Below are 63,405 nucleotides of genomic sequence, written 5' to 3' on the forward strand. Positions count from 1 at the left end.
TTATTGGTCAATCGGTACCAAACTTGACACGGTGATATTAGATGTCATGAGGAAAGTCATCAGTGTGATAGACCCCATCAAATTTCATATTGATGGAATTCTTGAAAATGGTATGTCTTCTCCTTTTAGTATTGATACATTTTACTGCACTTTAATGTTTACTATATTCAGAAAAAAAATAGAAGAACATTTTCGTGTCCTTTGTTACAAATAACTTTTATTTCATCCATTCAACTGATGGGTACTCCAACTAGTTACGTACATAAATATTTCAAATACTATAGTGTTCGTTTTTTGTTTATTTGTTATTTTAAATAAATTTTATGATAAAGAGAAGACTGAACTACTTGGGAATAAGTATGTTTTAATATGTTTTTTTTTTAATCACGATGAACAGAAAGCTTAGATGAAGTGTGCGAATGACGAATGTTATGCCGATTTTGTTTGTGGTTTTCGTACAAAGCTGCACGAAATATCTTTTCGCTAGCCGTCCCTAATTTTCTGAAGTGATAAAATGGAGAGAAGTAAACACGACCTCGTCTCTCTTCAGACCAAATAGCTGGACTTCATCGTCCTGGTTATAATGCACTCACGGCCCTCAAACACAATTTTTTGAGTAAGGAGGACGATAATGAAGCAGGAACCATGGAGTTTAAGTTTCTTGGTCCGGCACTACTGACCACTGGGTCATTTATCAAGTGTGACATAAAATATATGTATTTATATTTTCATTTCAAAACTGCCCGGCATGGCCAAGCGTGTTAAGGCGTGCGACTCGTAATCTGAGGGTCGCGGGTTCGCATCCCCGCCAAACATGCTCACCCTTTCAGCCGTGGGGGCGTTATAAATTGACGGCCAATCCCACTATTCGTTGGTGAAAGAGTAGCCCAAGAGTTGGCGGTGGGTGGTGACGACTAGCTGCCTCTAGTCTTACATTGCTAAATTAGGGACGGCTAGCGCAGATAGCCCTCGAGTAGCTTTGTACGAAATTCAAAAACAAACAAACATTTCAAAACTATAATAGTAAATGATTTTCAAAATCCAGTGCAGGAATTTAACGACTTGATCGCTACTGGAAGGGGGAGAGGTCAAACACGTATTATACATACAAAAATACACACATACATCTAGCACAAATATATTTAAGGTAACAGCATTACACTCACTAAAATGCCCAAGTCCGTAAGCATAATATTATTACGGGTCTGTTTGTTTCACCCCTCTTATGCCCCTGATGTCTTTATAGTATAATGGAATTAAAAAAAAATAGCATAAGTTCTACATAAAATGATCTGAACAAATGGAAAGTTGTGATAAAATTATCGAACAATAACAACAAAGAAACCAAAAACAATACTAGTGGACGTTCAACCTTCAAGAGGATATGGGGGTGGTAGGTTAACAGTGATTATTTCATGTTCCGATTATATTTTTAACCAATGAAATCTGAACATTTTTCTTTTTTTCCTGTTTTTTAATAGTATAAGATTTGGAATTAGGTCTCCTTCTCGTGACATTCTCCCTTGTATGTGAAATTCTACAAATAAATAAGTGAACAATGATTTTACAAAACACACGCGTTTCCCACTGGTACAGCTGTAAGTCTACAGATTTACAACGCTAAAATCTTAGGTTCAATTCTCCTCGCTGGACTCAACAGATAGCTCAATGTGGCTTTGCTATAAGAAAATAACCAAAGAAACACACGCTCCCGTACGCATGCGCAGAACTCTAATCCAAACGGTTTCAGTTACTGTTTCACAGCTATGTAGAAGTAATAATCATGCAAATATTTGAATACGTAATCTGCTTCTAACAACGAGTAAAACGTGGTAACTCACTTAAGATGGGCGAGGATCCATTGCAACTGTCTCTTGTTCAACGCTTTGTTCAAGTGCTAGTTATAATAAAGTAATGTAGCAACGTTCCATTAGTCCAAGTTTAAAACTATGTATAATATGTTTTACTAGAAACATTTCTTAATAGCGACTTGAGTGTTATGGCTTGCATCGTAAGACTACAAATCTAAAATAACAGACCGTTTACTTTTCATTTCTTTTCTGTAGTTTATGTTACTGTTTTATCTTAATAAGCCTCACTATCGATAACTTAAAGTTCTGTCACGGGAGAACCATCTAATGTCGCTCTAAACCAGTTTAAAAGCTTATCGAATCAGGACTTGTGTTACCACACTGTGTTAGGTCAGACCATCAGCGCTATTGCTGGGCTTTAATAATAGTCATTGGTGATGTTATCTTGGGTTTAGGGAGAAGAGTTATCAAGACGTATAGAAAGAGTGCCACGGTAGGGATGGAACTACTGATTTTTGCGATTTAAGCTCTCGAGCTTACCTCTGATCTACCGTAACGTAACCGAAACTTCTTTTCTTTTGACCATAGAAAATATTTTTTTGGAAAGCAACCGAGTTATCACGTTGCAATTATTTCTCAACAAAAACTGTTTATAGTGTGTTGAGTAGTCGCATCTATTAAACATTTTGCAGAATAGAACGTACTTTTATATGTCTACTGATTTTGAAGGTCACTGACTTCATCTTTGTAGACTACTTTAAATCATAGTTATCAGACACAAGCCTCTATTTCCGTCGATGTTAAGAAAAAATGAATTACATCTGTAGTTACCTAATTGTAGAGGGCATCACTTGTTTACAACACTTGCTTATGTTTTTTACGAAATAAAATTAACGAATTTTTAAGGCATTATTTATCACTAAATTTTAAAACAACGCATCTTTGCTTAATCTCCCAGTGGCGTGTGTAGAAACACGTTTATTAATTAATGAAACTTTATCTGATCATTTCTGGACCTGATACTCGATATCAGTGAAATTGCATGAGTCTTACTCCAATTTATTACTTATACCACTGCAACGTGAACGTTGACTAATTCTAACTGTGAAGTTAGTATAAAATTATTTCGCTCTCTGTGATAATGAGTTTTCAATAGTGTGTGTAAATTATGCTTGGAAAACGTGCTTTATTACCAAACAGACCCTGGGAGACCATCTGTAACTCGAACCCGCGTCTCTTAGTTGGACCTTTACAATCCACAATAGGTTACTCAACCAATATCTTTGGGATTCCAACATTCGAGTCCACAATATGGAGTTGAAAATGTTCAACGTTTTTACTCCAATTTACTTCACAAGCTACTCGAGACCTATCTGCGCTAACCATCCTTTGGTTTGAAGTGATAGACTAGAGCGAAGGTAAATAGTAAACGTCATCCACGATCCAAATCTTGGGATACTTGTTACTAATGGATAGTGGGATTGACTGCTGCATTATAATGCTTAGATGGATGAAATGACAAGTATGTTCAGTGACAGGGCTCTATCTCACGACCCACAGATTGGGAGTCGAGCACCCTGAACTAACAAATCATGCCAAGTCTTAGGCGTTAGGCTACACATTAATAAGTAAAATTAAAGAAAAATATCGTGAAACTGATAGTACAAGAAACACTCCACATCATGAAACCAACGTAGTTCAAGAAACACTCCACTTCACATCATAAAACTAACGTAGTACAAAAAACACTCCACTTCACATCGTAAAACTGACGTAGTACAAAAAACACTCCACTTCACATCGTAAAACTGACGTAGTACAAGAAACACTTCACTTTACATCATGAAACTAACGTAATACGAGAAAAACTCTACATCATGAAACAAATGTAGTATAATAAACACTCCACTCCACATTATATAAACTGTTTCAACCTTTAGATGATTGAACAAAATAGTTTCATTAGTAATAACCTGAGAAATTTCAAGTGTTGTCGAATAATTTATTTATCGAATATCGAAATCCGTCTTCTAGCGTTGTGAACCTGCAGACGTGCCACTGATGAGGACGGGGATTGCCGGAGAGGATTTTGTTGTTAAGCACAAAGCTACACAGTCTGAGTCCGCAGACAATACCGCTCTGCCACTGACGGGGGTGAGAAGAAATAATATGAACATACTCTAGATGACAAAACCGTATTTCATCCACGAAATGTTAAGAGGTGTTTCTCTAGGAGAAAAATGAGACGAGGAAGCTATTTATAAAATATACTTATAACCTTGGATCTCCCCGAGTCCTTCATCTTATAAAGATGAGATATTTTGAAACAAACAATAGTAAAGGTGTATGCGTGTGGGAAGTGATAGTGAGGCTGGTTTCCGTTCTACATGAAGACGAAATATCTAATAGCGGAAGTGGCAAATGACATCATTTCCTACCTTCCTTATCTCGTTTCTCTGAGTACAAAATGATATATTTAGGAAGTTTTGCAGCAAATATTAAATATTGGTTGTTTATTTAAGGTTTAGTCGTAATTGGCACAGCTTTTACTTAAAATAAATACACGTGGTTCAGGTAAGAATATTTCTTACACACTTATTAATATGAAGTGCTGAGTCATACACATTTGGTCCGGCATGACCAAGCGTGTTAAGGCGTGCGATTCGTAATCTGAGGGTCGCGGGTTCGCATCCCCGCCAAACATGCTCGCCCTTTCAGCCGTGGGGGCGTTATAATGTGACGGTCAATCCCACTGTTCGTTGGTAAAAGAGTAGCCCAAGAGTTGGCGGTGGGTGGTGATGACTAGCTGCCTTCCCTCTAGTCTTACACTGCTAAATTAGGGACGGCTAGCACAGATAGCCCTCGAGTAGCTTTTTGTGCGAAATTCAAAAAACAAACAAACATACACATTTTAAAGTTCATATTGTGTACAATAGTTAACGTTGAAAGCTAAAAAAGTCTATTTGCGTTTCTATTCTGCGCTCTTCAATCTTGTTTCGTTATTTCTATCTATCCTGACAACAGAATGACAAAACGTGATGACAAACAGAAAGCTTCAGTAACTTAAACAAACATCAGTACTCACGCTGAAAGAAGCCACTGACAGACTGCCTTTGTCTCAGTCACCTGAAGTAGTGAACTAACTTTATGAAAATTTAATTTGTTTGCTTGATGAATTTCATTAATTTGGGATCCGCTCGTGCACATCAGTTTAATTAATGTGCGTATCGAGTTCAAATATTCTCTTTACAAGGTTATAATTAGTCAGAGGCCTTTGGTTCAGGTAATTTTTGGACTTAACGTTTTCTGAAATACTTCTTTTTCACAGATTTCTTCTGTAGAATAATGTTATATCTCTATCGCTCTCGGAAAACTTGTTTAATCTCACAGGATACAGAAAATCATAAAGGTACGTGTTGAATACGTTTTATTAAAACAAATTTGGAGCCTCGCCATGTCGTTATCATTCAAGTTGCTACGTTCTGTCATAGTCTATTTGATGATCGTGCATCTTGCTAATAGCATTGCAGCGTAGTTTCCAGTGCAGAAGGTTTTGCTGTAACACTGACATGTAAATAAATACATATACAACTTTACTGATGTCTTCATATGGAAGAGTATGGTTGCTCATTTCTTTCTCTAGCTGCTTGATGTATTGTGACGGCTTTACAGATGTGTCGTGGAAGTAGCTTTTGTACACGTGACTTGTGTCATTCTTATGGACAGAGTTCCTTCTAGATTCCATTGCATTATATTGCCGAGGGTACGTGGACGGTTTTAGTTGTCGACTTCTGTGTTCGTGGATTCTCACTTGTTACGAGACGTCTCACTTTGTTTATCTCGAATAGGTGCAATTTGTTGAAGGTCTCTTTCTGGATGGTCTTCGTTCCCTAAGCCGATCCACATTCCTTTGTTTTCCAATGCCATAAAGTACAAAAGGTTTTCTCTTCTAGGAAATTTTTAATATCTGATCTGAACATATCTTTATGATCTGAGTATATGAATATTTTACGTCGAAAAAGGCTGTTATATACCCCTATCAAGACGCGACCAATTTTCGATGGCATCAAACTACCTGCATAATGCTAAGTAATATTCAAATGTAGTGCTAATACATACTGTTTCTACGCTACCTTCCTCTGGTATGTCAGCGATAAGTTTTTGGATTTATGATGCTCAAAATCAAGGATTCAATTCCTCACAGTGGACAGATCGCGGATAGTCTATTGTGCAGCTTTATGGTTAAAAACGAACAAGCCGATACTATTTATTGTTGGTGTTTGTCACATGACTTCTGTATTTAAAATTATAGTAATACGACGTATCCAACTCTCTGCAAAACGTAAAGAATAAAGCAAAACTAAAACCAATTTTTTGTAAGATTATACTCTAATAGACCAGTTTCTTGTCAGTCTAAAATTTAAAGAATGAATATTTAAACTAAAGCCAATTTATTATCAGACTAAAACAACAAATAAAATAAACTTAACTGAAACTAATATTCTGCAACGCTCAAACTTCATGAATAAACATTTACTCTATAAAGAAAATTTATTATCAGACTAAAATAAGTTATTATTCAGACTACAGTGCGAAAAGTGAAGATTCAAACAATAAACAATTTTGCTGTTCGGACGTAAACTTGAAATATGAAACTTAACAGTAATTTAGACCAGAAATTAAAAACATTAGTCGGAACCAATTTGTTTGTTTAGGCCAGTTATTTCAACAAATGAGAATTACAATTTTCTTGGAGAAGCAGGAGATGGAAAACTAAAACTAAAGTACCTCGATATCCAGAAAAGATGCTTAAAGGTTCAAATTAAACACAGTTTTCTTTTCAGACTAATATTTGGTGACACAAACTTCGATTCATTCAGGATCTTAAAAATGTTTTTTCTTAAGTATTTCATCTGTTTCCTTCTATGTTTGCTTAACAGTTTATCTGCTTACTGAACAAGATTTCAGCACTGTTGAAATAGGGGATTTAATAAACGAGGCTAATCATCCGTCTAAATGACATCACCAGGCTACTTGCTATATTGTATTACAAAACTCAGACACTGCCATCTAAGATGTTATCACATTCAGATTCCATTCAGCTCTTCGCAGCGCTTCCCTGACAAGATGTTGTTTTATTAATTTGGTTTGAGTGCTTAAGGAAGGCATTTTAGAAACTCAGTGCACATTCAGAGAAGGTATTATCGTAATATTTTTACCTACGTCACTTATGGTGACGTCAAAGCTGACGTGGATGCAGATAAATGGCTCAGACGAGGGGTAGCCACCTGTTGCAAGGCTATGGCAGTTTCCTAACACTCTAATATTCCAAAGAGATATATTGTAATCCTAAAGAGACAGTGTAACGACAGGAACATTTTCATAAGGCAGATAAAGGTGGAGAAGTAGTAATCATGGAACCGTGATTATTTATTACTTTGATAAATAAACGAAACTGATTCTTTCACTTGAATGAAATCCAAACAGAAACGGATTTGTTATTGCTAATGTAGACAAACGAAATCCGCGAGTTTATGACTCGCCCAAATATAATCGGGTTTGCTTATTCGCCGTCATTGATGTGAGAGAGAAACGATGATTGTGTGTTGTTTATAGAAGGAAACAGTATGCGGATGTGTGTGGATAGTTGATATGTGTTCAGAGAGAGCGATACACATGTTAATACAGTAGTGAAAGGCAGCGCCCTCAGTCTGGCGTTACAAACACGCTTCACAATATATCCTTTGCCTCATCTTTGCGGCTTAGTGGTTACGGCACTCTACTAATAATCTGCGGACCATGGGTTCGAATTCTCAACAATAAACATGTTTGCTCTTTAGGCCGTTTATATGTGTGGTTTTATACTCTTAGTTATTAAAAGAGCAGTCCAAGATTTGTGGTAAGTAGAGTTAACTAGCTGCCTTCCATGCTAAATTAGAAATTGCTAGCGGAGATAATCCACTAGTAACTTTGTGCAAAATTGAAAACAAACAAACAAAGAACCCTCGTATCACTAACACATTACATTGTGCCCTCTCTTTGGGACAACAAATACCCTTGTCAATACAGACATTCAGAAGTTCGCGGCTGAATATGAAGATAATCTTTACTGTTTAAACATACATAGCCATTCTTAATTAGAGTACTTAACAATTGTAATTAATTGTATTGGCTGATGATTACTCTGAGTATCGCGTGGCTGCCATCACAATATCTAAAACAGGTAAAACAGTTATGTATGCTGAAAAGGTAAAAAAGAATAATGTTTTTTTAAAACATCATCTTGAAAGTTTACACATGATGTATCTATTATAATAATTCTCAGTTATACTCTGTTCTGAAAATGTGCTCGCACTTTATTATATAAATACTCGTGTCTGCGCACTTCATTTCAACAGATGTAAACAAAAGACAGGTGTAAATGTACTTTAGTAGCCGTTTTGTCGAAAAACATATTAAAAATTTATCAACATGTTTAAAAAGGTCGTAGAATAATATTATAAACTTATTTACTGATAGCGTTAAGTGAGGTAAAGTATAGCCCTAACTAAACTAACGTAAAAAAAAAACAAAAAACGAATGCAAGTTACTTACGGTGTTACATTATCTCTTTATCGAACATAGGCCATACTTAATAAAAGCTTAACTACTGTTAGGACTAAGACAACTGGGCTTATGGATTTCAGTGTCTGTGATTAGAATTATTTTGTATTGTTCTAGAAATCCTGTATTTAAATGACTTTTTTAAAGACTTTAAGGACGTAATGATATTTAACGACTATCGTTTCGGGCTGCATATCGAAGGGTACGGGGTTTGGGGAGCGATGCCTGCTTTCAACTGTGTGTGCGTTATAAAAGTAACATTCAATCCTGTTATTTAGTTGGGCTTAAGTATTAGGCGTGTTTTAACCTTATGTTGTCCCCCGAAGGGACAGCGGTAAGTCTTCCGATTTACAACGCTAAAATCAGGGTTTGATTCCCTCGGTGGACTGAGCAGATAACCTGATGTGGCATTGCTATAAAAAACACACACAACCGTGTGTTATAAGGTGACTTTCATTCGTCAGAAACACATATGACATCATTAAATGCTGCAGTTGTAGATTTTCTTATGTTTGAAATTCTCGTGAGCGTAGCTTTACGAAAGTTTTCCTTTGATTGAAAGTATCTTAGATACCCGCATAATCGGGAAACAGGGACAGCTTGTTACGATTTGTCTTCTGATATAGAGTTTAACTCAAGTGTGTGTGTGTACTAGCAGTAATCAATATTTTCAATATTCCTGACTCTTCTTTTCTCATTTTGAATATGTGCCAGTGAAGGCTCAGTATGGAATATCGATTGTTCTGACTTTGTGTAATGCAAGAAATACTGACGTCAGCTAACAATTTAGAAGACGAGTACAAATTCACCGTTTATTTGTTTTGCACGATATGATTTTTCGCTAATATCTTTGGGTTTTCCGAAATTGTTTACACGCTGTAAACAGAGCAAAACAACAATATATGATTAAATTATACAAAAACATAACAAAAGAGGAAACAAACATGAATTTCTAGGTCTGTTTGTTCATCTGAATGATCCATTATACACACAACAGGCTAAACGGTTAGATCAGAAAACCCCTAAGCCTCAGGCGTGGACGTATACTAACTGCAGATTAAATAGAATGAAAACAATGTTTGCCAGCACTTTTTACCCAAATTGACTATTCTTAATTGAATAGAGGAGTCACTGTTATCCTCAAAACCACACCCAGAGTTAAAAGTGTGAATATGTTTAGAAACACTACATCTCGAACCTGAGACCCTTGAAACACTTCAGGCCCAATGTTAACATCTAGGCCAAGCTCATTCTCGCACGTATCTGCTTGATTTTTTTCTCTAATGAAATTCGTTCTCTTAAAATTTTTAATTTTTACCGTTTCGTTCATCGTACAGTTATTTTATCTTTCTTAGAATACTTTCTGTTATATAATTCCGCTTATAATACGTTTCTCTTATAATTCATTCTTAATGCATCGGTTCTTCTTATTACAGTTCATTCTCTTTACAACTAGTTACTCTTACATCTCCTTCTCCTTGAAGTTGGTTTTCCTTACAACTATTGGCCCAACATGGCCAGGTGGTTAGGCATTCGACTCGCAATTCGAGGGTCGCGGGTTCGAATCCCCGTCACACCAAACATGTTCGCCCTTTCAACCGTGGGGGCATTATAATGTGACTGTCAGCCCTACTATTCGTTGGTAAAACATTAGCCCAAAACTTGGCGGTAGGTGGTGATGACTAGCTGCCTTCCCTCTAGTCTTACACTGCTAAATTAAAGACGGCTAGCGCAGATAGCCCTCGTGTAGCTTTGCGTGAAATTCAAAACAAACACACCAAATCTTACAACTCGTTACTCTCACGTCTCACTCTCCTTAAATTTGGTTCTCTTTACAACTCGTTACTCTTACATCTCATTCCCCTTAAATTTGGTTCTCTTTACAACTCGTTACTCTTATTGCAAACTGACCAGTTCACGACGATTTCTAAAACTTGTACTTAACTTTCAAACAACAACAACAACAACAAAAAACCCTGCTTATTATAGTATATGGATATATGTGTATATATACACACAAGGGGTATTAAAATACTCAAACGACTAACGTTGTATAATGTACAATTAAAATTGTATTTATAAACAGTCAATGGACACAAAGATACTCTACATGTTCCGACGTCATCCAAGTAAAAAGCAACCCGTGTAACATATAAATACAAAGCTATGGCCATTTGACTACTTGTTTATATATTTAATAAAAGATTACGCCATCTACTTAATTTCTGATTTCCGTAATTAAGATGAAAGTATTTTCACCATGTTTCATTATTTCAATTGTTTCTCTAATATCGCTCGCCATCACATTATTCTGTTGAGTCAAAACAACAGTTCTTTTCCCCACTGGGTAACATGTCCAGTACAATATTCATATTTAGCTAGACACACGTGGAAGAGTAATTATACTCAGGCGCACACCCTCAGGGTATACTTATTATTTGTCAATGTAAGGGACCACTTATTTTCTACATGGTTTTTCGCCAGCTTGCCTCATTAAAAAGGTGCGTATGTGTACTCACGTGGAAAAGTAATAATACCCATAATGGTGTCATTAGGGTCTTTAGCATGTGTGCAAAATTTCAGGTTTTATATTCTTTCTTCGTGGAGCTGTGGTGGTCACATATTCTTTTCTATGTTTTTTTTTTTGCTTGCTGTGATAGTCACACATACATAAACAGGCAAGTGCGTACGCGCGAATCGAGCATGTTTACATGTGTTTTATTTGTAATATAAAGATTCACCCTTTCTAGTCTCTAGATTCTTTTCTCTTGAAGTTTCTTTTCTGTTACCTTCTCTCTTTAAAAAGATGCAAATGTGCGGACGCGCGTAGATAAAGATAAGTAATACCCATGTGCACACCTTCAAGGCCTAATTAGTGTGGGTGCAAAATTTGAGGTTTCTAGGTTTTTGCCTTCTGGAGTTATAGCGGTTATATTTCTTTTGTATATGTTTTTTGCATAAAAAAATATGCATGCGCACGCGTAAATAAGTAATAGTACCCAGGTTCACACTTTCAGGCTTCACTTGGTATGTATGGAAAACTTTAAGTTTCTAGGTTCTTTTTCTCTTGGAGGTATGGCACACACAGACGTGCCGTTTCATTTTTAAGATTTGAATAATTTTATTCAATGGTCTATAAATGGGAATAAGATATTTTTAAAACTTGCTAAACATTTTACATATGAAAAATACGGCATTTACTAAAAACAACATGTGAAAAATACGGCATATACTGAAAACAACATCTCTATATTTATCTATTTCATCGAATATTGATTTTAGCTTTTTTATCATCTCATAAGAAAATTTAAGAAAATAACAGCGGCTGTTTTTCACACTCTTGAGAGTGACGTGATCGACGTCAAAACATGTAATACCTTTACTACGATTGATTGGTTTTTGAAATACATTTTTTTATTGCTTATTATACAACGTTGATCGTTTGAGTATGTCAAATATCTACACAAGTGCCTTGATTTTGAACCTATATATAAGGGGATTCTGTTTATTATGTAACATGGACAAACATATAAAAAAGATCCTACCTATTACATAACAGGGATAGATATGTATTAATTTATGTTTTCGTTGTCGAAATGTTTTGGAATCGCGCATGTTTAAAGGTATTCCTACGTTTTAGAACAGTGAATTTCCCATTATTACAGATGAGTGCAACATGGAGAAGTCTTAACGAATGTTGGCCATTTATGAAGTGATTTTTAACAAGGTTACAGCATGTCTGTGAGGAAGATGGTATTCTTATGAGTATGTTTTCGAGAGATTTGGTTGAGTTTTCCATAACTTCAGACAATTTGTTTGGTGTCCCGGAACACAAAACAGATACAGGTGTTTCTACGTCTGATTTGGTTTGTTTTGAATTTCGTTCAAAGCTACAATAGAGCTATCTGCACTGGCCGTCCCTAATTTAGCAATGCAAGACTAGAGGGAAGGCAGTTAGTCATCACCGCCAACCCTTAGGCTATTCTTTTACCAACGAATCGTGGGATTGACCGTAACATTATAACGCCTCCACAGCTGAAAGTGCGAGCATGTTTTGGTGTGATGGGAACCTTTAAATGAAAACATAACTCAAGATTAAATTAATTCCATTGTATTAATGATATACTTTCTAACCCCTATTCTTGTATTTATAATGGCAGATGATTTTTTATGCATTGTACGAGTTTTGAAATGCCTTGTTTAAAAAATTCAATCGAGTTTCATGTTATACACCTATCTAGAATTTTGTGGTTATCGTTGTGATGTCTGTGTATCTGTCACATTTTGCCGTTATCAGTTTTAGGTTGTTGATAAGAAAATTCGTGGCTACTTTGTAAAACAACAACAACGAAAAGAAAAACATTACACACAGAATAATATAACGAATCTGTCGGTTAAGGTGTACAATTCGCAATCCGTGGGTTGCGAGTTCGAATACCATACTCGACACATGCCCGCCCTTTACAGCGACATGAGGGTGTATTTGCGAAGGACAATCCATCGATTCGTTGGTTCTGAAAGAGTAACCCAAGAATTGGTGATGGGTGGTGTTTCCTCGCTGCTTCCCTGGAGTGTTTCACTGCTAAATTGTAGACGGGTAACGCAGTCAGCCCTCGATCATCTTTACGCGAAATTGCAAAACGAAAATAAAACCCCCTATTTAAATATGTGTATGTAATATGTAATTACAGATATTATGCAATGTATGCGCAATTACACTATGTAACAAATTTTTTACCTTTTCTTGTTCCTGGGCAGAAAGTATTATTTTCTAATTGCTTATGCCTAAAGTAAATGGAAAAGACCTATTTTTCTCTTCAAACTTTGCTTTTGTGACCTGGGTAATGAAATTTTCAAATTTACCCATTTTCCAGAACATTCTAGATAGATTCAGTGCTGAGTAGCTGATAGAAGATTTTCTCGAACTTACAACAAGAATTATCAAGAACTTTCTAGAATGTTGTAGAACTTACGAGAATTTTCAAGAACCTTTTTAGAATTTTCTAGAACTTTCCATAGCAATATATATACAGGGGCTCACCACTTCAATTTAGTTCTAGGTGCCTAGGTGATCACATAGACCTATCTGATTTTATCAGAGATGGCATCAAGAAGCTGTAAGCATTCTCCAGACGCATTTTGCTATGTATGTGGCCAATTTATCAAGACAAAAGCGAAAAAGTACTCTGTCACAACATCTGCTAAAATGTGTGAAGCCTACAAAGCATATTTTGGCATGCCTGTCAGGGATCAAAACAAACTCTGGGCACCTCATTTTACCTGCGAGCACTGCACAAAAACTGTAGAAGGTAAGACGGATAATGTTTGCTTGATTGAATAGCAAGATTTTATATTATACAGCAGGGACATTACAGCGCATTACAACAGGAAACACTGGCTGCAATGGACCGTGTTCTCTGTGGGGAGGCACAATGTCAAGTGTGACCCACTAGTGAACCTCCAGAAGATGTTGTTCCCACAATTGCACATAAAATTGGGTCTTATGAAATAACTTATCACAGCTCTTGTTAAGGAGACTGCAGTCTTCAAGTACCTTCGAGACTTCTTCCCTAAGCTGTCTGAGGCAAAGGTCAAATCTGGTGTCTTAGTTGGACCACAAATAAAGAAGTTCCTGGAGTGCACAGAATTCCTCAAGAAGCTCAGTAGGAAGGAAAAAAAACTTGGAACAGCTTTGTCGCAGTGGCTCGTGGCTTCTTGGGCAATTACTAGGCCGAAAATTATGTGGAACTGGCAAAATGGGCTGCAGGATGTCCCTGAAAGTCCATCCTTGACGCTCGTCTTGATAAACTCAAGGAGAACATGGGAGCATACTCAGAGAAGCAAGGCGAGCGCTTCCACCAAGATATATTAGACTTTGAACGGCGCTACCAAGGAGCGTATAACGAAAACATGATGGAAGACTATATTTGGGGGGCTGATACGTGAAAGTGATTTACATTACAGTCGCAAATCTCGAAAAAAACACTCACTTCTAAACATTTTTGTTCAATTTTGTGTAACTTTAGTACAAACACATGTAAATCTTGATTCATATGTTGTTTTATTTAGACCTTATGTAAATGAAAAGTGCAAATTTGCCCGTTTTTACATATAAAATTGGTTATTTTCTAAATTTCATTATCCAGGTCACAAAAGCAAAGTTTGAAGGGAATTATGGCCATTTTCTGTACTTTTACAACATAAGCAATTAAGAAATAACACACACTATCCAGGAACAAAATTTGTGTTACATAGTGTAATTACACAAACACACTCGTGAAGGAGGAAGTTTTTTTTTTCTCTCGCTGTAATAACCGTTTTTGTTTCAGACTTGTAACAACTAGCTAGATTGTTTTTAATACAAAAGTTTACTCGCCTTTATATCTGTCCATATCTCTGGTTGTTTGTCTGTATGTATATCTATTGCTTTGTCTGTTCATCTAGCTATCTGTCAATAATTTACTTCAAACCTAGATGGACTGGGTAATAGGTCTCTAATGATGGATGACACTGGAAGTATTCTTCAAGAAACCACAGAGTCTAGAAGAACGAGTAATTTCTCTACTAAAGGGGGGGATGGCCAACAGAGAGGGGTTAATCACGTTTCCTCACATACGTTTTGACAGAGGGTTATAAATCATTGATACGTTCTTCTTTTGAGGTACGGCTGGAAATGATTTACGACAACCAATACAGTTCGAAAGCGATTCGAGCAACATGTCCTGTCAGCTGGCGACCGCAAAAGAGGCTCTTGATGTGTTTGTATTTGAATAAAGTGTTACAAAGGTGGAAGTGAGTTTAAACCAATTGGAACTGGTTGATTAACTGGGACGGCACCTTATGCACACATAAGATTAGGTATATCTATACCGAATTTTGGAGGCAGCCCACCATAAGTACCTGCTGCCGCAAGGGCTTTGTCCTACTCTCTGAACCGAACAGTGTGATTAACTGTCACTTTAATAACGTGCCATCGGTTGAAAGTGTATAATATATTCAACGAGGTCACGTGTCGAATCTCAGACCCTTTAATCACGAAATTGGAAGAACAAAATTTCATAAATGGGTTTGATCATCCTCTATAGTAAACATGGTATTGTTTCATACAATATCTTGTTACTGAAATAACTACACATTGTGTTAACATTGGAATTTAGTAAGCTATTCTTTAGAAACAAACAGCGAGAATATAAAATATAATCGTAAAACACTTTGAAAATTAGTGTTTATATGTGCGAAACCCAACCTTTATTACCTTCTCGTTGTACATGAACGTGACTATTTTAGGTACGCATGCATTTTATTTTATATATCATACATCAAATATCACACGTCTGTCATTGTGTGGTCTGCGTTAGGTATATACTGAAATACAACAAACGGTAATGTTAGGATAATTTCATTATATACCTAACGCAAACCACACAATGCAGACAGACGTGTGGATATTTGCGTATAAGCACATTTTTTAAGTTATTTACAATAAAACTTTTAGCAGAGAAAGAACCAAATGTGGCCGTAGTCAATAACGTATGTGTCGTCTCCTCTAAGTTAATTGTCGGATGTGGAGTAGTGGTTAGCGTGCTGGACTGCTGATCGAAAGGTTCGATCTCTTACTTTCCTTCAGAAGATTATGTGCACATTCATTTGTAACCGTGTTATAAAAGCGACTGTCAATCCTGATATTCGTTTAAGAGTAGCTGTGTAGACGGAGAGTGCCGTTGACCTTCTCCGGGTTAGCATTTCTCAATTAGGGAAAGCTGTACCTAAACTTTTGGGTCTCCAATCAAGGCGCGATTCAGGTCTAAAATCCCAAACATCAGAAATTCAGCTATTTCGCAATTCCTTTGAATATATCAGTATTTTAAAATATAAAAGGCCACATGTTCTATAAATAATAAACTGATAAAATTGAACACCTATAACTTCGCTAATGCCATAATCGTCTTTGTTTTAGAACCTCTTAATGTAAATAATATTTTGAAAAGTGTTCAGACGGTCTTCGACGTTATATGTCATTCGCAAAGACTTCTTTTAAAGTTGAAGACCCATCTTCTTTGACTACCGAGTTTATTTTTTCCGGAGTCAGAGTGTTCGACAATCGTGCCAAGTCAACCAAACAATCACTTCCCATCTTTGGTAAGATGTTTCACTCTTGTTTTCATAAAGAATTGGCTCTCGCACACATTTGTTGGGATATTAAAAAATAAAGTCAACTGGAAGAGTGGGGGAGGGAAAAGACGGGTAATACGTTTTTCTTTCACCTGAAGACTTTGAAAATTAAAATAACTTGGAAGAAGGTTTCCTTTTAGGAAATAGTTACGACCTGCACTTTTAACGATTGTTTGTTTTGGAATTAAGCACAAAGCTACACAATGAGTTATCTGTGCTCTGTGCCTACCACAGGTATCGAAACCCGGTTTCTAAAGGTGTGGGTTCTCAGACATACTAATGTGCTAGTGAAAGGGTCACTTTCAGCGACACAACAGACTATTCGGTATGGTATTTGTTACCGACGTTTTTAAATATAACTTTATTTTATCATCATAATCTCCCCGTTACAAGTAAAGTATCGTATGTTATGTATACTTTTATGTTATAAAATGCGATTTTTTATTTCTTCGCAACTTCTGATGAACTCTAGACTTATAACAGTCTATGTACATTAAAGTAAAAAACTCTAGAAACTATTAACTATTCCTCCAGTGAGCCATTACATAATTGAAAAATGATAGAGATATAAACGTAGTTTCCGTTTGATAAAATTAAACAGCGCCGACGTTCTGTAATTGTGTTCGCTTAATGATTGTTTAATACGAGACTCCTGTAACAGCTGGGCTTCCTGTACATCGCCAGAGAACAGTCTAAAGAAAAGCCAACTAATACAATAAGAATCGTATAAAAACACGTGGCAATCATTATTGACAGAAAGATTTAGAAACAACACAAAATAATATTACAAGGCCTAAAAATCAGTGAACTGGAATTCATAAGTTGGAAAATATCACAATATGGTAATATGTTGTAATCAGTCAAACGCCGAGGAAACAAAACTTCACCGTCTTAAATATTCAGGAAAACAGAAATGAATTTTCATTAAAACATCACAGTACTATCAGTTAATAAATCGAGTAATAAATTGTACGTGAATGGATGACTTCAAGTTGTTTAGTAGAGCCTGTTACACTGGTTTATCCACTAGTTATAGTGACATGACCTTAGTGTAATCTCCAACTAACTGTTAACATCATACTATAATGAAACTCTTGCTTACATGATACTAGAAAAACCTTTTTATTACGCGATGTACAACCCCCAAATTTGCGAAATTTTTATTCTGTGTACATGTATATTTGCAATAGGGGTTACGATTTCCCCGTTTCTCGTCACGGAGAACTTTATTTTTATCCATTTGATGTCATGAATACGTCTCACGCAGATCTAATGCACTGGCATCATCTGCCTGTTGTATGTCCTTGTAAATACTTCGCAGGGTGTGGATATATGAGTGCTTTTGCGTGTTTTTTTACCACTGCTTCGCCCCTGTTGATGGATTTCCACCAAATTTGGCGTAAAGGTTTGTTGGGTGTATTGGGAGATGTATGCACATTTACGGTTTCAAATTTTCTGTTTATATGGGCTCTTAGGTTTTTTTTTACTTACATATGAAGGAAACAACTTTTCATGTCTTAAGATAACCTTTCATTAATCATGAATTCACATAACTTCTGTCGAGAAGACAGGTACCCCAGCTAGTAGTTAATAAATCACACAGACTGCTGCAGTTTAACTAACCACCAGTCCTAATGACATGACCTTAGTTTAACGTATCAAGCCAACTGTTAATAAAGTTAATAAATTACACAGCCTGTAGCAGTTGCAGTGGATTAAGGATAGTCATCTAGATCTCTATGATGCTACAATTGTTAACCAATGATAGGGAAGATCTGGCCCTATGGTCAGTTTTCGGACTTAGTGTGAAACTGTTTCTTTTATCTTGTTCATTGGTTTCTGTTTTTACTGCACATTGCCCTTCATTAGTTGTTTAGTATTACCAGTTGAGAGAACTGGGTTAACGATTCTGATCTGGTGGGAAGTATGACGTCAACGTACGATCCAATGGATTAATGACATCATCACATCTTCTCACCAGATGATTTCCAGGTATTTCATAAAGAGGCTATGTATTTACGCAGTAGTTTTCAGCAATATTTTATTGCGTAGCGTTAACTGAGTATAGAAATACATTTTATGTTTTTAATTGTTTCTTCTCTGCTCAAAAAGCCGGATACGCCCTTGCAGATTCTAAAAACACTTCACTTGAGTATTTGAGAGAATTTCCCATGGGGTTTCTCGCAGGGGAGCAACGCTGTTTCTTTCTTTCTAAGTTTTATGTCTGTGAACTTGAATATTCTCCAACGAATTTTATTAATACTTTTCTTTTATATCTAAGACATTTAGGTTCAAGCATGCGCAGCAATTTCGTCTAAGGGGCTGATTAAATAATATTGTAGTTTCTTTCAACACTTGTCAAGAAAAGTGTACTCTCCTGAAAATATTGTTAATTTGTTATGTTTTTTATTAGAATGCACTCAACGATACCTGTCCGAATATGATCTCAAATCCTAATTTTAACACTGGTTTTCATAAATACCTGAACATTTCATAATTTTAATTACATTTTCTCATAAAATGTGTTGTGTACCTGCTGTAGTTTATTAGATCTCCTTATTCCAATTAGCTACAAACTGATTAAACAAGTTTTTTTGCAATTGTGGAGTCGTTAAAAGATATCTTAGATATAAGAGAATTGATGTTATGAAATTGTAAGGTTAGTCACCTGATATAAGTCCGATTGAAAATTTATGGGCTGAGTTAAACCGATTAATGAAAGTCAAACACAGAATATGAATTTTTTTGAAGCACTCAGAGAAGGATGGCACTCACTCAATCAGGAATATCTGTACAAACTCATTGAAAGCATGCAACGTCGATGGGGAGCAGTAGTGATATACAAGGGAAGGCTTAACTTGTGTTATCTTGAGTTTCATCTTTACATTCGATTATTGCAGAGAAACGCTTTTCATCATTTTGTAGCTAATTGGAATAAGAAGATCTAAGTAACTACAGCACGTGCATCACATACTTTATGAGAATATGAAACTAAAATCATGAAAAGTTCAGGTATTTACGAAAGTCAGTGTTAAAATCGAGACTTGAAATCATATTCAAACAGATTTCGCCGAGTTCGTTTTAAAAACATATAGTTTTACATATTTTTTCTGTTATCTAATAAAAGATATAACAAATTAACAACATTTTCAAGAGAGAGCACCTTTTGTCCGCCACTGCTATATATATATATATATATATAGTTTTCAAAGCCACGAATATAACTGGGCTATTTGGTGATGTCGCTAGAGGGCGCTGTAAAGTTCCAACACCAGAAACACGACCTAAGGCAACATTGGAAGTGGTGAAAACTTCTAGGTTTATTGACTTTGTGGTCTGCAGCAGTATTGTTTGGGTAAACAAACCAAGAAGCACGTGCACAGAATGTTGACCTATATGAAACAATTGAACAAATTGTCGAAGACAAAAAGAAGTTTGAGATGAAATTGGAACTTTAAGATGCGTCGAACATAGTTTTGCTTCGCTCCTGTAGTAGACATTTGGGTTGCATGTGTTCTCATAATAAAGACATACGAACAATACGTGGTTAACTCACAAAGACACATTAAGTCAACTTTGAAATATACTCGACTCTACAGATGTAGGTTCTTTCAAAAGCCTAGAACTTTGAGTTTAATTTGATCAATTTATCGATAAATTGGGATTTTAAAATACGGGTTTGGTTTGTTTTAAATTTCGCCCAAAGATACACGAGGGCTATCTGCGCTAGCCATCCCTAATTTAACAGTGTAAAACTAGAGGGAAGGCAGCTAGTCATCACTACCCACCGCCAACTCTTGGGCTACTCTTTTACCAACGAACAGTGGGATTGACTGTGACATTACAATGCCCCCACGGTTGAAAGGGCGAGCACGTTTGGTGTGACGGGGATTCGAATCTGCGACCCTCGGATTGCGAGTCGAGTGCCTTAACCCACCTGGCCATGCTGGGCCTAAGATAAAGGTAACACTATGATTTAAATTAATCCTTTCCTACACAACTGATTCTGGAAATTTATAAATATTTATTATATGAATTTTTCGTATTAACGATTAATTTCTTATTCGTTAATGAAACAAACAAAAGCTGTAAAAGTAAGTAAATTAAATCAAAAGAGTTTGCAAGAACGTTGGAAGATATTTGAAAAAATGTTTTTCACTACCAGATTGCGTATTAAATAGCTGTCAGATAATTGAAGTTTTTTCTTGACCCTTTGTCGGATTAAAGCAACTATTTCGTAGCCTAAATTAGATCCATTTGTTTTGTATTTTACCCTAGGTATTGTGATTTAAGACGGCATTCTTCTGAACGTGTTTTCATTGGACACCTTCTGCTGATTAAGGACTTCCTATATATAAACTATAAGTCATTCAGAACAACATAAATGATTATGCAGTTGGTTAGTTAAATGGTGCAGCTAGCTGATGGTCTCTTAATATATTCTACTGAGAAAACAATTTTCAAGGATAGATAGGAATGGCCCAAACTGGTTTGGTAATATCCAACCATATAGGTTCCCCGCTGGTACAGCGATAAGTCTACGGAGATTTACAACACTGCAGTCAGCGGTACGATTCCCCTCGTAAAAAAACACACATTCCTAACCCTTGAAGCAGATGTAGACTTTATATTTCACTGAAGGAAGATTTCTGATTGTAGTTCGAAACGTCATTGTGAAGTTACAAGTGTACAATCCAACACGAGACAGGAATGTGTAATTATTATTATAATATATGAAAATACCTGCAGAGTAGAAAAATAATCTATTTTTTAATTTTCTCGTACATTCATTTTACTTGAAGTTACACACAAAGCTACAAAATGGGCTATTGGTGCTCTGCCCACCACGGGGTTCTAGCACTATAAGTCCGCAGACTGTGCCACTAGGGGGGTGGTGGTGGAGGGGGCTCTTTTGTGACGGAGTTTCACTCTAACATCCTTATTGTTTCTGACTGATTGGCACGAAGAAGGTTGACATATATTAAAGTGGATGAAATCTCCAAGATAATCTACTGGAATGAAAGACAAATGTCAGCAAATAAAAAAATATATAAAAATTAATGAACAAACAACAACAACTATTTTCCCAACGCCATTAATCAAAATTTATAAAGCAGCAAAATCATTTTCACGATTCCGCCTATTTTAATTATTTATTTCTTGAAACTGTTGGTTGAAAGTTATTTTACAGTTTCTCTTCCTTCCACCTCGTTATCGCAAACAAAGCCGGTAAACCTAAACGAGCTGCTACAGAAGCGAACGTTAATCGCTTTTCAATTTTAATTAATGGATTGTATTATTCTCCTTGCATCGATACCTTCCGAGAACAAAGTAAATAGAAAACGACACAACAGTCTTTATTAAGTAAGAATTTCACTGAAGCAATAATAACAAAGACAAAAATCGACTACATTTCCGGGTTCACTGATACTTCAGTCCCAAGATAATTATGCGTTCGATTTTTGTTCATTCACTGTAAAGCCACCTATTGGTTGCCGGCAGTACCACATTCTGAACAGTGAAGGAAGTTTTCGATTTCTGTTTAGTGCATCGCTGTATTTCCGTGTAAGACGAACGCAGATGATTGATAACAGTACACTACAAGAACTCTGAAGTAAGAAATAAAAATGGTATTTAAAATTATGTGCTAGTCTTCCCCCGTTTATTTGTGAAGATAAATTGAAACGGTACGCTTGAAATTTAATATTTGTTTATAATGCCCAATTGTTGTTTCTCGTGTCCAATATTTCCTTTTAATTTCAACAGTGTGTAGGAGGTCCGTAATTCTGTAATGTTTTTATTTTATTACTAGGCCCGGCATGGCCAAGCGTGTTAAGGCGTTCGACTCGTAATCCGAGGGTCGCGGGTTCGAATCCCACCAAACATGCTTGCCCTTTCAGCCGTGGGGGCGTTATAACGTTCGGTCAATCCCATTATTCGTTGGTAAAATAGTAGCCCAAGAATTGGCGGTGGGTGGTGATGACTAGCTGCCTTCCCTCTAGAGAGTCTAGTTTTACATTGCTAAATTATGGACGGCTAGCGCAGATAACCCTCATGTAGCTTTGGGAGAAAATCCAAACAAACAATCAAACTACATATCAGCGTATTGAGCCCCAATTCCACACAGTACAGGTTTATACGAAACATAATGTATTTCGAAGTATAACTAGCATACTTTAGTGGTCTTTCTAATGGGATTAACGATTATCTGGCTTGTGAGATTGGCAGTCAAGGGGATGAAGGTTAATTCTCATCAAGTTTTAGGAGCTAACAGTTTCAAGTGATCAGAATCTTTCATTCGTTTAGTCCATTTTCCATGCAACCAAAAGTGCCTCTCGAAACATTAAGCATAACATTAAGCATAACATCCCCGGATTGGAAATAACGAGTTGTTATGGCAGCGTGATGACGGTTTCTCAACATTGTTTTCAAAGAAACAAGTATGACGAGAAACGCCTGACAACAGGTAGTTCACCAGTTGAGTAGATACTATTAAATAGATAACTTTTTATTTTATTTTTTAAAAGGATTTATCGACAAGCAGATGGATGGTGAAGAGTCTTTGAGGTTGGAAGTGTTAACATTGTATGTTTACTGTAAGAACACTACCTAACATCAATTTATATATATCAATAGAGAGTGTCCGGAAGTTACGTGGACAAACTTTTACGACGCTAATAAATAATTTTCTTACAATGATTTCTGGTTTCCCTGAATACAGAGAACAAAATCCACCCAATATAATTAATATTGTGTGCCAGATGTGCAAGTGAAAAATGATCAATTTATTTGACTAAGGGATTAAAATATCATAAAAATTTGGGTGATTTATTTGAATGTATTTAGGTTAACAAGGAGGTAAAATAATTATCTCTTTACAGCCTCCAGAGTGTATCTCTGTTCCCATATCTAACTCTGTGTGTACTCCATATATTTAGTACCACATCTCATTTCTGACACACTTTAGTTTCATTAGTTTCCTCTTTCTTCACTCCAGTATGTACTTAATACTGTATAGTTTACTTTGCAGGCTTTATTATGTACTTAGTACCAAATTCCCTTTATTTTCCCTAACCACTATACAGTAACGTGTTGTCTCTCAATCAGTCAGTAGACACTAAAATGATGTCACATAATGAACGCTTAGCGTTACCATTTATTCTGTCGTCAGGAAAACGTGGGCATGCAGTGAACCACAAGAAGAATTGTACACATTTGTAGGCTACAACACAGCATGACATAAAACAAGAAATAAAAATATTTGTTACTCTTAGTTTTATTTACTCTTGGAACAGAACACTTTCGTGGACCCTCGTTAAGTATATCTAGTAGTATGTAACAGTGTGTGCTTGTTTCATGTAAATAACTTTTATCATCAGAATGTACATAAACGTTTAAATAAATTTATTTACATAGATGTTCAGTACAATATAAGTATTTACCTGCACAATATATATAATAAGAACAATTTTAACAAGCATACGTTAATGCCAGTAATGCTATTTGTTTACTGTCCCACCGTCTCCAAGCAGAAAAAAAAAGGACAACAACAGTAACAATAATAAAGCTTTATATGCGGCTAACCTTCAATATATAGAATTCAGAGTTCTTCTAAATGTGACTTCTAACAAGTTGAATATTAAAACAAACAAGCGTTTCTAAGTATTGCACGTCATTACCATTAAGAAAAGTTTGCATGTATATACCTTGGATATCAACAGTAAAATTTTGCTAGAAAACATAATGATACTTAAATCTCTTGATTTCCACATATAACCACTACTATGGAAACGTTGATATTTCTGTCCATTGATTTTCACACAGTAACCACCACAAGCGAAAATTTTTAATATTTCAGTACCTTGATTTCCACACATAATTACAACAGCAGAAATATGTTACTTTTTTGTCATTTTATTTCCACATATAACCATCACCAGGAAAACATGTTAATATTTCAGTCCCTTGATTTTCACAAATAGTCTCAGAAGAGAACATGTTGATAATTCATCCCGTTATTAGAAGAACATGTAAGACCTTCACTTTTTTTATTTCATAATGACCTGAGACATATGTTCACATCGTAACTTTCTATACTTAACCATGACTAGAGGAACATGTTCAATCTTGACCTTCGATACTTAACCATGACTTGAGGAACATGTTCACTCTTGACTTTCTATACTTAACCATGACGAGAGAAACATGTCCAATCTTGACTTTCTATACTTAACCATGACCAGAGGAACATGTCCAATTTTGGCTTTCTATACTTAACCATGACTAGAGAAACATGTCCAATCTTGACTTTCTATACTTAACCATGACCAGAGGAACATGTCCAATTTTGGCTTTCTATACTTAACCATGACTAGAGAAACATGTCCAATCTTGACTTTCTATACTTAACCATGACTAGAGGAACATGTTCGTATCTTCACACCAACCTTGTTTCATTCACTGAAGTAGACACTTCACCCATGACTTATCAGAAGACTTACTTAAATAACTGCAATAATTATGTTTTCTTGAAGATGTTGCAGTTTTTACTGGCTAGTCACAAAAGTACTAATTAACACATTATATAATTGGGCGTGAAATTTCTAAATGATATGGAATTGGGAGGAGGGGTACATTTGACCCTTCGGTTTCTTTATATGTACCTAACACACCTCTCTCTAATAATCCTCAAAGTTCAAATATTCGTTCACATTTAAAATTCTATGATCAGTTTTTTTTAACAAAAATCATTCTTTGCCTGTTCTTAACGTTCGAATATTTACATGTTAATAATGTTCCAATATCTAAATGTTTTCTATAACGTTCCAATATCTATTGTTCTCAATCTTCCATTATCTGCCCGTTCTTATTGTTCCAATATCTACTGTTCTTAATGTTCCATTATCTGCCTGTTCTTATTGTTCCAATATCTACTGTTCTTAATGTTCTAATATCTACTATTATTAATGTTTCAATATCTACTGTTCTTAATGTTCCAATGTCTACTGTTCTTAAAGTTTCAATATCTACTGTTCTTAACTTTCCAATATCTATTGTTCTTAATGTTTCAATATCTACTGTTATTAATGTTTCAATACCTACTGTTCTTAATGTTCCATTATCTGCCCGTTCTTATTGTTCCATTATCTGCTCGTTCTTATTGTTCCAGTATCTACTGTTTTTAATGTTCCATTATCTGCCTGTTCTTATTGTTCCAATATCTACTGTTCTTAATGTTCCAATATCTACTCTTATTAATGTTTCAGTATCTACTGTTCTTAATGTTCCAATATCTATTGTTCTTAATGTTCCAATATCTACTGTTCTTAATGTTTCAATATCTACTGTTACTAATGTTCCAATATCTACTGTTCTTAATGTTCCAATATCTACTGTTATTAATGTTCCAATATCTACTGTTATTAATGTTCCAATATCTACTGTTATTAATGTTTTAGTATCTACTGTTCTTAATGTTCCAATATTTATTGTTCTTAATGTTTCAATATCTACTGTTCTTAATGTTTCAATATCTACTGTTCTTAATGTTTCAATATCTACTGTTACTAATGTTCCAATATCTACTGTTCTTAATGTTTCAATACCTACTGTTCTTAATGTTTCAATACCTACTGTTCTTAATGTTCCAATATCTACTGTTATTAATGTTCCAATATCTATTGTTCTTAATGTTTCAATATCTACTGTTCTTAATGTTTCAATATCTACTGTTACTAATGTTCCAATATCTACTGTTCTTAATGTTTCAATACCTACTGTTCTTAATGTTTCAATACCTACTGTTCTTAATGTTCCAATATCTACTGTTCTTAATGTTCCAATACCTACGGTTCTTAATGTTCCAATATGTACTGTTATTAATGTTTCAATATCTGCCCGTTCTTATTGTTCCAGTATCTACTGTTCTTAATGTTCCATTATCTGCCTGTTCTTATTGTTCCAATATCTACTGTTCTTAATGTTCCATTATCTGCCTGTTCTTATTGTTCCAATATCTACTGTTTTTAATGTTCCAGTATCTACTGCTATTAATGTTCCAATATCTACCTGTTATTAATGTTCCAATATCTACTTTTTTAATATTCCAAAATCTACTGTTCTTAATGTTCCAATATCTATTGTTTTTAATGTTTCAATATCTACTGTTCTTAATGTTCCAATATCTACTATCATTAATGTTTCGATACCTACTGTTCTTAATGTTCCAATATCTACTGTTTTTAATGTTTCAATATCTACTGTTCTTAATGTTCCAATATCTACTGTTATTAATGTTTCGATACCTACTGTTCTTAATGTTCCAATATCTACTGTTCTTAATGTTCCATTATCTGCCCGTTTTTATTGTTCCTGTATCTACTGTTCTTAATGTTCCATTATCTGCCTGTTCTTATTGTTCCAATATCTACTGTTCTTAATGTTCCATTATCTGCCTGTTCTTATTGTTCCAATATCTACTGTTTTTAATGTTCCAATATCTACTGTTCTTAATGTTTCAATATCTACTGTTACTAATGTTCCAATATCTACTGTTCTTAATGTTCCAATATCTACTGTTCTTAATGTTCCGATACCTACTGTTCTTAATGTTCCGATACCTACTGTTCTTAATGTTCCAATATCTACTGTTCTTAATGTTCCAATATCTACTGTTCTTAATGTTCCATTATCTGCCCGTTCTTATTGTTCCAGTATCTACTGTTCTTAATGTTCCATTATCTGCCTGTTCTTATTGTTCCAATATCTACTGTTCTTAATGTTCCATTATCTGCCTGTTCTTATTGTTCCAATATCTACTGTTTTTAATGTTCCAGTATCTACTGCTATTAATGTTCCAATATCTACCTGTTCTTAATGTTCCAATATCTACCTGTTCTTAATGTTCCAATATTCACTGTTATTAATGTTCCAGTATCTACTGTTTTTAATATTCCAAAATCTACTGTTCTTAATGTTCCAATATCTACTGTTTTTAATGTTTCAATATCTACTGTTCTTAATGTTCCAATATCTACTGTTTTTAATGTTTCAATATCTACTCTTCTTAATGTTCCAATATCTACTGTTATTAATGTTTCAATATTTACTGTTATTAATGTTCCAATATCTATTGTTTTTAATGTTTCAATATCTACTGTTACTAATGTTTCAATATCTACTGTTCTTAATGTTTCAATACCTACTGTTCTTAAGGTTTCAATACTTACTGTTCTTAAGGTTTCAATACCTACTGTTCTTAATGTTCCAATATCTACTGTTCTTAATGTTTCAATATCTACTGTTATTAATGTTTCGATACCTACTGTTTTTAATGTTCCAATATCTACTGTTCTTAATGTTCCATTATCTGCCCGTTCTTATTGTTCCAGTATCTACTGTTCTTAATGTTCCATTATCTGCCCGTTCTTATTGTTCCAGTATCTACTGTTCTTAATGTTCCATTATCTGCCTCTTCTTATTGTTCCAATATCTACTGTTCTTAATGTTCCATTATCTGCCTGTTCTTATTGTTCCAATATCTACTGTTTGTAATGTTCCAGTATCTACTGCTATTAATGTTCCAATATCAACCTGTTCTTAATGTTCCAATATTCACTGTTATTAATGTTTCAATATCTACTGTTATTAATGTTCCAATATCTATTGTTCTTAATGTTTCAATATCTACTGTTCTTAATGTTTCAATATCTACTGTTCTTAATGTTTCAATATCTACTGTTACTAATGTTCCAATATCTACTGTTCTTAATGTTCCAATATCTACTGTTCTTAATGTTTCAATACCTACTGTTCTTAATGTTTCAATACCTACTGTTCTTAATGTTCCAATATCTACTGTTCTTAATGTTCCAATACCTACGGTTCGTAATGTTCCAATATGTACCTGTTCTTATTGTTTCAATATCTACTGTTATTAATGTTCTAATATCTTCCTGTTCTTAATGTTCCAATATCTACTGTTATTAATGTTCCAATATCTACTGTTATTAATGTTCCAATATCTACTGTTATTAATGTTCCAATATCTACTGTTCTTAATGTTCCAATATCTACTGTTATTAATGTTCCAGTGTCTACTGTTATTAATGTTCCAATATCTACTGTTATTAATGTCTCAATATATACTGTTCTTAATGTTTCAATATCTATTGTTCTTAATGTTCCAATATCTTCCTGTTCTTAACGATCCATTATCTGCCTATTTTAAACTTGTTTTAAAGTTAAACTATTTTCAACGTTCTACAGTATGCCTGTTCTGTAGGTTACTTTGTGTATTTCTTCTTAACGTTCCATTTTGTTCTGATACGCAATGTTCCATTTCTTGCTCATTCTTGATGGCACATTATATGACTATTCTTAGTTTCCTGTCATATGAGTTTTCTTAATGTTCATATTGTAGCTATTGTTAATGCACCTCACTTTGTTATAAGTTTCATTATCTGTTCATTATTAACGTTTCATTTTGTGCCCCTTCTTAACATTTCATTATCTGCCTATTTTTTATGAATGAATTGAGAACTACCCCAAATCTCAAGAATAAACACATTTTCAGTATTATGTTATTCTAACATTAACTACTTGTTTGCTTTTAGGTTATTGAGCGTAGGTTTTTATATTTATCAGAGATATTATAAAAGCAAAGTTTAAATGCGATGCACTTTTTAAAAGTCTGATTTTTTGATATGTGGGTTTTATAAAATAAATGTAAACTTTTCGGCATAGCACAGTTTTAACAAAGTAGTAATGTCGCCGACATTGATCCAATCCACCTACTGCTGCAATATTATTATTATTATAACCAGACTAGCTCCTTCCTGAATCGTTTTGTTAAGCTTCGTTTACTGTTCCACATTTTATGTTTTTCTCAAGTATATCCCACAAGCCACGCAAGGCACACACTTGAAAATAACAGAGTGACTATACCCTGGTTGTAGATTAATAGCAGAATGGAAGGGAAAACGAGGCTAGAAGAGGAAGTGGTAGAACAGTCACGAAACTCGTCACTGGGTGCATCAGCTATTGGAAACCCTTTTAGATCTTTGGGGCTCTCGCAGCGGGTCTCCCTGGGCATGCTCACTACCACGCTTCCGTTACGTTTCATCCACTCTCGAAACCAGGCGATATTGCAATCACAAAGAAATGGGTTATCTGGAAGAAACATCATGTTCGATATATTAGTAAGTCTTATTTCTCCCATTCACCCATGAAGAATATTCATACTACGATTTCTGATATATAAACGAACGATCATTTTAGGTCTAATTATCCTCCACCCTCTTTAACTTGTAAAAATTTTACCAATCCAATATGGTTTATATAATCTAATACCTAGGCCTCCTTTTACTTATAGCCAAACATCCTCTAGTAGCTAATATTGATAAATTTTCAGTATAGGTTTCATTTCTTCACGTAATATTTACAGTTTTGTAAAAACATTACAAATTTAATCGTTTTTTTTTCTAGTGAAGGGCACTCTCACACACAAACAAAACGTTACTCATCGGTCTTTCAGGAAATACATACAGTGTTCAATCAAACGGAAAATTGTCAGAGAAACTTTAAGGGTGAGTGCTACACCCTTCATTTTTATAAGCAAAAACGAGTTAATATTTTATCTCTAAAGACAGTCTAGAATCAAATATTATCCACGAATAGCAGATCTCGTGACTTGAAACAAACAAAAGCGAATATTTCTTTCTCTCTCTCTTTTCGTTTGCTCTGTATGTTCAAGATTTCTTTTACAACGACCACAACTAGCGTGTCGTTAGATTACAACGAAATTATAAATTTGTATTAACAAAAATTGAAATTACTATTACATCGATTTTGGACTTCACACGATATCCTTGATAACACCTTAATAAGAAATTTCCACATAAGAGGATTTAAATAAAAAAAATGTTATAATTAAGTAAAGATACTAGGACGAAAGTTCGGGCATTATGTTAAGACAAAGTATAACAAAAACTTTGATAATGAAACACATGTATTTTGTTATAATGTAGAATTGTTTAAATGTTATAATTAGGTAGAGATATTTGGACGAAAGTTCGGGCATTATGCTTAGACAAAGTATAAGAAAAACTTTGATAATGAAAGACACGTATTTTGTTATGATGTAAAATTGTCTAAATGTAATAATTAAAGGGAAACTTGGATTCATGTCAAAGATATGTTTAGCGTGGAAAACAACTATAAATTTACAACATAGAATGGTGTAGAAAAACAATGCTAATGTTTCCATAGAGTACAGATAGAACAATTCTAATTTTTCCCTAGAGTACAGAAAGAACAATTCTAATGTTTCTGTACAGTACAGATAGAACAATTCTTATGTTTCCATACAGTACAGAAAAAACAATTATAATGTTTCCATAGAGTACAGATAGAATAATTCTAATGTTTCTGTACAATGCAGAAAAAAACAAATCTAATCCATACAGTAGAGAGAGGACAATTCTAATATTTCCATACAGTACAGATAGAACAATTCTAATGTTTTCATACAGTACGGATAGAACAATTCTAATGTTTCCTTACAGTACAGGAAAAACAATTCCAATGTTTACAGCACAGAAAAAACAACTCTAATGTTTACAGTACAGAAAAAAAACAATTCTAATGCTTTGACACATCACAGATAGAACAACTGTAAAGTTACGATATAATACAGTGTAGACGAACTGTGACTGAAACTTACTGTGCACGTCCAAAATCTCCAGATATTGGAAGATATGTTCAAAGGTATTCTTATGAAGAGTAGCCAATCTGTTCGACTGTAGGTAGAGCCACCGTAGGGAATTTTTTATCGGAAAGAATGCACCATTTTCGATTTCTGAAATTCTAGATGGGTATAAAGGTTTGAAGTTAAGAAAAATCTGTTAAATCAATATCAAGAGAATTGTAATTCAATATACTGTGTTATACTAAACCTAATTTACAGTATCGTGGTAAAGTTTAGAATGCACATACCGTCTGATTCGTTTAGTAACGCTACTAATGGCGCTTCCAAATAGAGCCTTTTTCAATCTATCGACTGTTATTGAGTTAGAAATGTTGAGAAACTTTACGAGTTAAAATCAACAGATCATAAAATGATACGATTTTGAGATCGACCAAAATTAACAGATAAAGTTCTTTGAAGTTAAAGAATAGCGCTATAGTGGTAGCGGTTGAATATAGTTGATAAAAAAACTCACTTTTCCAAAAGTCGTTTACTATTTAGTGGTCGGATGACTATTTGTAAAACCATGACATTTCTTCCTGACATGATGAATATCTAAAGATCGAGTGAACTAATCCGTCAAAAAGTGTTGGCTGTGATTTACAGTAAAACGTTTATTTTATTGAAGTTTATGCATTATAGTAACAGTATTACAGACATTTCAATTAGTTTATCGGTTTTGTTATAGTAACAGTATTACAGACATTTCAATTAGTTTATCGGTTTTGTTATAGTAACAGTATTACAGACATTTCAATTAGTTTATCGGTTTTGTTATAGTAACAGTATTACAGACATTTCAATTAGTTTATCGGTTTCGTTATAGTAACAGTATTACAGACATTTCAATTAGTTTATCGGTTTCGTTATAGTAACAGTATTACAGACATTTCAATTAGTTTATCGGTTTCGTTATAGTAACAGTATTACAGACATTTCAATTAGTTTATCGGTTTCGTTATAGTAACAGTATTACAGACATTTCAATTAGTTTATCGGTTTCGTTATAGTAACAGTATTACAGACATTTCAATTAGTTTATCGGTTTCGTTATAGTAACAGTATTACAGACATTTCAATTAGTTTATCGGTTTTGTTATAGTAACAGTATTACAGACATTTCAATTAGTTTATAGGTTTCGTTATAGTAACAGTATTACAGACATTTCAATTAGTTTATCGGTTTTGTTATAGTAACAGTATTACAGACATTTCAATTAGTTTATCGGTTTTGTTATAGTAACAGTATTACAGACATTTCAATTAGTTTATCGGTTTCGTTATAGTAACAGTATTACAGACATTTCAATTAGTTTATCGGTTTCGTTATAGTAACAGTATTACAGACATTTCAATTTGTTTATCGGTTTCGTTATAGTAACAGTATTACAGACATTTCAATTAGTTTATCGGTTTTGTTATAGTAACAGTATTACAGACATTTCAATTAGTTTATCGGTTTCGTTATAGTAACAGTATTACAGACATTTCAATTAGTTTATCGGTTTTGTTATAGTAACAGTATTACAGACATTTCAATTAGTTTATCGGTTTCGTTATAGTAACAGTATTACAGACATTTCAATTAGTTTATCGGTTTCGTTATAGTAACAGTATTACAGACATTTCAATTAGTTTATCGGTTTTGTTATAGTAACAGTATTACAGACATTTCAATTAGTTTATCGGTTTCGTTATAGTAACAGTATTACAGACATTTCAATTAGTTTATCGGTTTCGTTATAGTAACAGTATTACAGACATTTCAATTAGTTTATCGGTTTCGTTATAGTAACAGTATTACAGACATTTCAATTAGTTTATCGGTTTCGTTATAGTAACAGTATTACAGACATTTCAATTAGTTTATCGGTTTTGTTATAGTAACAGTATTACAGACATTTCAATTAGTTTATCGGTTTTGTTATAGTAACAGTATTACAGACATTTCAATTAGTTTATCGGTTTTGTTATAGTAACAGTATTACAGACATTTCAATTAGTTTATCGGTTTCGTTATAGTAACAGTATTACAGACATTTCAATTAGTTTATCGGTTTTGTTATAGTAACAGTATTACAGACATTTCAATTAGTTTATCGGTTTTGTTATAGTAACAGTATTACAGACATTTCAATTAGTTTATCGGTTTTGTTATAGTAACAGTATTACAGACATTTCAATTAGTTTATCGGTTTCGTTATAGTAACAGTATTACAGACATTTCAATTAGTTTATCGGTTTCGTTATAGTAACAGTATTACAGACATTTCAATTAGTTTATCGGTTTCGTTATAGTAACAGTATTACAGACATTTCAATTAGTTTATCGGTTTTGTTATAGTAACAGTATTACAGACATTTCAATTAGTTTATCGGTTTCGTTATAGTAACAGTATTACAGACATTTCAATTAGTTTATCGGTTTTGTTATAGTAACAGTATTACAGACATTTCAATTAGTTTATCGGTTTTGTTATAGTAACAGTATTACAAACATTTCAATTAGTTTATCGGTTTTGTTATAGTAACAGTATTATAGACATTTCAATTAGTTTATCGGTTTCGTTATAAAAACAATATTATAGATATTCCAATTAGTTTATCGGTTTCGTTATAAAAACAATATTACAGACATTCTAATTAGTTTATGAGTTTCGTTATAGTAACAGTATTACATATATTTCAGTTAATTTATCAGTGTTACAGACATTTAAATTAGTTTAATGGTTTCTTTATAGTAACAGTATTTATTAATTTCGTTATAGTGAAAATATTACATATATTTTATTAGGTTGTCCATAAATAAATGTCGGAATTTTCACGATGGCATTTAGAAGCTGAATGTTGAGTAGCTTATGGTTGGTTTAATCCAACGTTTGTCGCTTACAAGGTGTCTTAATTGTCTGCCGTTTCAACGCTACTCAGAGTAAGTTTCATAACCCCCAAGGCAGCATGGACAAGAAGGACTTTCGTCTGATTTTTCTCTACGACTTCGAACTTGGACGAAAAGCTACCGAAACTACACGGAACATCAACCAGGCATTCGATCATGGATGGATCTGTTACTGAATGTACAGTTCAGCGTTGGTTCCAAAAGTTTCGACATGGAGACGAAAATTTGAAGACCACGAAGGTCGTGGAAGGAAGCCATCCTTAGGTAAAAACACATTAAGGGAAGCAGTTGAGACAGACCCTCACAAAACAGTAGTGAGCTTGCAGAAAAGATAAGCACAAGCAAATCAAGCATTGCCAACCACTTCAGTGCAATTGGAAAGACGAAAAGTTGGGTAAGTGGGTTCCGCAGGGGGTGACTGAAGATCAACAAAATCGGCGTTATGAGACCTGTCAAGGATGACGCTCCAAAAATTGAAAGAATTGGGAGTCAAGGTTCTGCCTCATCCACCTTATTCCGCAGATCTTTCCATTACATATTTTCATTTTCTCAAGCACTTTGATAACTTTTTGAACAATAAACGCTTTAAAAGCTAGGTAGATGCAGAAGAAGCTTTCAGGGAGTTCACTGATCATAGAAACTCTTATTCCTACAGCAGGTGAATAAACAGCATCGTTACACGTTGGTAAAAGTGTGTTGAAGCAAATGGTGCTTACTTTGGTTACAGCATGTTTTACAACACTGGTTTATACTTTTCCAAATTTTGTAATTCAAAAACGACATTTATTTCTGAACAACCTAATTATTAGTTTATTGGTTTCGTTATAATGACTATATTACAGATATTTAAATTAGTTTATTGGTTTCATTATAGTAACAGTGTTCAGTATATTTCAACAGTTTTACAATTTTCTTTCTAATAAAGGTAATTACAGGTATTCAATTTATTTAACAACTTTGTTTTGCTAACAGCAAAATATTTTAATTAGTGTAACAGTTTCGTTGTACCAATTATCTCAGAAACACTGTGTAAAGTTTAACTTCATTCTACTAACAAGTCGAAAACATTAAATGAGTATTCTATAATGTAATATATTAAAATATTACAAACACAACTACTTAGACATGTTAATTTGTATCTGGTTCATTATACTAACAATAACACAGTCGTTTTAACTAAATTAACAATCTCATTACATTTCCATTAATACGATTATTTTAATCACTTTAGTATCCTCATTATATTAACATTAACACTGTTATTTTAATTAATTTAATAAGCTCATTATATTAAAATTAACACTGTTATTTTAATTAATTTAATTAACCTCATTATTGCAACATTAACACTGTTATTTAATTTAATTTAATAACTCCATTATATCCACAGTAATAAGATATGTTTTACAGTCTACTAAATTGATTCAAGAAGTTCATAAATGTTTTAATTAATTAGGTTTAATGATAAGAATATGTGATTAACACAATTAAAGCATTATTAAAAATTGGTTTGCACGTTTATACAGAGGTAGCAAGTTCCGTGTTAACAGATGTAGAAATGTGCACATCAATGCTGGTGAAACAAAATATACATTATATCTTTAAATATAAACTGGTTTTTATCAATAAAAAAAAAACTTACTGGTTATCTTGGAGATATATATACTTCAGGCGAGTTCCGTAAGGCCAGAAAGCGTCCTCTGTTATCCGAGAAATATTATTTCCACGCAGATCCATCTGTCGAAGGAGAGAGAGGTTTTGGAAAGCAATAACTGGGATGATGTCCACGTTATTTCTCCCCAGTTTCAACCATTCAAGTGTATCTACAAAAGGACACACAAATTTTCAAAGAAAAGAGAATAGTGTCGTTCATCGTAGCTAAAATAGGCAGGAACAAAGAATATTGGTGAATGCATTACCTACTTCCATTTTTCCTGATAAAAACCGAGCACTTTTGGAAACCGTTTTGGTTTTTTTCCTTGAATCCTGAAAAAAGCTAGGGTTTTATGTTTTTCGTGTGATGAGAAAAGGGTGAATACTGAAGCGACCTGTTAACATGAAATTATAAACATCACTGGCTGTGTACATTATTTGTTAGGACTTTTAAATCTTAGTAAATGAACTTGATTTCCAGAATTTTCCAGAAGGAGGAAGAAAAGTAAAAGAAATTAAAATAATATTTAATTTTTAACAAAATAAAATTGTTCGAATTTCTAATGTATATTAAAAGTATCAAAAGGCGTTAAAAATGTAGAGAAGAAATAGTAAACATTGAACTGAAACAATATTTTACTCAGAAGAAGATTATAGTCCATTTTGTTTTAAACATTGAAAATAAAACTCTCAACAAACATAACTCATTCATATTGGTCATCACTAATTGGTTTACACACAAAATTATTTGTCATTGATTGCTTTATATAGAAAACTTACTCGTCATTGATTGGTCTTCACAGACAATTCACTTTTCATTAAATGGTTTCAACAAAATCTTACTCGTTATTGGTTGGTTTTATAGAAATGTAATCATTATTTGGTGGATTTTAACAAAATATTTGCTAAATATTGGTTCACCTTCAGAGAACTGTGAAACTTATTCATATTTTGTTATTGTGATTGACTAGTTTTCACGGAAAACTCGTCTATTATTGACTAATTAGTTTGCACACAAAATTACTTCTAATTGGTCGAAAAGCGGAAACGTTATATACATACTAATTATCGTTTTCATTATAATGATTGTTAGTCATTCACTGCATTTCCGTAAAGGGGCCCTAATAACACACGTTAGAGCCTCAGCTGAACATATACCATGAATTTTTTGTATTTTATTTGTATTTTTTGTAAGCAAAGCAAAGTGATTAAGTCTCTCTACTGCTGTCTCTAATGTTGAACTATTGACCATAGGGAAGACCACCAGTTGGTAACACTCACTATCCACGCTAAGTGACTGTTTTGGTTTGTTTTGAATTTCGAGCAAAGCTACTCGAGGGCTGTCTGCGCTAGCCGTTCCTAATTTAGCAGTGTAAGACTAGACGAAAGGCAGCTAGTCATCACCACCCACCGCCAACTCTTGGGCTACTCTTTTACCAACGAATAGTGGGATTGAGCGTCACATTTAAATTGTGGGAAATATTTTGTGGTATCGTACAGATTCGAGACCGAATACAGTCCACGTTACAGACACAGTTTCACATGTGCAAAAGAAATGTGATGGCTCATTTGAGTGTTTTGAAACTAAGCACAAAGCTAGACAATGGGCTATCTGTGCTCTACCTACCACGGGTATCGAAACCCGGTTTCTAGCGGGGTGTGTCCGCAGACATTCCGTTGTGCCACTGGGGGGGAAACTGTGGTGGTAGCATTTGCGGTGAGAAATGAAACTTATTGCTTTAAAACGCTGTAACGGATTTGTCCTTATACGTTTATTATAATACCTAGGCTTCTTTCTGTATATATTTTTCTTTTTTGAATGAGAGGTATGTTGTTGATTATGTATTGCGCAAGTCTAGTCTGTTCTCGAAATTTGTAGAACATTCGTAAGTGTAAAATCAACAATACTTTTTTGACGAAAGTGCACGAGAATATTATCGAAAGTTCTACAAACTCGCATGATTCTTACAAAAAAGCGGTTAGCTGAAGGAAGTAGAATATTATTGTACAGCTGCAGTCAATGTACTATACATCTAGGAAGCTATAATAGTGATTAACGTCTATCAATCGGAAAACTACAGAATTTAACCAGGAACGTAAAAGATTTCGAACATTATAAACCGTTCAATTTTAGTGAATTGCTTCGGACCTTATTGTTTGTACGAGGAAATTAAGTATTTTCGTTGAAAGAAGTCATCTTGTAACCGGTGTGAGACTAACCAAGCTAGCTAACAATATAAACTCAGAATTAATTTGTCGTCGTGGATCTGAAACGTCGATAAAATATTCAGTTCTAGACGGGATATACGACTCAGTATTATCTGTAAGTTTGTAAAACTCTTGTATATAAATCATTATTTGTAATAACTATCAGTAATAACCATAATTTTAAATTGTATTGTTTTTATGTTTGCATATTAAAATATATTTGTGTTAAAAAAAGGAAATTGTATGTACCAGTGTTGTTGGTAAATAACATAAATTTAACATATATAAACATTTAATTAACAAGTAGGATCCATTTAGAATTTCCGGATACTTGAAATAGAAATACGTAAATATATGTAACATAATAAATCGGAGATTTGTCCGAAATAAAATAACAATAGGTAACAACACACAGTTTTAAACAAGCTATTGTAATGTTTTGTTATAGTGTGGTAATAACTAGATTACTGTTTTTATATAGTATGGGTAAGAATATTCACTTTTTAATAAACTAGTGTACTGTATTCTTACAGTATGGATAAGAATACACAGTTTTTAACAAACTAGTGTACTTATTCTTATATGGGTAAAAATACACAGTTTTTAATAAACTAGTGTATTGTATTCTTACAGTACATTGACATATACTCTACGTAATGCAGTTAGGAGCCATTTATTCATTTTGGGGGGTTTTTTAGTCTTGCAACAAATCAATATTTAATTATTCTTGCCTCATTTTTTCTTTTTTTTGTTTCCTTTTTCAGTATAGTCAACGATGTTAAATTCGTTCGTGCGGAAACCAATCAGACATTAGGTTAACCAATGTGGTCATTGCAAGAAATCGTACCTCGAATTTTAGCGTTCTAGGTCCGTAAATTTATTGCTGTTCCATCGAGAGACCAAGTTGATTGAAATACGCCCCTCCCCCAAAAGGTATATTTGTCTGAGATCGAATAGAGAAAATGCAAAAAAGCAGCGTCTAAAAGGGGAGTATTTAAGAGGTAAGTTTGTAAGTTTGTAAAAGCGGCCACCAGGCGTTTTATCACTTTCTCAGTTAATTTTATCTGTTAACATATTAACATTCTTATATAAATAATTCTAAATCAGTACGAGATAACTCTCTGAGTCTAGCCACGGGGCATTTTAAAGGGAACCATTAGTGTGGCTTTGTAAATAGAAACGCACTGTGACAGTATTGAAACACAATGTTTCATTGTACGATATGAGTTACGCGTGGACTCTCTTTGTTTATTACTAAGCACAAATTATACAATGGGGTGTCTGAGATCTGTGTAACACCTGATATTTTTAATGTTGTAAGAACTCAGACAAGCTGCTGAACTTCGTAGAGGGCAAGACATAACTAGTCTTCAGTCAGTGTTAGTAAATGTCGAACATGGTTTTGATTTTATCGGTTTTCTTATTATTTTGATTTGTTTTTAGCGATTGTTTAAAACAGCCGTTATTCTTTCTTTGTATAAAAAATTTCAAGAAATAATGAATAATTTATAAAGTTTAAACTTTTATGGGTAAAAAATTCTTATTACACTTTAATCGGATGTAGTACGTGGGATGTTGGACAAAATTCACGAACCACATCTGGATATATTAGATTAGAGCTAGGGAGTACTGGGAAAACACAAGAACTGTATTTCTAGGAGCAGTAGAAAATAGTTTAATATATTATTAACTTAACACACTAAGATAGAGAATTTATTGTCATATAAATACCCCCAATAAACAAATACATCATCGAAGTAACGCCTGTATTGTTGAGTGTTTTTTTCATTACTTGTTGAAAATAGTTCGAAGTCCATGCCGTGTAGCGATAACGAATTAATTTATTTGTTAAATAATGTTTGCTACAGGCTATGTTTATTCTCTATGAAACGTCGAAGTTCAAACAAACAAAAACGTTTCGCCACAAACTGAAACAACTGTAGACCCTAATACTGTTTAATAAACATTTCTTTGATTGATATAATATGTTGACAAACCTGCTGATTAGCTTACAGAATCATGATTAACTTTACTTAACTATATGTATTTATGTTGAACTGTCACTTCTACCAAGTAGAAGTTACTAGATTCTAGAAATACATTTATAAATGTTTTAGATCTTAACATCATAAATATATCATTATTCTTTATTTTATGTTTGTTGAAAACAAAATTGCCCAATGGGTTGTTTGTGCTATGCCAACAACTTTTTAAAAATCTGGAGTTTAGCGTTATAAGTCGTCACATCTCTCTCTCTCTGGTGTTTTGGTATATGTTTATACCCAGGAGGGTCAGGTACAGTCGTCACATTTAGCACTGTTTGTTTGTGTTTTGAATTTCGTGTCCCTAGTTTAGTAGTATAATACTAGAAGGAAGGCAGCTAATCATCACCACTCACCGCCAACTATTAGCCAACTATTTTACTAACGAATAGTGGGATTGACTGTCACATTATACTGCCTCCACGGCTGAAAGTGCGAGCATGTTTGGTGTAACGGCGAACCCGCGATTCTAACATTACGTGTCGAGCGCCTTAACCATCTGGCCATGCCGGGCCCATTTAGCACAAAGCCAATGGGGAAAGGGGCAAATATATTACTAAACTAACACACTAAAGATGACAAATATGTAAGAAATTAAAAGGTACCATGGATGTAGTTCTTCCTCATGAAACTAAACACGTTACGTACAACGTATTGAATACAGAGAACGGTCTTTTATTCCATTTAACGTACATCAGCAAAATCTCACTTTGCTTTGAACCGTAAAAGCTTTATAAATTATTTGTGCTGAAAATAAAATACAGAGATGATGGCGCTTTAGAATAATAACGTTTCAGTTTTCCAAGATAAACTGTTTTGAATTTATAGCGTAAAAATCGCAATCTTGACCACATTCAATACTTTGGAAGAGGTAAAGGAATCACTAATCAATGTAAAGCACTCACGACACAGACATTCACTCATTTTTATTTCATAAACACTAAGGTTCGATGCAAATAAGGTAAATACGTTAAGAATAGTAGATCTTCGAAACCCACGTGTATACAGACAAAAACAAAAAGTAAAACGAAAGATGATGGTCGAAGAGAAACTAAAACAAGTAAGATTCCTGTGTTGAAAATTTCGAAACAGAGAGAAAACATGATATATTGAAACTGCTATAATGGTCAGTTAGTTGTCGGAGAACGAATCGCAGGTTATTGGTGTAATAAAAGCACGCATATCTACGTCACTGAAGAACCTACAGTAACACGAAGAATTGCACTTGTTTTAGTGATTTGTTTGACTCAGAATGTACAGGCATGGTATATGTATTTAATTAAGTGCTAAGCTCTGTCAGTCTGAAAGTGTAAACTCACTTCACTAATTTACAATGTGTCCAATTAATTTAGCTTGGCTTGCAAACGTTTTCGCTTGTGAGGAAATTGGACGAGGAACTTAGGAATAACCAAAAGGCTCAGCCGTCTCGGTATATACCAGTCAACTGATCATCTAGGTAAACCAAATAATTGCTATCGATATATAATCTTGAAAACTTATAGACAGTACCACGAGCACAGTATATATATTTACTTGGTATAAAATGCATAATAATAAATAACTACCAGATTTAGGGTTAATAAAATTTCATAACGACTGGGCGAATCTGAGTGTTATCCATTGCTCAGTGTTCGTGTATTATTTTTTGTCTAAATAAAAAAATGCTCAAAAGTAGCTTAACGTGACCTAGATAGGTGACAAAAAAGGTCAATATTGTAGCGCTGAAATATTGTCTGACAAAAATCAATGGTGGAGACAGTATTAAGAATTGTAAAGTACAGAATTATGTGACGTGTGGTATCTGGAGAATGGTGACTCACAGTCAGCCCAATAACTTGTGAACCATCTTCCTGTCACGGAAAGCGTCTTCCTCGTCAATTTCTTTTTATTTATGTTTATCGAAAGAGCTAGAAACGAAAGCATGTTCATTCACATGAGCACTTAAGTTATTTGAGATTCCGATATCGAGAACAAGACGGCCACTTACGTTCGGATCTTGTGGTTGTTGGTGTAGATACGAAAGAACAGAGTCTCATATGCACTTCTAAAATATTTATTTCTCCAAAGCTACGTGTTGCTAACTGAGAGACGCGGAGGTTGATGGAAAGCAGAGAACTTTGATTAGAAACACAAAAATGACAGTCAACGAACAGTTGAAGATTCATCTTTACTATCTCAACGGTATATCTGAAGACTTATGGTGCTAAACATAGGGATTCTAAATCCGTTGTGGTCACAGCACAGATAGCCCTCTGTGTTGCTTTTTGCTTGACAACAAATAAGCATTTGAAATTTCGACCTTGTTTATCGTTAGTGTGAACACAGCGCCACGTGGTCAGTTGTCCATTTCAGTAACAACTTTAAGTGTTGCACTTTGTTCATTATAACTCCACTCTGAACGAGCGTTCCAAGGTAACTAGAACCAAGTAAGAGTTTATGGACGTAAGACTTATTTTATATGTATTTTTCCACCATATGTTAAAATACCGTTCCCGACGGAACTCCGCTCTTATATCGTTGCTATACATATACATAAAATTACATGAATAAAATGTTGTAAGTTTTCGTAAAATGCCACTTTAGCAGGCCTATTTGTTACTTACTTAGAGTTGATTAGATTTAGAATAACTTGATTTTTCACTTCCTTTTCAACTTCAAGGCCTGTTTTCTTTAATCTGATAAACACTTGTTCTCTGTTTAAGTTGTTTAAGTTGATTATCTAACAGTTTCTGTCTATGAACACACGTGAGAGAGGGGAAAGGATGTGAAGCACAACGAAACGATCGATTATATTGAAAGACAAATTAACAAAAACATTTATTGGTTTTATCGCCCTGCCCCGCCTACCCGCTTGAGCCGAACCTACTGGAATGTTCTTACGTATTCTATTGACTTGGTGTTCACAGGTCAGATATTCCCTGTATGCTAAGCTTGATTGTTGTAGCTGACAACTGATGAAGAAAACAGATAGAACACATCTTTAAAAGTGATGTTCTAGGTAAAGAATCAAAGGTACACTTTTATAAATAATGGTGTAAGACTGGTGTTAATACATCTATGGCTTAATTGTGCAAGTAGTGGTGATGTTAAAACACACCTATAGTTTAATGATAGAAGTAGTAGTGATGTTAAAATACACCTATAGTTTAATGATAGAAGTAGCAGTGATGTTAAAATACACCTATAGTTTAATGATAGAAGTAGTAGTGATGTTAAAATACGCCTATAGTTTAATGGTGCAAGTAGAGATGGTGTCAAAATACGCTATAACAGTTGGTGTAGGTAGTGATGTTGAAATGTTCTTATTATCAGTGGTATACGTACTGGTGTCAAATCCATATGAAAGGAATCTTGCAGGTAACGTGGTTGAAATACTTATATAATCAGGGCCAAGGAACATACCGTAATAATATATATATACATTAGAGACTACTTGTCAATATATCATAATATAACCGCTGATAGAATGTTGTTTAAGCAGTGAATACTTTATCATGAATATTAAGTGTTCGATTCTATATCTTTGTACATAAATACATCGACATAATCAACTGCATTTCTTCAGGCCACAATATTTAGATAATTAGGTATGGAAAACTAATTAGAACTAATGACGACATAGAGTATGATTTATACTGAAACTTTTGGCAGGTTTCTTTCTTCACCAGAATTTAATCTTCTATTTCAGAAATTCGTATAATATTCCTTCACTGTAGAACGTGATGAAATTTGATGTTAAACTGATATTTGTATGGCACGATAAACACACAACAGAACGATTAGTAAGAACCCAAATGTGGCTTAAATTCATAATAGCAAATAATACGAGTATTTATTTTGTCAGTTTTAATTTTGTCTTGTAAATAAACAAGCATATAGTTACGCACAAAATTCGTTCTCAGATGGATTTGTCCGACTATTAGGGCAGTTGGCCCGTCATGGCCGAGCGTGTTAAGGCGTGCGATTCTTAATCTGAGGGTCGCGGGTTCGCATCCCCGTCGCGCCAAACATGCTCGCTCTTTCAGCTGTGGGGGCGTTATAAGTGACGGTCAATCCCACTATTCGTTGGTAAAAGAGTAGCCCAAGAGTTGGCGGTTGGTGGTGATGATTAGCTGCCTTCCCTCTAGTCTTACACTGCTAAATTAGGGACGGCTAACACAGATAGCCCTCGAGTAGCTTTGTGCGAAATTCAAAAACAAACAAAACAAACAATTAAGGCGGAACACCAAGGTCGAATTTGTTACATACACTTGGTGAACGTTGGTGAACTTAACATTGTTTTGAAAACATTGACGTTCAGTTACGTAACGATAATATGTTGATAAGCTTCTTTAATACGCTATAAGGTGGAGAGAAACATCTGATAAAAGCTGACTAAACATTATGCACTTGGAGATCTGAAAGGGAAGTATTTGGATTCCTTGATTTAGGTTTACTGTAGTTCACTCGAGTTGCTTTGCGCGAAATTGAAACTAAACCAAACCGTAGTACTCTGACTTTCTTCCAGTTCATGTATAAGAGTTTATACATATGGATTACTAGAATCATATAACACAAAAATAATTTGCTTCTTCTTCATACGTTTAAAGAAAATTTCTCTTTACGATAGTTCCGTCCGAACGTACATGTTTGAAAAAAGTCCGCTTGCAATTAGGTTAATGCCAGATAAGACAATTTAAAGACTTTTATAACATAGGACCAAGGGTAGAAATGATAAGCCATAAAAAATAGTGTGAAAAACATGAAGTTATTGTTAGTGTTCATTACCTATCATGGGAAAAATAAAGAAAAACTGAAAAATCTGAAACTATTGTTAGTGTATAGAACCCGAGATAAATAATAATGAGATTGAGACCCTGGTGTCATTGTTATCATTCACTACCTGTGACAAACAATAAAAAGGATGAAAGTCCTGCAATCACTGTTAGTGTTTAATACCCGTGACAAGCGATTAAATGGATGAAAAGTGAAGTCGTTGTTAGTGTTTACTAGCTAACGCTATATGACAAACAAATTAATAAAGGTGAAATACCTAAAGCTATTGCTATAGTTTACTTTACTTCTACTATGTGCAAACAATGATGAGTATAAAATACCTTTGGTGATTGTTAGTGTTTACTACCTGACGCAATGTGAAATATTTGTTAGTGTTTACTACCTGACGCAATGTGAAAAACAATAAAATGGCACAAAACCTGAAGTTATTGTTAGTGTTTACTACCTGACGCAATGTGAAAAACAATAAAATGGCACAAAACCTGAAGTTATTGTTAGTGTTTACTACCTGACGCAATGTGAAATATTTGTTAGTGTTTACTACCTGACGCAATGTGAAATATTTGTTAGTGTTTACTACCTGACGCAATGTGAAATATTTGTTAGTGTTTACTACCTGACGCAATGTGAAAAACAATAAAATGGCACAAAACCTGAAGTTATTGTTAGTGTTTACTACCTGACGCAATGTGAAATATTTGTTAGTGTTTACTACCTGACGCAATGTGAAATATTTGTTAGTGTTTACTACCTGACGCAATGTGAAATATTTGTTAGTGTTTACTACCTGACGCAATGTGAAAAACAATAAAATGGCACAAAACCTGAAGTTATTGTTAGTGTTTACTACCTGACGCAATGTGAAATATTTGTTAGTGTTTACTACCTGACGCAATGTGAAATATTTGTTAGTGTTTACTACCTGACGCAATGTGAAATATTTGTTAGTGTTTACTACCTGACGCAATGTGAAATATTTGTTAGTGTTTACTACCTGACGCAATGTGAAATATTTGTTAGTGTTTACTACCTGACGCAATGTGAAATATTTGTTAGTGTTTACTACCTGACGCAATGTGAAATATTTGTTAGTGTTTACTACCTGACGCAATGTGAAAAACAATAAAATGGCACAAAACCTGAAGTTATTGTTAGTGTTTACTACCTGACGCAATGTGAAAAACAATAAAATGGCACAAAACCTGAAGTTATTGTTAGTGTCTATTACCTGACGAAAACGTGAAATATTTGTTATTGTTTACTACATGTGACAAACCATTAAGGGTGACAAAATAAAAGACATTGTTAGTGTTTACTATCCGTCACAATAACAATAAGAAGGGTGAAATACCTTAATTCGTTGTTAGCGTTCACTACTCGTGACAAACAGCAAAAATGGTGGAAACCTGAAGTCATTGTTAGTGTTTACTACCTGTTGCTAGGTGACAGACAACAAAAAAGGTGAAAAAACTAAAGTTATTTTAGTATTTAACATCCAACGCCATGAAAAAAACAATAAAAAGGGTGAGCATTGTTAATGTTTTCTACCTGTCTCCATATGACAAACAATAAAAAAACTAAAAACCGGGAGTCACTGTTAGTAGAATAAACACTTGTGGAAAACTGTAAAAAGGTGAAAAACCTGAATTCATTGTTATTGCTTACGACCTATAGGCGTGGAGGTGTTATAATGTGACGGTAAATCCTACTATCTGTAGATAAAAGTGTAGCCCAAAAGTTGGCGGTGGGTGGTGATGAGTAGTTGCCTTCCCTCTAGTTTTACACTGGTAAACTAGAGACGTCTGTACATAGCCTTCCTGTAGTTTTGCGCCCAGAAATGAAAAACAACAACAACAAGTAAACAAATTAACTGTCGCTTTTGACAAAAAATAAAAAGGTGAACAAATTTAAAGTAATTGTTGGTGTTTACAACCTGTGTAAAACAATAAAAAAAGGAAAAATTCAAAAATCATTTCTAGTGTTTACTATCTGTAATAAGCAATAAAAAGGTGAAAAACATGAATTCATTGTTAGTGTTTAGTACCTGCCGTTTTGTGAGAAGCAATAAAAAGGTGAAAAACCTAAACACATTGTTAGTGTTTAGTAACTATGACAAACAAGAAAAAGGGTTAAAAAAACTAAAGTTATTGTTAGTCTTTAATACCCAACGCAGTGTAACAAAAAATAAAAAATGTGAACATTGTTAATGTTCTTTACTTGTCGCTTTTGTGATAAACAATAAAAAGGTAAAAAACCGAGAGTCATTATCAGTATCTAATACGTGTGAAAAACTACAAAAAGGTGACAAACCTGAATTTATTGTTATTGTTTACTACCTTTCGCTTTTGACAAACAATAAAAAGGTGATAAGCCTGAAATCATTGTTAGTGCATACTACCTCTTGTTATGTGAGAAACAACAAAAAGTGTGAAAAACGTAATATTATTGTTAGTGTTTACTACCTGTCGCTATGTGACAAAACATAAGTGGGTGAAAAATCTACTGTTATTGTTGGTGTTTAGTATACGACGTTGTGTGACAAAGAACAAAAAGATGAACAACCTGAAGTCATTGTTACTGTTTATTAACTGTCGCGGGCCGGGCATGGCCATGTGCTTAAGACACTCGACTCGTAATCTGAGGGTCATAGGTTTGAATCCGTGTCGCACCAAACATGTTCGTCTTTTTAGCCGTGGGGGTGTTATAATGTGACGGTAAATTTCACTATTCGATGGTAAAAGTGTAGCCCAAGAGTTGATGGTGGGTGTAAATGATTAGCTGCTTTCCCTCTTGTCCTACGCTAGTAAAGGGTCGTTTGGTGCAGACAGCCCTTGTGTAGCTTGCGCGAAATTAAAAAAAACAAAAAACAAACTAACTAATTGTCGCTTTTTACAAACAACAAAAAGGTGAAAAAACATGAAGTCATTGTTACAGTTTACTAACTGTCGAAATGTGACAAACAAAGAAAAGTGTGAAAACCAAAATGGCACACAACCTGAAGTTATTGTTAGTATATATTACTTGACGAAGAATGAAGTTATTGTTTATTACACCTGACAAACAATTAAAGGTGATAAACGTAAAGACATTGTTAGTGTTTACCATCCGTCACTTTGTGATCAGTAATAAAAAGGGTGAAGTACCTCAAGTCATTATTAGTGTTTACTACTTGTGACAAACAGGAAAAATGGTGAAAACCTGAAGTAATTATTAGTGCTTACTACTCGTGACAAACAGGAAAAATGGTGAAAACCTGAAGTAATTATTTGTGTTTACTACTCGTAACAAACAGGAAAAATGGTGAAAACCTGAAGTAATTATTAGTGTTTGCTACCTGTCGCTAGGTGACAAAAACCAAAAACGGGGAAAAAAACTAAAGTTATTTTTAGTCTTTAATACCCAACGCGATGCAGCAAACAATAAAAAGGGTGAACAATATTAATGTTTTCTACCTGTCGCTATGTGACAAACAATAAAAAGCTAAAAATCGGGAACAATTATTAGAATCTAATTCCTATAAAAAGGTGAAAAACTTGAATTCATGGTTATTGCTTACTACCTATCGCTTTTGACAAACAAGAAAATGATAAACACCTGAAGTCATTATTTGTGTTTACTACCTGTCATTTCTTGACAGACAATAAAAAGAGTGAAATAAGTAAATTTATTGTTAGTGTTTACTACACGTGACAAATAATAAAAAGGGTAAAAAACCGTAAGTCATTTTTAGTGTTTACTATCTATGAGAAACAATAAGAAAGGTGAAAAATCTTAATTCGTTGTTGGTGTTTAGTACGTATCGCTCTTTACAAACAACAAAAAGGTAAAAAAACCTAAACTCATTGTTATAGTGTAATACCTATCGCTTTTGAGAAAGAATAAAATTATGAAAAAATATGAAGTTATTGTTGGAGTTTACTACCTGTCGCTTTGTGAAAAACCGAAAGTTATTGTTAGTGTTTACTATGTTAGTAAACATAGCCCAAGCTTTGTGAGAAACAATAAATTGGTGAAAACTCTGAAGAAATTATCAGTATTTACAACCTGTGTGAGACAACGAAAAAGGAAAAAAAAAAAAAAAAATATTATTAGTGTTTAACTATGTGTGACAAACAATAAAAAACATGAAAAATCTGAAGTCATTGTTAAAATTTACTACTTGACGCTTTGTGACAAAGAATAAAAAGGTGAAATGCCTACCGTTATTGTTGGCGTTTACTACGCGACACTGTGTGACAAACAATAAAAAAGTGAAAAACATGATATTATTGTTAGTGTTTACTAACTTTCGCATTTGACAAACAAAAAAAGGTGAAAAACGTGGAGTTATTCTTAAAGTTTACTATCTATCCTTTGTGACAAACAACAAAAAGGGTGAAAAACCTAAAGTTATTGTTATTGTTTACTACCAGACGCTTTGCGAGAAACAATAAAAGAGAGAAAAATCTGAAATAATTGTTAATGTTTACGACCTGTGTGGAACAATAAAAAAGGGGAAAATATAACAAAAATAATTCTTTAGTGTTCACTATCTGTGACAAACAACAAAAAGGAATGAAAAACCTGAAGTCATTGCTAGTGTTTATAATCTGTTATAAACAGTAAAAAGGTGAAAAATCTGATATCATTGTTAGTGTCTACTACCTGTCTCTTTTGACAAACAATAAAAACATGAAGTTATTGTTAGAGTTTACTACCTGTCGCTCTTTACAAACAACAAAAAGGTGAAAAATCTGAAGTCATTGTTAGTGTTTACTACCTGACGCTTTGTGATAAACAATAAAACGGTGGAAAATCTAAAGTGATTGTTAATGTTTACTATCTGTGGCAAACAATAAAAAGGACCAAAAACCTGATTTCACTGTTAATGTTTACTACCTGTGACAAACAATAAAAAGGATGAAGGTTGAAATCATTGTTTGTGTTCATTACCTAACGCAATGTGACCAAGAATAAAAAAGAGTAAAAAACCTTCAGCATTGTTTGTGTTTACTACCTGATGCTATGCGACAAACAATAAAACGGTAGAAAACCTGAAGAGATTGTTTGTGTTTACTATCTGTCTTTGTGATAAACAATAAAAAGGGCGAAATAACTGAAGTCGTTGTTAGTGTACAATACCCGTGTCAAATAATAAAAAGGGTAAAAAACGTGAAGTTATTGTTTGTGTTCTCTACATGATGCCATGTGAGAAACAATAAAAAGGGTGAAAATGTGAAGTGATTTTAGTGTTTACTACCAGTTGGTATGTGAGAAACACGAAAAAGGTGCAAACCCTGAAGTCATTGACAGTGCTTTCTACTTGTGAGAAAAAGTAAAAGGTGAAAAACCTGAATTTATTGTTAGTAGTTACAAACTGTCGCTATGTAAAAACAATAACAAGGGTGAAATACCAAAAGTTATTAATAGTGTTTAATACTCGACGCTATGTGACAAATAACAAAAAGGGTGAAAAACTGGAAGTCATTGCTAGTGTTTACTTCATATCGCTTTCTGAGAAACAAGAAGAAACGTGAGAAACGTAATGTTACTGTTTACCACTCGACGCTATGTAGAAAAAACAACACAAAGGGTGAAATATCTAAAATTATTGTTAGTGTATACTACCTGACGCTATGTGACAAACAACAAAAACAGTGAAAAACCTGAAGTCAGTGTTAGTGTATACTACCCGACGCTATGTGGCAAACGACAAAAACAGTGAAAAACCTGAAGTCAGTGTTAGTGTATACTACCCGACGCTATGTGACAAACAACAAAAACAGTGAAAAACCAGAAGTCAGTATTGGTGTTTACTAACAGACGCTATGTAATAAACAATAGAAAGATACAAAACCTGAAGTCATTGATAATTTTGCAACCCTTGATAAACAATAAAACCGAAAGTCGTTGTTAATGTTTACTGCATATGACAAAGAACAAAATGAATGAAAAATTTAAACTTATTGTTTATTACCTGACGCTATGTGACAAAAAACAAAAAAGTACAAAACCTGAAGACATTGTTAGTGTTTGCTAGCTGTGTGACAAACAATGCAAAGGGTGAACTAATTGAAATCATTCTTAGTGTTTACTACCCATAACAAAAAATAAAAAGAGTGAAAACTTGAGATCATTGTTAACGTTTCCTACCTGTAACAAGGAATAAGAAAATGAAAAAGACTTGGTCATTGTTAGTATTTACCACTTGTTTGGTATGTGACAAACAAGAAAAAGGAAAAAAAAACACACCTGAAGCCATTGTTAGGGTTTATTACATGTCGCTTTGTGACAAACAATAAAAAGGTGAAAACCTAAAGTCACTGTGTGACAAACAATAAAAAGGTATAATATATGAAGTCACTGTTAGCGATTATAACCTGTTGCTTTGTGAGAAACAGTCACTGATAGTGTTTACTACTCGTGAGAAACTTTAAAAAGGGTGACAATTTTTAAGGAATTGTTATTCTTTACTAACTATGACTAAAAATTAAAAGGGTGAAATGCTTGAAGTTATTGCTACAGTTTACTACATAAGGCTATGTGCAAAGAATAAAAAGGGTGAAATACTTGAAGTTATTCCTATAGTTTACTACATAAGGCTATGTGCAAAGAATAAAAAGGGTGAAATACTTGAAGTTATTCCTATAGTTTACTACATGAGGCTATGTGCAAAGAATAAAAAGGGTGAAAAACTTAAGTCATTGTTATTGTCTATAATCTGTGACAAACAGTAAAAAGGGTGAAAAACCAGAGGTCATTGGTAGTGTTTACTACCTGTCGCTATATGCCAAACAATGAAAAGGGAGAAAAACCTAAATATATTGTTAATGCTTACTACCCGACGCTATGTGAGAAACAATAAAAAAGTCAAAAACTAGAAGTCATTGTTCGTGTTTTTACCTGTGAGAAAGAATAAAAGGTAAAAATCTGTATTTATTGTTAAAGTTTACTATTCGATGCTATGTGAGAAATAATAAAAAGGTTAAAAATCTGAAGTCATTGTTAGTATTTACTACATGTCGCTATGTGACAAACAATAAAAAGGTGAAAACCTGATATCATTGTTAGTGTTTAATACCTGATGATATGAGAAACAATGAAAAGGTAAAAACCAGAAGTCATTGTTAATGTTTACTACTTGTTACAAACAACAAAAAGGGTGAAAAAGCTAAAATTATTATTATTGTTTACAATATGACGCCATGTGAGAAACAACAAAATGGTACAAAAGCTAAACATTGTTAGTGTTTACTACCTATCACTTTTTGACAAACAATAAAAAAGGGTGAGAAATCCGAGCTCATTTTTAGTGTTTTTGGTTTAGCGTAATCTGATGGATAGGTTACTCGGCTCTGTAATCTGTAGGTCACGGGATAGAAACCGATTGCAGAAAATTGTCACTCTTTAAACCGTGGAAATATAATATCACAGTGAGTCTAATATGTCGTTCATAAGAAATAGCTTAAGAATTGGCTATCACTTCAAAGTTAGGATCGTTTATCTCAGGTAGCTTATATGGAAATTTAACAAACTTTCTGCTTCTTTACAGAAATATTAAGAAATATATGAAATGGTTATCAGTGCATCATTACACTTACTATCAGAAAGCGTGACAAACGTAACCAAAAGTTATTACCTTTGACAAAAGTTAAAGAGTGTCTATAACTAATTTTAGTATGATCTAGTAATGCGGGACACCATAATAGTATGAAATTGAAAATTATAAAACAAATCCAATCAGTAGTAACAAACGAAACTACCAAACTAAGCAAACAATACAAGAACGTAGCTGTGAAGCAGTAAAAACTACGAAATATCAAAAAGAGAACAAAGATATTAAGAAGTAACACACAACAGTGTACTAAGTAAAGAATAAAGATATTTAGTTCTGTAGAACAACACATCCAAATCAAAGAATAAATACGTAAGAGACATATTTACTAGCACATAACATTACCTTACTAATGCTTTTGTGTATCTTGACAGAAGCGTGGGAAACGGAACTTGTTACCTTCGCCACAAAAAAGTGGTTAGAGATGATGCTTTCACCCCTTATGTTGGCGTTTGTTTGTCACAAATATTTTTAGAAAGTTGGTAGAAGTAATTAGTTTTGAAGTCTCAGTAAAAAAAAAAAATCCAAAATTCTATATCTATTAACTCGTGGACCGATTTTCCACGCTAAATTTGCTCCATAACTCTCGACCGATTTGAAATCTAGTTACAGCTTTAGACTCAGCAGGCCAAATCACTTTGAGTTACGTATTTGATTACGTTCAATTTCTCATAGATTAATTTCCTCTAATTCCTGCCTGAAATATTTTCAAATGCCGCGACTATATAGGATTCCCTGCTGGTTCTGCTCCTCCTTATTACATGGTAATTCAAAATTAAAAAAAAATATTAGTAACATGTAACCAAGTTATTATTTACATTCTTTCTCCACGTGAGAACTTCTAATCATTCTAGTTAAGATTAATTATGTGTTAAAACGAGTTGAAAATTTCAGCCTTTATTTGTTTCCCTGCTCAATCGCATTCTTAAAGCCTTAATTTGTACACTTTCCAAACCTCTTTCTCTCTTTCATACACACAGTCTACACTCTAACTCCCCTTAACTGATAAAAGATTGTGTTTTCTCTCGTACAAGTGCGCACACTCCCTTAACTAAATAGGCTTGCTTCAGATATCTCTTTTGCTGTGCTTGCGTGTACTCGCAAGAACCAGCTATACGATGACTTTATAAAAACGTATGATATCGGCATATTTTCAGTTACTTTGTAACAAGAAGAGAGCAAATCAATTTTTCATTGAATGGAATGGTAGTGAAGTCAGAATACGCTGCAGAAGACACTTGACCACACAGCAGAAACTAGGACGTCAAAATTATGGGATTTTGTTTTGGAAACTTAAAATATTGTACGAAGCACATGCAAGAATTGAGAGCAAAGTACCCAGTTTTGTTTGATTAAAATAACGTTATCAAATTTTTAATTTTTCCCACATTATTAATTTTTATTAATTTTAATTAAATGAATAAATCATTTTGATTTATTTGCAAGAAATCGCGACGAATACGGTTGATTTAATCAAAACAAGTCAGGATATTTAAAGTAATTTTCATCTGAGCAACACTGTGCACTCTGCTAGTAATAGATAAACAATAAATATTACAGTTGGAATCTCAGTGTACTTAGAACTTGATTATAAACACAACCATCCTATGTTTATTAAAACGCTGTATTGTCATTTATATGTTTAGTAGTAACATATAAAAAATAAGAAACTGTGCTGATTACAAAAGTTTCAATAGCAGAGAATAATAATACAAAAATAGTTATATATCAAATAGTTTCTATAGTACTGGAAAATGGTGTGAAGCTAGGTAGGTAACTATCATATTCATAAATTACCAAGCTAACCATATGAGGAAATGTTAAATTAGATAACCTAAAACCAGTAAGTAGGAGACAAATAATTTAGTTTTAATGCATAACAATGCTAAATTAAAAGCATAAAATAATATTCAAACAACTTTTCATTATGCGTTATAGAAATTGAGCCTTGGTTAACTAACCCTAAAGCTAATAATACTACTTTTATATTCGTAATTTAGGTATTCTTATAATATAAATTACTTAATATGTTTCAGTCTGTGAAATCATTCTTTCACATTGGTTACTAGTTTCAATCTGTGAAACTAGTAACTAATGTGTAAGAACGAGTTAGTTTTCACTTCAAAAAGCTTCTAGGAAAGTAATTATATCAGTTTATCAAAGTCAACTTTTTAATTTTGCAACAAATGTTCTTTACGTTTTATTTGAAGCTCTAGCACTTTGTAGACATATAAATGGTAACTGGAATTTCAAACATATAACATCTTTTCAACATAAAAATTATATTCATAACCTGAAACCTATAACTTTGTAGATATAAAAATGGTTATTAGAATTGTAAACCATTAAGACTTTATAGACAAAGAAATTATTGTATTTAAAGAAAATGGTAGTAACACAGACAGAGAAAAATTCCCTTCAAATTGTTATTCGATATTAAGTGCTTTGCACAAAAGATTTGTTGATCTCATACCTTCAAGACCCTTAAATGCTTCTGGGTGAATGTATGAAATGCGATTTCCTTCCAAGTCTAATGAGCTAAGGGCAGGCAGAAACTCGAAAGCTCTCATGGGTAATTCCTGCAGGAGGTTTTGAGCAAGGTCAAGGGTGTCCAGGTGAGCTCCCATAGCCTTGAATTCCTCTGGTATGATAATGGTAATCTGGTTTTGGGGCACTTGAAGACGTCGAAGAATCGTAAGGTTTTGTAAAGACTGGTTGGGAATAGAGGTGAGTTCGTTACTCCCCAGGTTCAACCGAGTCAGGTTCTCTCCTATTCCTAGAAAAGCCAGGTTGTCGATAAATTTAATTTTGTTTCCGTACAAATAAAGTCTCAGAAGAGAGATGAGCCCACGGAAGGCAGAAGCGTGGATGCTCTCAATCCTATTGTAGTTTAAATTGAGAGAGGTCAGTGACCCTAAAGTCTCCAAAGCTGCGCTTGGAACCCGTTGCAATACATTTTTCGAAAGGTCGAGCGTCTCCAACTTGTCTCCTAACCCTGTAAACGCCAGCTTATCAATATTGGAGGTGTTACTGTTTAATAGCAAAACGTTTCTGACATCCAAGTCCGCTAGAAGCAACGCTGGTAGCTTTGGAAGCCTGTTGTTTGTTAACTTTAGATACCATACGGTCTGACGAGTTTGTTGAACATTTTCAATGGCTTCACGGAGCTGATGGCCATTGGCTCCCTTGCACGTAACATCCAGACCAACGGACTTCTCTGCGCAGGTACATGGACGAATCAGCATTCGGTTAGGACAGCTGTACTGGCCCTCTACCGGCAAATGAGTCATCATTATAACAAATGTCCACACTAACTGATAATGATGACAACCAACTTTTCTTCTTCTCATCTTCCTTCTTTTCAAGAACATAGTGTGTAACATGAAACAACCCTGCAAACACAAAATGAAACTCAGTATTCTGAGAACTGAACAAGAAACACAGGTAAAACAAAGCTTTTATCAGGTAAAATATCTGATTTCGTATGTAAGTATGCTTTCCGCAGGTTTAGCCTAAAATATCCAATACTATTTCTTTAGAGAACGAGAGATAAGCTGTAACTTTTTTATATTGTAAAAAGTAAAGTTTTGTGTTTAATAAAATAAAAAAACTTAGTTACTTAATTGGTGAGACTCTCAACTACGAGACTGCAGGTGATACACACACACATATATTACGGAAAATTTATTACAATAATGCTAATTTATAATGTTTATGTTCACCTTTTCTTATGATGTTCTAAAGCACGCAAAATGAACAGTAGAAAGGTATGATCAGAAAGAAAAACACAGTAACCAGTTTGTTTTTGGGAACTGTAATTTCTTCATCCAGGGCAAATGGCAAACAACCAGTATATTAAACTTCAATCGTGAAAAGCTGAATATTTAAGGAAAATTATCTATTTATTACCCTTTATTAGTTTGCAGATAATCTATAAATGACGTTGTGGTTAATCTTATCTTGTAAAGTTTAAAACTTAAACTTAGATTAGCTGGGTATTATCTGTTGTTTAATTATAATCCATGAATGATTTTGCACTTAATCTGAATTAAGTAAATCTTAAAAATTATCTTTGAATTATACTGTTATTATTCAATATTTGTTTACAGATAATCTGCAAATAACCTTTCTATTAATCACAGTTATGTAAAATTTAAGGCTTAAAGCGAGACAGTCAAGTGATTATCCCATTTTCACTTACAGCTAATCCACAAATGACTGTAATTTCAGTCAGTAAAGCTTGAGTCTTTCACCAAGATGATCTGGTTTTAATACTTTATTTATTTCACGTACTCCACAAGTGGCATCGCTTGTAATCTCAGTTGCACAGAATTTGAAAGCTAAGCCTAGATAATCTGATTTTTATTCCTTGTTTTTTTACAGGTCATCCACGAACGATCTTGTACTTAATCTCAGTCAAGTAAGATTTAAAACTTAAACCTGGATCATCTGGTTAGTATTCCGACGAATGATAATAATACACTGATATTATAGACAATGTGTTATAGGACAGTGTACTGAGTTATATTGAAATATTTCATACTCTAAGATGTTTTAGTGTTTATTATGTCAAGCTAATGGAACCAATAATGCTCGTGAGAATAGCAAAGATCTAAAATAGTTCTTTTATTTCAACCTAGATGGCACTTTATACCTAGATATTCTGAATGCGAATTTTTTTAAATGTCTAAACTGTGGGAGAAGAAGAAATAAAAGATATGATGTAATACTTTTGTGTAATCTATAGTGATGTAAGTGTCTAGACTGGTAACGACGTGCAGTATAATGAAATGGTGCTATATAGAAGTAGAGGTAGGTATGCTGTATATATAAGACAGGGTATGTAAGAGGAAAAACTGAAGTATGATATAATGACGTGTATGTAGTATGACGATATAGTATTAGTAGCGAAATCATACCAGTAGACAGGGAGATGTGGGTCTTAAGATAAACTGTTGAGAGAAGGAACTGGAAATATTGTTAATGAGATACGTTCATGACATTAGAAAAACACGTAGGTTCAAGAAATCTTTATAGAAATGGATATTAATCCTACAACCTTTCCAAAGGTCCATCTTTCGAAAGCGCTCGGGTTATAGGGTTTTTATTCATTATGGAGATACGGATATTTATAAACTAGTAAAAGTGGGTTTGGTTTTTAGATAGATAGAAAAACAGTGGTTAGAGTCATACAGACTTCCTGAGGAAATACTAGTAAGATAGATGAATAAGGTAGATACTGAGCCAGAGACACATCCAGATATAAAGCTAGAGAGAAAAACAGAATGTATGGTAGGCAGGCATACACACACACACACACACACACATATATCTATCAAGATAAACAGATAGAAAAGATAAGTAGGCTGACAGAGAGATATTTAGACAGTCAGGTACAGCAAGAGACAAATATGTAAATAGAAATACAGTCAGTCAGATTGGCAGACAGAAAGACAGTCAGTTAGATAGGTAGATGGAGAGCTAGTCAATCAGATAGGTAAATAGAACGACATTAATCAGATAGGTAGACAGACAGACAGCTAGACAGATAGGTAAACAGAACAACGGTAATAAGATAGGTAGACAGACAGACAGCTAGACAGATAGGTAAACAGAACGACAGTAATAAGATAGGTAGATAGACAGACAGCTAGACAGATAGGTAATAAGATGGGCAGACAAACAGCAACAGCTAGATGGAATAGACAGGTAATAAGATGCAAGGCAGACAGCACACAACAACTAGACAGATAGGTAAACAGAACCATTAATCAGATAGAGAGACACAAACAGAGAGAACTAGACAGATAGGCAAACAGAACGACAGTAATAAGATAGGTAGACAGACAGACAGCTAGACAGATAGGTAAACAGAACGACGGTAACAAAGATAGGCAGACAGACAGACAGCTAGACAGATAGGTAAACAGAACGACTGGTAATAAGATAGGTAGACAGACAGACAGCTAGACAGACAGGTAATAAGATGGGTAGAGACAAACAGACAGCTAGACAGATAGGTAATAAGATGGGTAGACAGACAGACAATTAGACAGATACAGACAAACAGAACGACATTAATCAGATAGGTAGACAAACAGAGAAGCTAGACAGATAGGTAAACAGAACGACAGGCACAAGATAGGTAGCATCAAGACAGACAGACAGCTAGACAGATAGGTAAACAGAACGACGGTAATAAGATAGGTAGATAGACAGACAGCTAGACAGATAGGTAATAAGATGGGTAGACAAACAGACAGCTAGACAGATAGGTAATAAAATGGGTAGACAGACAGACAGCTAGACAGATAGGTAAATAGAAAGACATTAATCAGATAGGTAGACAGACAGACAGACAGCTAAACATATAGGTAAATAGAACAACGGTAATACGATAGGTAGACAGACAAACAGCTAGACAGATAGGTAAACAGAACGACGGTAATAAGATAGATCGACAGAGAGAAAAGCAGTCAGCGAGATAGGTAGACAGAATACAAACAGATGTATGTACAGGTAAGTAAACAGACAGAGAGACAAATGAACTAAAACTATTTTATAAAAACTAAGTTAGGCTTTCCCTCCATTCAAACGAGCATAACAATATACAATGTATCAAAAGACGGCTGATATTGATATTAACACTTTCATTAAAATAAAGTAGAAAACAACGTTTCTTATTTTGTTAACCTGAATATGACCGAAGGAGATCGAAATGTTCTTCTCTGCTTTCTTTTAATAAAAGTGTTAATACCCATATCAGCCGTCTTGAAATATATTTTCACTTCAAGTGGGATAGGTTTCTCGTCATCATGAATACACAATGTCTGTTCAAAACAGCTCACGCCTAACTTTATGCGATCAACTACATATATTAAGAATGGTTCCCAGCTAGTACAATATATAGAACTAGATATACTTAACGCAGAGTACCCGAAAGTGTTCTGTTTCAAGAGTATATGAAACCAATATTAAGAGTAATAAATATTTTTATTTCTTTTTTTTGAAGTTCACATTTCATGCTGTGGTGTAGCCTACATAGTGCATAGTTTTTCCCGTGATTCGTCGCATGCGCACGCTTTACTGACGTCACGAAAGTACAACTTGCAACGTTAAGCGTCCATGCGTTCGGTGTCTACTGGTTGACTGACAGACAACATAGTAGGCATAGTGGAAAATTTCGGGAAAATAAGCTATTGTACCTTGACTACTTGATTGTCTTACTATGCTAATACAATATTAAATTGAGCAACAAAATTTAAAGCATAATAAACACATTATTTTTTTATGTAGAGAACATACAACGTGTGTAAAAAGTACATTGCTTTGTTTTCTTCAAGTAGTTCTTTCACGATACGTTTCTGACCAATAAAATCAGCCACAAGTCGTACATAAATATTATCTATCATGTGTGTTAGCATCCATTACCCACAGTTGGTTGGCTCGATTACCATAATTTTGGGTGTGGTAAGTGGTAACTCTTTGACGTTGTACGTTGCCTACTTTGTTTTAAGGATTTTTGCCCGAGAAATGGGAAGAAGAAAAAAAACACACACCATGAAATATGGTACATTTTCACTTTCATGTAGACTTCTGTCTTAATTTAAAGACACAAGTGCTTAATCAGTTAAGTGAGTTAATTATTAATAGAAGGATATGCAAATAGCATCAAAGTCATTAGGAATTTAAGAAGAAATGAAAGAGAAAGGTTAGAAATAACCTTACATCATTGCTCTTCGTACTGTTTTTGTTTTTAGTGTCGTCTAATAGACAGACACCTGGTGCTAAAACCAGTAAGTAAAACAAACATTTTATACCAGTGAGAACCAGAAACGTAAAAATAAAATGTTGTTCTTACTCCTTGAACAAACTAAAAACAAAGTTGTCTCAAAATCTATTTAAGAGAGGTCATTGGACGGTGAGGGTAGGTTTACAGATTTGAAACGCTAAAATATGGGGTTCATTTCCTAGTGATGGATAAAGCGCACATGTAGCTAGCTGTTCATCATTGTCCCTTTGTCAGATCATGAGTAAACATGTTCTGATTATTAAAAAATCAGTTAAGAAATGTGCTTTGAAGAGTATATCCACAATTACACTGGAGGTGTGTTTCAAAACCTGGTCGTCATCTTCATTGTTTTATTGGATATATGGACCGCATTCCTACATTAAACTCATGTTAACCTTACATCCGAGACCAAGTCAAATGCTTTTCAACATACCTAGTGTGAATGGGACATAGTCGCACAGTGATATCATCTTGAGATCTTAGAATTTCGTTGGATGTTTCAAGTTAAGCACAATGCTACAAAATTAGCTTATTTGTGCTCTGGTCATCACAGGTATCGAAATGCAGTTTTCTAGCCTTATAAGTCCGCAAACATACCGCTGTGCCATGGTGGGGGCAGGCGTCAGCAAGGTTTGGTTGTTTGTTTTGAATATCTCACAAAGCTACACGAAGGCTATCTGCACTATCCGTTCCTAATTTAGCAGCGATAGACTAGAGGGAAGGCAACTAGTCATAGTCACTCATCTCCAACGAATAGTGGGATTGATCGTTAAATAATAACGCCCCCCACGGTTGAAAGGGCGAGCATATTTGATGTGACTGGAATTCGTACCCAATTTTCCTCAGACTGAGAGTCAAACACCCTAACCACTTTGCCATGCCGAGCCATTTTTATGTTTAGCAAAGGCCAATGATGAACAGATCGTCTTGATAAAGAGTTTGTTCATTTCCAGACTGAGACCAGAAATCAAACAATCAACCAACATTTTATCACTGTTACACGAAAAAAAAACTTACTCAGAAATAAGCTATTAAACGACATTGAAGGTGAAAGAATAAAAGAGAGAAATCAGAATACATTTTTTTACTATTAAAGAGAATATAAGGAGACAAGTGTTGCTGTAATATTTGATACCTTGAAACGGTTTTAAATAATACATAATCAGTGATATTTATATGTACTATGGTCAATTTGCGAACAGACAGATGATCGTTTGTTTTTCTTTTATGAAGCAGCTACGTAATGGGCCCTCGTGAGTATTGAAACCCTATTTTTAGCGTTATAAGTCTTCAGACTTAGCGGGAAACCATGGGGTTTTGGGGAAGTGCTGTATAGATGAGCGAGTGATTTAACAAACATATAGCTAAATGAAGGAGCTCTTACATCAAGATAGACAGATAGGTGAGTGAACGAATAAACTGAGATAGACAGATAGGTAGGTGAGTGAACGAACAAAAGAACGTAACGAGTAACAGAGAGAGACAGATAAACATATAGACAGATGACAAAATGATTCGAGTAACTAAAGTACATTCTGTACAGTTCCATACACACCACAGAACCAAGAAGGTACTGGTGTCGCAGAAAAACGTTTCTTTGTTTGTTTTTTAATTTCGCGCAAAACTACACGAGGGCTATCTGCACTAGCCTACCTAATTTAGCAGTGAAAGGTTGTAGGGAAGGCGGTTAGTCATCACCCACTGGCAATTCTTGGGGTACTCTTTTACCAACGAATAATGGGATTGACCGTACATTATAATGCCCCCACGGCTGAAAGGGCGAGCATGTTTGTTGCGACGAGGATTCGAACCCGCGACCCTCAAATGACGAGTCGAACGCCTTAACCCACCTGGCCATGCCGGGCATGCAGAAAAACATACATGGTCCGTTTTATTCACCTGTAAATACGTCACACAGTATAGAACCAAAAACGTACAAAATTACTTTTCATGTTAAAAATAAATGAATGTAATATTGAGTATAAATATTTATTATGGTGTTCTACAGTGAAATAAAAAAGGCGTTGAAAAGATTTTATGTCTCCAATAAATTATTTTACATTTGTTGAGAATTATGGGTGAAGATATTTTGGCAAACATTTTGGAAACGAAAGAAAATGTCGCTTATTTTCGTTACGGTAACACTATAATATTTCTTGCTTCGAGAAAAAATCAAATGATAAGAAACTAACTTGTAGAGATGTTTAATTAGCTCGAAGTGTTAAAATAATTTTCGAAAGAGTGCATTTATCTGCACCAATATTTAAAAAAGAGAGACAGATGTTTCATTTTCATCAAAACTTGAGAAAAATGACTTCATTACTACTAATTATACATTAGGTTCAGTGTTTCAACAGCGCCCCCGACTTACAACGCTGGAACCCGGGTTTCGATGTCAGTTGTGAGCAGAGCACAGCTAACCCATTGCGTAGCTTTGTGCTTGATTACAAACAAACAAACAAAAAACAAAAAAATGTCAATAGCATAAGCGCCCTTTAGAGAATGAGCAGATAACTAAAACGCAAAATTAATAGGTCGCTTCATAAAAACTTAAGGGTACTTCAAGCAGAAACAACTGTGCGGAATAATACATCACTTCTGAATATTGTTCCTGTTCCGTGTGATTATTTCCACCTCGTTCCGTGAGATTCTTCATATAAATTCAGGTACAGAATAACGAATTTAACTGCGCAAAGTTACACGTAGGCCATCTGCCTTAGCCGTCCCTAATTTAGCAGTGTAAGACTAGATAAAAGGCAACTAGCTTCCACCACTCACTGCCAACTCCTGGGCTATCCTTTTACCAGCGAATAGTGGGATTGCTTGTCACATTATAACAATTCCATGGCTGAAAAGGCGAGGCTGTTTGGTGTAACGGGGACTCGAATCCGCGACTCTCAGATTGTCAGTCCAGCGCCCTAACCACCTGACCATGTCTTGCTCAGCTTTTATAAGAAATGTTCTCTGTGCAGGTCGCCATTGAGTGGACTTTGAAATCAGATGGTGTTAGAACCAGGACTGTGTCCACTTTGACGAATAACTGTACATTTGTTTGTTCTGAATTTCACACAAAGTTATACGAGGGTCATATGCGATAGCTGTTCTTAATTTA

The 63,405-nt window shown here is 34.2% G+C and overlaps 1 protein-coding gene across 1 annotated transcript; it reads right to left on the reverse strand.

Annotated features, from left to right (window-relative positions):
* Positions 1 to 28,642: 28,642 nt before the first annotated feature.
* LOC143257975 (uncharacterized) lies at positions 28,643 to 55,876 on the reverse strand. Its single transcript, XM_076517025.1, has 4 exons — positions 54,975 to 55,876; positions 35,871 to 36,051; positions 31,309 to 31,451; positions 28,643 to 29,756 (listed from the first exon to the last, which is right to left on the reverse strand). The coding sequence occupies exons 1-4, from the start codon at positions 55,870 to 55,872 to the stop codon at positions 29,473 to 29,475; spliced, it is 1,506 nt and encodes a 501-aa protein (XP_076373140.1). The 5' UTR covers positions 55,873 to 55,876; the 3' UTR covers positions 28,643 to 29,472.
* Between the last annotated feature and the right edge of the window lie 7,529 nt (positions 55,877 to 63,405).

The sequence above is a fragment of the Tachypleus tridentatus genome, chromosome 7 (genome assembly GCF_004210375.1).
Source record: "Tachypleus tridentatus isolate NWPU-2018 chromosome 7, ASM421037v1, whole genome shotgun sequence".
Taxonomy (NCBI): Eukaryota; Metazoa; Arthropoda; class Merostomata; order Xiphosura; family Limulidae; genus Tachypleus; species Tachypleus tridentatus.

Excerpts from the sequence above, each read along its gene's own strand:
- LOC143257975 (XM_076517025.1), bottom strand. The coding sequence starts at position 55,872 with ATGTTCTTGAAAAGAAGGAAGATGAGAAGAAGAAAAGTTGGTTGTCAT. Across the intron at positions 36,052-54,974 it reads AGCATTTAAGGGTCTTGAAG|ATACACTTGAATGGTTGAAA; the intron begins GTATGAGATCAA and ends GTCCTTTTGTAG. Across the intron at positions 29,757-31,308 it reads GGAGATTTTGGACGTGCACA|ATAACCCATTTCTTTGTGAT; the intron begins GTAAGTTTCAGT and ends TGTTTCTTCCAG.